General features: G+C 37.2%; 2 protein-coding genes across 2 annotated transcripts; both read left to right on the forward strand.

Moving 5' to 3' along the window:
• Positions 1 to 1665: 1665 nt before the first annotated feature.
• Positions 1666 to 35574, forward strand: LOC140233747 (indoleamine 2,3-dioxygenase 2-like). Its single transcript, XM_072313848.1, has 14 exons — positions 1666 to 1752; positions 9296 to 9391; positions 11036 to 11155; positions 11925 to 12058; positions 12991 to 13111; positions 13398 to 13494; positions 14579 to 14630; positions 15062 to 15137; positions 17733 to 17814; positions 18705 to 18797; positions 19309 to 19405; positions 20008 to 20087; positions 21049 to 21183; positions 35477 to 35574. Exons 1-14 carry the CDS (start codon positions 1666 to 1668, stop codon positions 35572 to 35574), a joined length of 1368 nt encoding a protein of 455 aa, XP_072169949.1.
• A 10097-nt stretch (positions 35575 to 45671) lies between these two features.
• LOC140233749 (uncharacterized) lies at positions 45672 to 46157 on the forward strand. Its single transcript, XM_072313849.1, has one exon. It carries the CDS (start codon positions 45672 to 45674, stop codon positions 46155 to 46157), a length of 486 nt encoding a protein of 161 aa, XP_072169950.1.
• Positions 46158 to 72089: the final 25932 nt, after the last annotated feature.

Raw genomic sequence — 72089 nt, forward strand, 5'->3', positions numbered from 1 at the left:
ATTTAGGGTCACTCTGGGTATCCAGATACGCTCTGTTAAGACTCTGAACGATGGCCTCCCACAGAGTTCCGTGTTTAACTAAGAACTCCACTACTTTTTAGCATAATGTGAGTGGTATCCCTACTACAATGTACCACTTAATCTAGGGAGTTCATCCAGTACATTCAAAAATATGCAGATTACTCGCCATTACGTCTCAGGTATGTTCCTTGGCTGATATCAGCCAAGTCGTGACCAAAAATTTTGCGCCAATGGAGGATTCAAGAGTATTTCACTTTCTGTTGACTGATCAACCCAACCCTTCAAAGACCACTGTTACTGCCTTCCATCTCTGTAACCGTATTGCCAATAATATTAACGCTAAACTAATGACACCCTTCTGCGGCAAGCCTGTCAAACAGGATGAAGTCCCCTTTACGTCGAACCGCATCTGAACATACCGAGAATATCTGAAGACAGTTTTAGACAAACTTAAATCAAGGGTTAACATCATAAGGCAATTCGCAAGTACCAATTGGGGCTCAAAAGCCTGTACTCTCCTAATACTGCTACCCCACCGCCTTCATCTTTATTATGAAGATCGACGATGAAAAGTAGTTAACTGTCAATCAGTGTAGAGCTGGCACGTATTGCACTCCTTTGCGTAGGTTCAATATTCGTTAACGTTTTGCTGTACGTGGCTCGTAAGTGCAGTACGAAGATGTTTGACCAAACCGATCTTATCTATCGTAATCTTACTTAGATCGAGATCTAGTCTTAAAAGAGTTTGGTATGTCATGCAGGAGGAATCAGCTAGAAATAACGTCCACATTGTTTTCATCATATTCTTCACACTCGCTATTCGAATCAGTTTTATTCGGACGTTCAGGACATAGTAGATGCTCAAGCGTGGACCCATCGATCACGTCGATCTTAATCTTATGTAGATCGAGATCTGTCATAGTCTTACAAGAGTCCGGTATGTGGTATAGGAGGAATCAGCCAGAAATAAAGACCAAATCAAGAGAGGAATTAAGATTGACATCGTTTCTACCATTATTCTACATGCTGACCATTCGAATTAGTTTTGTTTGGACGTTGGGGACATGGTAGATGCACAAGCGTGGATCATAGATCACTTCGATCTTGATATTATATAAAATTTAGATCGAGATGTAGATAATAATCCGGTATGTGGTCTAGGAGGAATCAGCTAGAAATAACGGCCAAATCAAGAGCCGAATTGAGATTGACATTGTTTCTGCCATATTCTGCATGCTGAATGAGAGTGGTGGCGAGTAGATGTTCGGTAGCCTTCGTAATTTTAGGGATAAAAAAACAAACACAACGACAAAAATTTCTAACCAACTCAGCAGAAACAGAAGACACCTGCTCTAATTCCACGTCAAACCAAGGCATTTCTTTGCAATGAAGTCGATGCCCCTATCATCTACGCGTTCGAAGTTGTGTGTGTGTGTGCGTGTGTGCGTACGTTCGTACGTTTAAAATGCTTTGTGAGTGTGTGCGGGTGAGTTTGGAAGTGAATGTTTTGCAGCCAGATTATTTAATGTGAGTCCTTTAACACCTGAATGACCGTAACCCCTGTAGAAGCCACGTTGTTGCTCCTCGAACATCTACGATTTACGGCTAAGTTTCTGTCTTTTGATGCAAAGTAAGGAGACAGCAATGGCTCGAGCCAAATATGGCGATGTACCCCGCTTGGAGGACTACGGCGTTTCGCCAACGTTTGGATTCTTGCATGCAAACCCGACGGTAAGTAACCCCTAAGTTCAAACTGTGCCTTCGCAACAGTTCCTTTTTGACAGGCACTTGAAATGAAGAAGTGAAATGTCACTATGTTTTTTTTTATGGCCTTCTGTATATTTATACACTATAAAGTTATAGTATATTATACAACATATATATAACATATAGTATATTATACGACATATATATAACATATAGTTTCTAGTTTACTAGTATTTTAGTAGATTTTTACTTTGGGTTTACCAGGTCACTTGACAGGTTTTTGGTTGGGCTTAAAGTTATTGAGTTTGCTTGAATAACGTCCTGTTTGGATGGCTGTTCCAAGAGAAAGTCTATATTTTTTCCTGCGCGTTCATTGTGTAAAATTAAGAAAGAAGAAATTAGAAATTGTAACACTGAATTAAAGAACATTATTATTTCAAATAAATCTAGATAATCTAGTAACCATGTAAATGATGCTGGCGTGAAATTCAATGCAACAAGTAACTTTATTGATGGACATACATTGCCAACTCTTATCAACTTTGAAAGAGAAAGATTTTAATACGTACAACTGTGATTGCAAGGCGACATCATCTAATATTCAGCTACAGCTTAAATATCTCGAATTAGCAATTTCGTGCATAGGGAAAATGGTGTTAGCACTATGTAGTGTATCATAACCAACCAACCGAGCAACAAACGTAAAGTTTGCCTGGCTCATACAGGAGTAAAGAAGTCTGGTCATAATAGGCCTACTCTAACTTGGCCGCTGAGTCATGGGGAAAAGAGGTCTATCAATACATTGAAGTTATTTGGTTATATACGTATTTCATGTTATTTTATAGGATCTATCAATTGCATGCAATATGCACTATTATCAGAAAGGACGGTTTAGCAATATAATGTGGACCAAGTAAAATGCAATTAATTTTATCCACCTGTACACCTCAAAGGGATGATACAGTTTTGGTTTAGATTAAGGATTCAGATCTGAACTTTGACAATTAGAAACCATTTATGAAAAAATATCAAAAGCATACAATTCTAAGATGAATTCATAGTTAAGTTGATGAAAATCGCTCTTGAAACGGCTAAGATATCCAAAAAAAAAAAAAGTAAAACAAAGTGGTCCTAATAAAATGAGGGTCTGTGGAGCCGGGAAATGTGCAAACGCCGGGAATTGTGCAAAGGTCTCGCCGGGAAATGTGCAAACGCCGGGAAATGTGCAAACGTCTTGCCAGGAAATGTGCAAACGCCGGGAAATGTGCAAACGTCTCGCCGGGAAATGTGCAAACATGACGCCGGGAAATGTGCCAAACGTCGCCGGGAAATGTGCAAATCATTTACTTTAGCGATATTGTGTATAAAGATAGTAGATAAACTCCATATCAAAACTGCCCATGAACTTCCACCATTTAGATTTTCTTAATGAAATCCTTGACAGATTTTCAACAAAGTTGGCAGGTAGCACGATTATGGCAATGGGATCTCAATTTGTTTATATAGCAGCCACCCCCCCCCCCCGAAAAAGGGGAGGGGGGCTCAATTAAGTCCCAGAACTACGGTATTATCGAAATTCTTCTTGTATTTACTATTATGTAACCAAATAAGAATGAGCTAGGATGGTTCTTTAACCCCAAAGGGGCTGGGCTTTTTTGGCTATGCTCAGACCGGGGGGAGGGGGAGGGGGAGGGGATGGATTCCGCCCCCCCCCCCCTATGAGATCTTGGCCATTGGTGGTGCGATAGCGATGAAATTTCGCATGCGTGAGACCCACGTCATAATCTACAAGATTGTGTCATAAGATTTTGTGAAACAATTAATTTCTAATTCTAATTAATTAATTATGCAAATTAAGCTCAAGATGATATTTTAGCCTAATTAAAAGCATTGAGAGTCTTATTTTTGATCTGTAAATCTGTTTTCGCATATTCAACAATTGTACCTCACAAAAACTTCCAAAACTCATTTCAATTCTTATTTATTTCATTGTTTTCAGAATTTCTTATGTATTTCTTGTTTTTAAAATTTTGTTTTTTCTTTGTTTTTTATTGGAAATTGTCACTGACCACTCTTCTACCATAAATAGCACAAAATTAATAAATGAAAGTGATTAATTCTAAAAATAATCAGGTTTTTATGACTTTCATGACAGAACATTGTTTTCCATATAGGAAACGTAGACAAAATCACAAAATTGTGCCCGTTTTGGGGTGACATTCCGTTACAAAAATGGGCGTGGCTTCGCAAAAGTATGCGCAGACGTTGCAAATTTGGTCTCAAAAGTTGCGCGAGACTTGAATAAAGAAAATTAAGAAGCCTCGCGACGAGGTCTTCTCGCGTTACAGATTTATATCGCGAAACGTCGCCCTTTTAGGGTTAAAGATATTGATGACAGGAGTTCACGTTTAATGGCAGATCCAGAGATGCAGGGCACGGGGCCATAAGTGGGGAGGAGTCTTCAAATTGAAGCCTCAGAGTCCCTAAACTAGTGCTATGAAGACATTAATGACTGAAATTGCATGTTTGATTATGACGGATTCAGGGGTGTCCGGATCGCGGGGGAAGGGGTGAGGGGAGGAGAGGGATTTTCTACATTGTCAGTATCTTCTTGAAAAGTCTAGGACAGATTTTCACGAAACTTGTCAGATAGCCTCATTACGGTGATATGATTTTATGAATTGAAATTGGCCCCCAATCCTCCCCCCCCCACCCCCGGCCGAAAAGGGGGGGGGGGGGAGTTGAAGCCTCAGAGTCTAGGTGTGCTCTGATCGGGGGTAGGTGAGGGTGAGGGGGAGGGGGTGCTGTTCGTTATTCCGAAGGTTCGCTGTTCCGAAGGTACGTTATTCCAAAGGGTCGTTAATCCGAAATACGCAAAGTCCCTATACCCAGAGGTTCGTTAATCCGAAAATGAAAAAGGGTTCGTTAATCCGAAAATTTGTGGCGTTATTCCGAAGGTTCGTTATTCCGAAGACTGGTTAATCCGTAAATGAAATTCGGAACAATGAACCTTCGGAATAACGAATCTTAGGAATAAAGAGCCTTCGGAATAACAAACCTTCGGAATAACGAACTGTAACAAGGGGGAGGAGGGGGATTTTCACAATTTTCTCCATCTTCTTGAAAAATCTATGACGAATTTTCACCAAACTTGGCCATAGCATCATTATGGTGATAGTACTGTAAATACAGTTAATGCATGATGTAGGCTCAAGTTTACAATGACAGATGAAGGAATGCCCAAAAAGGTGAGTGGGTAGGAAGGAGGCTTAATTTTCACATTTTTTGTCTTTTTCCTGAAAACTCAAGACGCATCCCTCGGATAATAAAATTATATATCAGCTAAAAAACAAAACAAAAAAAAAAACAAAAAAAAACCTTCTGTACAAAAATAATGGAGCTAATGAAGTGCTGGTGCCTGTTATGCTAAGTTAATTCATGAATATTAATGTTAAGTGCGGCGGAGGCGGATTTGTCACATATTCAGCTTCTTCTTGAAACTTGCCAAGCTTGAAACGTAGCGTAGCGTATTTATCTGGTGATATGACCTCAATTTGTCTAAATGAGCACTGCCCCAACTCTAAACTGGGAGGAGATGGAGCCCCCCCCCCCCCTCATCTTCGCCCCTTGAACTTGAAAGGGACCAACACGAGGGGGGTGGGGTCGTTCGGGTGGAATTCAGAATTTTATTGAAAACCCTATACATATGGAAAAAACGGAATACATACTTTTTAAAGAAATTTTCTATACAAACAAGAGTAATAGAACACAATCTTATCACATTTTTAGAAGGTAGATCTATACTTTGATGAAATTTCACTTCTGCTTACTAAATGACGTGGGGGCTACCCTGGTCTTATCCCTAGCTTTGGGGAAGGGTAACAACTTGGACTTGTTGCGCCTTTGAACAAAGTGGGATTCTATTACCCTAGAGATGCTACCTCTCACGTTCCGTGGAAACCCGTCAAAGATTTCTCAAGAGGATGCAAAATATGTGAAAATCCCCCTCCTCCCCCTCAACCCCCCTCCCCGATAAAGACACCCCTCGATCCGCCACAATCAAACGTGAAATAAAATTTCAATGTCTTCATAGCACTAACTAAGCTCTCTTTTCCGGTTTGACAGAAGAAGATAAAAATTGAGTTTAGGGACGCCGAGGCTTCAACCCCCCCCCCTTAAGCAGTGTGTGTTGTGTGTGTGTGTATGGGAGGGGGCTCATTTTAACATAAGTGCATATCACCGTAAAGAGGCAATCTGCCAATTTTGGTGAAAATCTGTCGTAGATTTTTCAAGAAGATGCTGAAAATGTGGAAAATTCCTCTCTTTGCCCTCACCCCCTCGATCTGGAGACCCCTTGATCCGCGCCATAACCAAACACGAAATTTCATTCATTAACGCTGTGTCTTCATTACACTAACTTAGCTCTATCTTTATCGGTTTGACAGAAGAAGATTAAATTCCAGAGTTTAGGGACGTTGAAGCTTCAACTCCCCCCCCCCCCCCCCCTTCGGCGGTGGGGGAAGGGGGGGGGGGGCTCATTTGAACAAATTATGATCATAATTATTACCATAATCTTGCTATCTGTCAAGTTTGGGGAAAATCCCTCATAGATATTTCGAGAAGATGCTAAAAATGTGGAATATCCCCCGCCACCCATCACTCCCCCCCCCCCCCGATCTGGGCACCCCTTGATCCGCCATAATCAAACATGAAATTTTATTCATTAATCACGTTAATGTCTTCTTAGCACTAACTTAGCTCTATCTTTTTCGGTTTGACAGAAGAAGATTAAAAAAAAAAAATCCAGATTTTTGGGATGTTAAAAGTGAAGCTTTAATTCCCCCTCCCCCCCCCCCCCTTCGGCGATGGGGGGGGGGGGCACATTTTAACAAATCAAGATTATATTACCATAAATATGACTGTATTTCACAAGTTGGGTGAAAATCCGTCCTAGATTTTTCGAGAATGTGCTGAAAGTGTGGAAAATCCTCCTCCTCCCCCTCACCCCCGATCAGGACACCCCTGGGTCCGCCATAATCAAACATGAAATTTTAGTCATTAATGTCTTCATAGCACTAACTTAGCTCTTTCTTTTTCGGTTCGACAGATGAAGAAAAAAAACCCCAAGCGTTTATACATGGTATAGGGACTCTGAGGCTTCAACTCCTCCCCCCCCCCCCTTCTTAGGACTGGTGTGTGTGTGTGTGGGGGGGGGGGGGGGCTCATTTTGACAAATTACGATCATATCACCATTAAGATGTTATCTGCCAAATCTGGTGAAAAATCGTAGGGTTTGCAAGAAAATGCTGAAAATGTAATAAAAAAAATAGAAATGTCGCTATGGCGACTGATGCCTCCGCCATAATGCATGATTCTCCCAATAGGTGTATAGTACAATGTCTTCACAATGTGTGATGATAGTTTCACATAACTGGCAAAATATTGAAATGACAGGTTTGTCAGAAATATCTTGAATGTTCACTTTCCTTGAACTGGGTTTGCTATAATTGTCTAAGAGTGTAGGTACACATATTTAGGGAATTGAGAATTTTTACTTGACTTCTGACGGACCCATTTATAAGTTTATGCATTGAGTAATTTCCAAGGTATGAAAAAAGAATGTAATTACAGTACAAAATAGTTTTTTTTTTTTTTTTTGGGGGGGGGGGTATTGAAACCTGGCCCTTGAACCGTAACCTTTGACCTTTGACCTTCTGGCTGGAAATTTCCCGGAAAATCTCCATTAGGTAATGCACGTATATATTAAGTTTTAAAACTAATAATGCAAGCATTGCATATACTAGTATATGAGGGAAATAGTAAAATTTTGAGGGGTTGACCTTGACCTTTGACCCCATGACTATTGACCCACGACCCCTAAATTCCCTAGATAATCCCTGCCAGTCAGTTCATGCGTATGCACCAAGTTCCATGAAGATACATTGAACCATTCGCGAGAAAAGTGATATTGCAACATTTTCACCTCACCTTTGACCTTTTGACCTTTGACCTTATGACATGAAACTCTCTTTGGAGCATCTTTACGCAGTAGTACATGTCTACACTAAGTTTCAAGAAAATACCTTTGGGAATTGCATAGATATGGGGGAAATAGCAACATGTTTATCATTTGACCTTGAACTTTTGACCTTTGACCTCTTGCCAATGTCACTAAGATCTACTCAACTAATTGTCTCATCATACATCATCCTTGGACCAAGTTTGGTGAAAGCTGCTTCATCCAGTTTTGAGTTATCACGTAAACAGATAAATTTTAGGATTTGACCTTGATCTTCGACCTTTGACCTCTGTCCGATTTCACTAGAATACTTATCAAGTAATTGTCCCATCATACATCATCCTCCGACAAAGTTTGGTGAAATTTGCTCGATCCAGTCTTGAGTTATTGCGTAAACGGATACAATTTCATGATTTGACCTTGACCTTTGACCTCTGACCTTAGGCCGATTTCACCCAAAATCTTATCAAATAATTGCCCTATCATACTTTATACTTGGACCAAGTTTGGTAAAATTCCAGTCAATATTACTCAAGTTACCGCGTAAACGAAAGCGGACGGACGTACGTACGGACGGACGGACAACCCGAAAACATAATGCCTCCGGTACCACTTCGTGGCGGAGGCATAAAAAGACAGATGGTCGCTAAGACAGGTGGTAAAGAAGGTAATGGTTCGTGCGCAGCTTTGATTGAGAGTTTCTCTTCCATCTCTACATAATATAGGTGAAATGAATGGTTTGCACATTTCCCGGCGACGTTTTGCACATTTCCCGGCAAAATAGAACATTTGCACATTTCCCGGCGTCACGTTTGCACATTTCCCGGTAATGAAATTTAGAGATTTGCACATTTCCCGGCAAGACGTTTGCACATTTCCCGGCGTTTGCACATTTCCCGGCGAGACGTTTGCACATTTCCAGGCGTTTGCACATTTCCCGGCGTTTCCACATTTCCCGTCTCCACAGGGTCTCACCTTCTATAAGGACCTCTTTGCTTTTGGATTTCTCAGCCATTCCAAACCAATTTTCATCAAGCGAACTTTGATTTCCTCTTAGAATTGTATGCTCTTCAATATTTCAAAAGAGGTTTTGTAAGAGGTTTCTCAGTATCTCACAAAACAGCGGGAAACCTGAAACCCATCCCAACCAAAACTATACGATCACTTTGAAGGTATGCAGGTAAAAGCATTCAAACGTGCATAGTAGCAAAATGTAACCAGGATAGTTCGTGACCAGTGACTATGCTCCCTATGAAAAACTCCTCATGTAATCTGCCTACATAAGTAAAATTGATCCATCAGCGGCTAATGCAAGGCTACACTTATTTTCAAATGATCTAAAACACATGTCAGCATAGGTCTTTATTAATACTAATAATATTATGCTGGGCTACATGCAAGTGACATGCGTCGGTATTTTCATTGATCCTTTTTATTATACGTCACATTGCTGTGGGTTTAGTTTGCTACTTTGTTTCATTTTGTTGACGATTGCTCATTTTCCATTGTTTCACCGTTCATTGATCTTCGGCCGTATGTCTTTTCCAGATTGATCTGCCGGATTACTTCAAACCATGGACGTCACTTGCTACCAATACTACGGACTTGGTTGATAGTGGCGAAGTCAGGGAGAGAATAGAAAAGGTGACCTGAAAACTCCATAAATTATCAAAGAGCTTAGCCAGGCGAAGCTTGTATCACGTTAGTAAATATAAAATGATCGCCTTCCAGCTAAACTGCCGTTTCCTTTTATTCTTGTTTTTCAAATATTTTCACCGGTATGGAATGAAGAGACATCAACAAGAAAAGAAGAATACAAAATAGACATTCACAATGGACTGTTATTTGATACGAAATGATAAACGGAAGAAATTCGCAGACTGTGTATATTGAAAGCAAATGCCAAAACTGGTTACGGACCGCTGACATACAACAATATTGTAATACATCACTGAAATATAAAACCTGCTTCACTTTTATACCTCGTCCTCTTGTTGTAAATTCAACGACGTTTTTTTCCAAGAAGGTATTATAGAAGGAGAATGAATCTCTTTTGTGTCCATATGCTCCGTGAAAGGGATAATTTATGCCCTCTCAGCTCTGACATCAGAGTGCACTTCTGTTTTCTAAGCTGCTTGCATGCTTCATTCCTAAATCATGACAAACCTATAGCGAGCAGCAGGTCGCTGTCCCTTTCAACATTTTCGGCAGCAATCATTCAATGTGGAAAGAACGGGACTGTAAGGAATTTTGGTCAACCCTCTATACATAACTTGACAACCAGCTTTTTGTGGCAAGATTCAAGATTCGAGATTCAAATTCATTTTCATTTCCATCAAATAAACAGAGAAATTATATACAATGTGTATGCGAAGGATATCAAATTTTTGTAATAACTGCAAAATATGATTTAACAAAGTACATATGAAAATGAATAAAAGATGAAGAAAACACAATTGTATTTTTTTATGCATATGATACAAGTTAACTAAGGATGGGGATAGAAATGGAGGGTCCCACTATCAAAGAAGCAAAGCTTGTACGATATGGGACCCTCAAAGTGTCTGCTATCTATTCTAGGGAGACAGTGTTTCAAAAGCATAACAGTAACTACAATAACCCAGTTTGGAGATAGCTCATTATCACGAATCACGAATTTCTTTTTTTCTCAGTTGATTAGGGCACTTCTCTCGTTTTCAGAGTAACATAATGCATAAGCTTTCCGTAACAATTTATAGGATTCATCAATCTTATTCAAGCGAAGAATGAACTTTTGTAGACCAGATGACGAGAGTGATGTCATGATTTTGTATTGAATTTATTTACAATCTCTTTCTACAGACATTGCCAAAAACCACTTTTGCTGTCAGATGGATATGGTGGCAAGCAGCATTTATAAGAAATACATGAACAATAATTTCATCACAGATGTTTATTACAGTAAATTAAAAACCAACAATGACCTTTTTCTTGCTCATGCGCAAAGTGGAAGTGCGAACTGGCTAGTAAACGGCCCGAATATAAGGCGGTAAGCCCTCCACTGGATTTGCTCAATTTGAGCTTTTGATTTTCCGTCATGCCCGAGTGCCAAACTGGAGCATAGGCAAGGATGATACCTGGTCTAATGACCTCTATACAGGTATACCACTGTGGCCCCTTGAAAATTTGAATAGGGTTGAAATGACCTGTAATCTCAAACTGTTATGACGTCATCATGACTTTATGGTGATGAGGGGTTAATTTAGTATCTTTTTTTTTTAAATAATTCTATTATTTACGTGGTTACAGATGCCTGTGCTGGATCACAATCAACTGGACGGTCCCCGCCAATGGAAGGCTGCGCTGGTGTTGCTCACAGCACTGGCGAATGCTTATGTTTGGTGCAATGGGGAAGATGATATCCCAGAGGTATAGTGACCATAGATTTACTGACCTAGACTCTTCACTGAGTTGCCCACCCGTCTCCATCTTTTAAAAAGTGTAGAGCCCCTTTCAAATCCCGTCATTTTCCGAATCAAAACATTTATGTGCATTTTAATGACGATAAGTTAGTGTTTTGGGGAGATAATCGATTTTCCGAAGAATGAAACAAGGTGCCTTGTTCCGAGGAAAAAAAAAAACCCGGTGTTCCGAAGGTTCATTAAACCGAAATGGAAAAAAAAAAGAGAAAGAAAACGGGAGGTCGGGGGTCCATACATACTGATGAACCTTCGGAATAACGAACAGTAATCGTGTTTTGTCAGTACTACTCTTTGTTATTAGTCTTCAAAAAAACTTTCAAGGCTTTATCAGCAAAACACATAACAGGGGATATTACGTAATTCTGATAATAATAAAAGGTAAAATCATTTTCTCTATTCAAATATTGCTATAAACTTTTGCGCTGCTCGCGCATTTTCAAAATTAAGAGTATGCATAAATTATTGACCCTACAAAATTACATGACTCGTTTATCCAACGACTATAATCTCATCATCATGCTTTGCGAAGAAAAAAATTGCAGCACGAAACTGATATAAGTTGCTTCAAAACAAGCGAATGGTGCATTCATAAACGATATGTATGTGTGTGTGTGTGTGTGTGTGTATGCCTATAAGGGATATGTTGCCCCGCTTGAAATTTCTGGGAACAACTGAATTTGCACTAGATGCATTTTCATGCATACTCTTCAAATCAGGTTTTGCCGCGATGCGTGGCCATACCTTATGCAACCGTTGCGGCGAAGCTGCAGGTGACGCCATCACTGACTGCTTGGGGTTTCTCCATGATTAATTGGAAGCTCAAGGACCCAAACGGACAAGTCGAGCTGGAGTAAGTTAAGAGATACAACATTTTGAATAGAAAATGTACCCTTTGGTGATTGCTTGAACGACTCTCACGTGATTCTAATGTATTTCTGATTATACAAAGTTGGCATGTTTGACACTCCACGGTTACTGTTTGGGAAAATGACGCCAGTTTTACATTTTTCAAAAAAAGAAGAAGAAGCAAAAAACACCCATAATATTGTTGAAATGACGTCACACGACAATCGTGACATCATCTCGCAATGCTTCGTACGGTTACTGTAGGATCCCCTCATGATTTCATAGTCCATGAAGTATTTTCAAATTTGATATAAGCCCGCGTCACCTAGAAACCCGTCAGACGCCTGATAATGTCCCCGTAATTTTCACACCCATGAATTTGGGGTACAGCAGTTTGCCAAGCTAACTTTTATGCAGGCCCTATCAAGATTATTTCTACTGCTTCCTTTAGACACCTGCATACTATAACATGATCATCGAAATTAAATTTATGTTCAGTACATTCTTTATTTTGCAATGTGCAATCCAAAGACACATGGTTGTATAGATTTTGTATTCTTTGTTTTACCAATATCAAAGAATTTGTTGTTCCTTAGTTTGGTAAATACGGAAATATGAAAATAAATTGAACTGGGCTGAATAATAATCTAGCGCCGTGATGACACAAGGTAGTTACAAAGTTACATCCACAGCAGCTATTACGTAAACCACGACCAAATTGAATATTTAGGCCTATAGCCTTCAAAGCTTCGAAATGTCTTTTTTCGATGTTTCCAACAACCGAATGTCGCTCAGAAATTACGCTTTATTCATGCTTTCCAGTTAAAGAGCATGTGAAGATCAACAACATTGGATCCCCTTAATACCTTTTTCGTACCTGATCACCTAGCCACTGATGGGTCGTGTGTTTGTGTTTTTTTTTTCCTTTCCCGCCAGTAACATGGAAACGCTTGTCCAGATACGAGGCGGTGCCGATGAGTCTTGGTTCATGTGCGTGGCCAATCAGGTGGAACTCGACTTTGCTCCAGCGCTCTGCAGTACAGTAGAAGCACAAAAGGTGAATGGTTGTTATGTATTCTGATGAGAAGGCAATCATCCGTTAGTACACTCCTTCTAAAGCTACGAGCATAGACATATATGTTTGATATTATGCGTAATTATGTATATGTATTTTATATATATACATGTATATATATATATATATATATATATATATATGTATATACACATATATGATTGTGTATTTGTTAGATGTACATGTATATTTATATTTGTGTGTATATGTATATAAAGTTTTTATGTTATGTGCGCTATTTATCTTACATAATCATTACCCCTTGAAGGCTGTGATTGACGGTGATGTGGAGAAGTTGAATACAGAGCTCCAAACTATCGAGAGGGCTATACGTACAATGACCCACACACAAAGCAGAATGCCAGGTAAGCATCTTCATAAAACAGTATGTGATCTGTAATGGGATGTTTCTTTGCATGAAATTGACTGGTATAGTGTTCGTTCCTTTCTTTTAGTTAAATTATGTAAAGAGGAAGCTAAGATATATAAACAAATATAGGAAAACTTATGCACCATGCTGTGAGGACGAAGAAAATTTCCATCATGCAATGTAGCTACAGCACCTGCTTGAAATGATGATCTCCTACATTTTAAACTTCGGCAACTCGCAGTTGTTGTTTTCTTTTATCAGAGGTTACCGAAGGGCTTCCCTCGTCCCTGTAATATGTCAACTGATTCTTTAAATTGCAGTCACATGATAGGACTATCTTTAAAAAAATAAAAAAACATTTTGCAAAGCACGCCTATCCCATGCTATTTGAAATTAACATATACGATCGTTTGTCATCTCTTGACAGGTTTTGAGGATAGTATACCGCCGTCTGAAATCCATATCTTACAATCAAAAGTAATGACTCATATCTGTAGATTTCGCTGAAAGAGGAAAGGGCTGTAAATGTGATAACCTTTAGTAAGGCAATACTCGTACAATGCAGACTAGTAAAATGGATGCTTTCCCAAGTGTTAATTGACGGATCATTCTGGTCATCTGGTCGCTACACAAGTTCATTCTTTGTTTGAACAGGATTGATGAATCCCATAAGATGTTATGTAAAGCTTATGCAACATGTCGCTCTGAAAACGAGTGAAGTGCCCTTAACTGACTGAGAAAAAAAAAAGACAGATTATTCGTACCTATGTGCACATTAGCTTACTTTTAACTGGCTTATATGATAAACAAAAGGCACTGAATTGAAAGAAGCATTTTTGTCAGTCATTTTAATATCATGGAGACATGCAAGTTTTAGTAATTTGTAATACGTGTGAGTTTGAAAAAAAGAAGAAGAAATGTCCAATACATCAATTACGTCATTACATGTTCAATACATCAATTACATCAATAGTTGAATATTGACCTGTCACATGAAATTATCGTCAATTCGATTTTTTTTTTTCTGAGCGTTTCCTCTTTATTTTCACTTTTATTTCTGTCTTTCATGTGATGGACAGAAAGATGCAGACCACATGTCTTCTACAATGTCTTCAGACCGTTTCTGGCTGGGTGAGAATAATAGCATAATCATAATATTATATACGAGTACAAATTTAATTACGTAAGTAATCGAAGTTCCTCAAGGGTTATAGTGTGATAATCCTAGGCAACAAGTTGCAAAAAAAGGGATGGTGGCTTTAGTTTATGATCATAGACCGTTTTCCCCTGTGATGCAAGAGTTGCAGTACGCAGCAAACCCAAACAGATGAATGAAATTAGGCGCATTTGGTCAACACCGCTGTGTCTATAACCCCAGACGATAAGGGGTGTAATAAGCCGGTGTATAAAAAAAAACAAAACAACTCTCACACAATTGTCACATTTAGTGGAAGGGTAATGTAAACGATTTCATTAATATACGCTTTAATGTTGTGCTTTTGTGTAAATGGTTGACCTTAAAGCATCTATTTTATCAATTGATGTCTCTTTTTCCCCCACAGATGGGACTCACCGGCATTTAAGAAAAAGAATCTGGACGGACTTATTTATGAAGGAGTTAGTGATCAGCCTTTTTCAGTAAGCACCCTTTTATACTTATACTATGGTAATTAAAATAATGGTGATGGAAATATTTGTACGACGCGAACATCATTAAATCAAAAAGCACAGACAAAACGGTAATATGTCAGGCGAATGAACAACGAATAATGTTCTCTAAATGTCATTAAACCCCATGTGGTCAATGATAAGAAACAAAACTAGAGATTGTAATTTGTCATTACTGACAAATTAAGGTGATCCGATTCTTTTTTTAATCAATGATTCGAGTCCTGATAGTGCAAAGTCTCAGCTACAACATAAATCTGAGAGAAATTCACCAAAGCATAGGTAAGATAGTGCTCGACAAAGAGAGTCATGTCAATTTTGACATCTAAAAAATTCCCTCCCGTAGAGATAACACGTCACAGCGAAGATAGAAAAAGAAGTACATATGACCTTTGACCCCACTTTGCACAGACAAGATGGCATCTGAACAAAAAGTGGTTATTTTATGAAATGATCCCTGTAACATGGTCTTTACGTGTGCAAAATATGGGAAAGATAGGACATATATTCACCAAGATACAGGATGAAACATCTATGACCTTTGACCCTAATTTACATACCCAAGATGGCGTCTGATCAAGTAGTTGTTATTTTGTGAAATAATGTACGTGACATGAACTAAACATGTGCAAAATATGGTGGTGATAGGGTATGTTTTTCCTGAGTTATTGCACATAAAGTTGCAAAAAGAAAGAAATATTTCAATACATCGAAGATAAACTTTAATTTGAAGTAAGTTTTTTGACGTGATCCCGACATTGTATGAAAAAACGAAGGGCACAGTTACGATAGCCCAAAGTCTCAACTACAACATATCAAAATCTTGGAGAAATTCACCGAAGCATAAGTGAGCTAGTGCTCGATAAAGATAAGAATGTCCATTTTCATTTCCATAAAAACTGCACTCCCATAGAGATTACACGTAAACTGGTCAAATTTGACAAGGTTACTTTCAATCCATTTTTACGAGGTGATGCCGTCATCCAATCAAAATTATGTTTTACATTTATGAAAGAACATTTCATAAGCTACAACATATTGAAATTTGGGTGAAAATTGGCAAAGGATAGGTGAGATACGCTCGAGTAAACTTGAAATTTGATGACGTCATTTTGAAAATTTACTTTTTTTACTTTATTAAGAAATTTGATATCTTTTAATCATTTTGTCAGCATAGCCAACCCATGAAATGACATGTACAACTCATCAGCTTTCAGAATGTGTCAAGAAAATGGGGGGTCACCGTCCATCCTGACGAGTAAAATTGGATTAAAAATTGGCGGCTTTTTGGCATAGTTGCACTGTGTATCCCCATTGACGCACGCGCGGAATTTTGAATTTGACGGGCCCGTATGACGTCATATTGAATCGGATCGACTTGAAACTTGGTAGAAATAATCCTTGACATTTTGGACATCCGATCGGTGTGAAAAATGGAAAATTTCTATTTCATATTAGCTGTGCGTGCGAATATGTGCGCGCGCGTACGCGTCCGTCCAATTTTTTCAATTTTTCAAAAAATGCTCCAAATGGTCTGAAACGTGTGCAAAAAAAATTTGAGCTCGATTTGAGCATACAAATATTTCAACGCGCGCGTACGCGCGCGTTTTGAGATAAAAATGAATTTTGAGAATATGAAAAGAATTCACTTGACTTGAAATATATGTGATGTAAATTTCATCGAAATATTCCACTCCATTAATGAGATATGCATGAAAATGTGTTTTCATATAATGACGTCATAGTGACGTCACGGTCCACTGATCACTATGATTTTACAAGATTTGTCGTCTTTGCGACATGATACATATATCGTTTAAGTTTGACATTGAGAGGCAATGCACTTTCTGAGCTAACCTCTGCACAACTTTTGAGGAGAAAGAAATAAAGAAGACTAAAGAAAGAATCCGTACAGAAACAAAAGGTGATCCGAGAGGATACTCGGATCACCTAATTCGTGATGAAGAAGTTTGTTACAACAGACGGAGGTTTGAGTTTGTCTCTAAAAACGGAAAACTTGATGTGCAAATGGGCATTACTTGGTATTGCCATAATGATCTCTTATAGTTGATAAGTGTTCCTGTTTCGTATATATCCCTCCACTGTGTTTATCATATAACTCAACTCAGATTCCTTTATCTCAAATATGAAAAAGATATCATCATTTTGGAACACAAAGCTCTCTTTCGAGAATACTGGAGTTGCACGCTGTGATGTGGTGAGCCCGTGAACTTGGTGCATATCCACCAACAGGGCAAGCATGAAGCTTGACCGAAAGATTGGTCTGTATCTGGTCGTCGGGGAAATGTTCCGCGGAGACTGCGTCTGGCTTCACGGATCTCCTCCTTATTGTCTACGGAGGAGAGCGATAACGTCAAAAAGATAAAAGACTCCTCCGGACAGACGGATCTTTCTGTCTAGCATGAAGCATGACATGACAATTATTGGAAATAAAAAAAAAATAATCTTAGCTATGTTCATTTTGTATTTGTACCTGACTTTGTCAGAACAAACTTCGCTGAATCTGACCCATTCAAATACTTATATTTACATTTTGTTCCCTAGTTCACCGGTGGTAGTACTGCACAGAGTTCTACGCTACCGTGCCTAGATGCTGCATTTGGGGTTGAAAAGACACATTCAAAAGGTAGAAATTACAAATCCTAATATTCATAGGAATCCATTGTGATACAAATGCGACTGTAGCCTCCAATACATTGGCGAAAGTCAATGACAGTGACTTCCTGTTTAGCCCTGTGTGTTTATTCCTTGAGCAGGGCCGAATTTACAGACGTGACTGGAATGGAATTCATCGTTGACATTATTTTAGTCCACGGACATTTAAACAGAACGAAAATTGTCAACCATACGCATGGACGTTTCAGTGTACAATTATAACTGGAAGTCTGTTGATGTGTAACACAACGCGTCATGCTCATTTACGCAGTTGAAATTTATATAATCTATTGACTTTATACTTTTGTATACTTGTATACTTTAGTATACTTTTGTGATTTTCTTACAAGGTAATAAAAATGCGGATGAATGTAAATGAGCAATTTGTAAGATGCATTCAAATCAAACTTTATCCGAAAATAAAATTTGTATGTGAATTAAGTGAAAATAGTGAATTTAACGCATTAGTAAAGTTAAGGGAAATTTGACAACAATCTGCATTGGCACATGTTTCGAGTGAATTTTTTCTTCTACAAATGGCCACGCAGCGCGAGCATGACAGACGGATTGAATTCGAAAACGCTAATTATTGATTCAATTGCCCTTCAATATTGTAATAAAAAACGCAAAGGATTTGTAAAAGTGATCCTATAATTGAAAACTGCGTAAAATCACATAAGAATTAAGAATTTTTTTAGGTTGTACACAATGTTGCGCCCATCTACCCATGCATGTATCATGGTCTTTTCGACTCTTTGTACGTGTCCCGCAGTATGGAAACATTTTCGTCGAAAAGAATGTTTTAGTGAAATGATAAATTCAACTTAATGCAAAATTGATTCTTTGTTTCGAATCCATCAGTAGCCACCCTGAAGTCCTTCGAGCAGTATATGCCTAAACCACACCGAGATTTGATTGCTGCAATCTCAAAAGGCCCGTCTATTAAATCGTTCGGTAAGTGGTGGTAACGACTGGGTGAAACTGAAGAAATGAATCCCTAATTTAGTTTCCTAATTCATTGACCTAAGAAAGACATTAACTGAACTGAGATGTTGGTAATTTATGTTCTGGGTCTGATGATTGATTGCTTCATACGACTCAAACATTTGCACCTTGCAGAAGAGGGGTCGTAAGGAGTCAGAAATTTGGACTGCTTAGCATCTCCTTAATCGCTGTTGATATATTAGGGAAAAGGGATTAGAAAGATTTACACGGGAAAACATTCATCGTATGTATAAGTTATCAGTTAGGGTAATTCTCTGCTTAGACACAACAACCTGCTGGCAGTGCGTTGATTGGATGTAGGGTGTGTTGGAGACAGGGAGGGGATAGGCCGGGGGAGTGATGAGATACAGGAGACTTTTTTCTCGAAATGTTTTTGAAATCAAACTTCGAGCTTTTTGTTATCATCATCAGATTGTAAGAGTGCATTCACTCTGACGCCCTCTTTTTTCCTACCACGCAGTTCACTCCTGTGGGTCACCAGAAGCCGTTCGGTGCTTCAACGCCTGTCTCAGTGGCATGAGGGACTTCAGGAACGGGCACTTAAAGTTAGTTGGAAGGTATCTGCTCTCTTATTATTTCACATCATCTTCAATGGGGGAACTTACTGTAGAACTTCTGAACAGTCTTTAAAGTACAGGACCACTGCTCTCTAAAGTACCAAACCACAGCTATTCCTCGCCATTGAAACTAGTTCTGAACAATCTCACCTGCCGCGAATGTGTGTGAACATTATTGTTGTGAACAATGCTAGCGCCTGGTTTCAACCGAAGCTTTTAACTGTGACATCATCACTTTAATCATGGACCCTATGGGCCATGCTATGATGCTTTATATATACATGAAAAGTTGGAAAATTGCAATGATCATCATAAATTCGTGAGTTCGTCTCCTAACAGATGACACGTCCTTGTTTACGAAAGACACAAGAACATTTTTGGCAAAATGGACCTTTTAGAGCTTGCCTCAAGCGTCGAGTTTTAATGTGCTATCTCTCAGAGTATGCACCTCCCAGCAGAGTTGATATTTGCTCATCTGGGTTACATAAAGAATAGATAAACGTTGTTCATACTTTCTACATTTCCCTGTTTCCGATATGCATTTGCAGACACCAGTGCGTTTACATGACAGCATAATATTATTCACCTTCTTTGGGTTTCAGATATGTACTAGCGATGTCACGAAGAGACGATACGAACAATCAATTTTCCCAGCAGGCTGAGACGGGAACTGGTGGAACAGGTGAGAGAAAGACTAAAAAAAAAGAAGAAGAAGTAAAACATGACAATAAAACAAACACTCTAAAAAGACCCGAGTCAGAACTGACCCGGAACTGGGTCCGTTGGGGTCATACACCGTTCCGGGTCAGAAATGACTTGGAATTTGGTCATGAAGGCCCCGAATGGGGTCATCCTTACCCGATTCATGACTCTGAATGGGTAATATTTGACCACATTCCTTGTCATTTCTGACCCGGAACAGTGTATGACCCCAACGGACCCAGTTCCGGGTCAGTTCTGACTCGGATGTTTTAAGAGTGAACAATGAAAAAAAGCAGACAAACAAATTGCTTCAAGCTATAATCTACGTTGAAAACGTGATGATTCAGTATCTTATTTTGACTTAACTCTACTTGGTATTCTGGGTGCTGTCAAAAAATCAAGGAGAGGAATCTAACATACAGTCTAACTATAGGCAATACATGCACTATGATCCTTTGGTGGATCACTTTCATGTCAAGTCTTGTGTATCCAGTTACTTGATTCTCCTATGTGTTTGTGCACTGTAGTTAAAGGGATGGTAAAGTATTGGTGGAGATGAGAATTGGGCTTTCAACTTTTTGCGAGATAGCAAGAAAACACTTATGATCTTGCACAGAACATACCATTTTAAGAGGAATTCAAAGTTTATTTGATGAAAATCGGGTTTGGAATGACTGAAACATCCAAGAACAAAGTAAAACAAAGCGATTCTAATAAAGTATGGGTCCCACACTTTATCAGAATCGCTTTTTTTTTTTATATATCTTAGCCATTTCAAAACCAATTTTCATCAAATAAACGTTGAATTCCTCATAGAATTACATGCTCTTTCATATTTCATAAGAGGTTTCTCATTATCTCACCAAAAATGTTAGAAACCTTAAATTAGGTCTCAACCAAAACTGTACGATCCCTTTAAGATGTTTATGCAATTCTCGCAGGATTCCTCGATTTCCTGACTAGCCTACGAAATGCTACGATCCAGACTATGCTAGTAGGTGACCATGGGCTAATGGAAAAGGATGCGGTCTCCATGGAAACCATAGTGAAAGATAAACTGAACAAGCAGCTATGCAGTTGGTCTACATGGGTCATGAGACTCTCAATCTCCCTCTTGGTAGTCACGTTGGCTCTACTTGTAATTTAGTGGCAGTTTCAGCTGAAACAAACTTTAAATATATATAATTACAGTAATTACACAGTTAAAGGTCCAGTTAACCTTTGGGAGCAGTGATTTCAAAAATGTTCAAGATATCACATTAAGATGCATATGTGTAGGTCTGTTGTATCACAAAACATTCTACCATATAAAATGTTTGCAATAAAGCCTAAAATATAAAGAGATATTAGTACTTTTCTCAATAAACCATAACTGTACACTGTCTGGAAATATTTTTTATTATAACTATTGTTCAAGTTTTTTGTATTTAACAATACTTAACATCGATTATACGGATTCACATTTTTTACAGTGGTTGTTTCTATACCTAACTCACATTTTAGAACTATTTTAAAGCATTAATGCTGGGATTTTGTTTAATCTGCAAATGGTAAATTAAACCTTTGAATAATACGCCTTTTTTTTTTATTGAATATTTCACTTCGTATGTGCCGATTTTAGTAATGTCAGCGTCCTATCTTTGTGAGAGTGTAGTGTTGTATGTGTACTATTAATATGTGTAAGCGATTTTTATGAAGTCCATTGTACTCCAGTGTAGTGTTTTATCGTGTATTTGTACACAGGGCTCCCCAGTAAAGCAGTTGAGAAACCGAGGGGACAACCCTGTTTAAATATGACCGAATATATAGATAGATTGATAGATAAATAAATAAACAATGAAAAATCGTCCGACTTCCTAACATAGAAGCCTTTGTTACGTCATAAACCCTCTACTGCGTGGCGCGCCTATAGTCCTATAGCAGAAACTGAGTCACGCACTTTAGTGCGTGTATGAAAACCTAAACAACGCGCAGCTTGAACTCCCAAGTTCATTGACATAACCTGCCAAAATATCGAAAATCCTTCATAGAATCCATAAAATTTTCTGGATCACTACCAAAATTGAATCATCTGTTCCTTGTGTCATTCTCAATCTTTCCTGCAAGTTTCATCTAATCCGTTCCCATCTTCTTGAGTTATTTTGCACACGGACAAACAAACGGTAACGAAAAAATGACATAACCTCATTCCTTGGCGGAGATAATAAATGGACAAATAAATAAACAAATGAATGAATAAATAAATAAATAAATTAATTAATTAATCAATGAATTAATATATTGTCACAAATGTACACACAAGTAGTTATGTACATGTATCAAGGCTGTATGCATGGTTGTTTTAATGTGTATGTACACAGGGTGACCAGATTAATGGAGAACATTCTATATGATATAGATATAGTACATACAGGCTGACCAGAGCAGTGGAGAATTTTCCACGTGGTATACAATGTAGCTACAGTACATGTATGCACGTGACAGGAAATACATTATAGCTCACTCAATCTAGAATAATTTAACCCATTCCAGAATATTCTAGGAAGTGCTTACATATTTGGCTGAGTGAGGCACTGTCCCTGTGTAGCCCAATGTGATTTTGATTTGAATTTGATTTGAATTTGATTTGAATTTATTTCTGCTTAATTCCGTTACATCAGATATGATTATGTACATGTCATTTATGACAAACAGTATATCGACACATAGTTTTTAGTACAATTATACAAGACAAAAATACAAACAGCTTATGGAACTTAAACAGAACGGTCTCCAAAATAAGCCGAGGCTTGACGGTATGGAGACTATATATGCTTACCTACTCTGGATAGAATAGGGAATAGAGAAAGAGAGAAATAGGGAAGGGTAGGGGGAAGAGGGAAAGTTTCAGAGTGTATGTGTACCACTCCAACTACTTTACAATAATAGTAATGATGATAAATACAATATGTTAATGATATTAAAGTTTACACGTTCAGTTGCCTTTGCCGGAGTAATGACATAATATGCACTATGAAAATAATAATGTGTGAATACAAAGTATCCTATACATATTGTTATCTGATATGGAATGAAATATATCGTGCTTATTTTATGTACGCAGTAATGGTAAGGCACATCGTACACATACATATACATGCTCATATAATATACATGATGTACCTATACTATACATACATATGAAGAGTTTGTTTGCAAAAACCGATAAGTCCACATTTGTCAAATGGAGATATTTGAGATTAAAGGTCAAGAAAAATAAAGAGAATAATAAGAAAATGTTTGCTTCTTTTGACCATAACTTCAAAAATATACCTTTATATGTAGTGACCAATATATCATTTTAAAGGTATTATTTTATACTTTATGACAGAGACCGTACTTCCAAATCTTCAAAAATGGACTTATCGGTTTTTGCAAACAAACTCTTCATATATATTCATATTCATAATATGGACAGATAAATGAATCGATATATGTATGCACACATACATGCATCATGTACCACGTACATTTTCATATACATTTTGATTATAATACAGTAAAGGAATCAGAATGTTATCCTGGGGAATACTGCTTAAGGAGGTGAAGTTTTACAGCCACCTTAAAGGAATACATAGTGGTCATGTTTTTAATTTCGATGGGAAGGGAATTCCAAGTGTCAGGGCCGGAGTGTCTGATAGAATGATGCGCGAGTGCAGTTTTGGGGTTAAATAAATGTAAATTTGTGGATTGTCTAGTTGGATAAGAGTGAATCTCTGAATTTGACCGAAATATTCTGTTGAATATTGGAGGCAAGAGGTTTGACTTGAGACAAAACATAAATACAGCTTTTTGGAGAAAATTTATGTCATTTATCTTAAGGGATTTCAGCTGGAAAAACAATGGGTCGGTGTGATCTCGAGAGCGTGCTCGACTGCAATTGCTCGACTGCAACTCGAATTGCTTTTTTCTGTAGAAGAAGTATACGGTCTGTGTTACATTTGTGGGTTGCCCAGATAATGTTGCAATACGATATACGTATATCGTAAGATTAAGGCATTATACAGGGTAAACAATACACGAGTTGATAAAAAATACTGAAGCTTAGTTAACAGGCCAACGTTTCGGGATATAGGCAAAATGATGTGTTTTACATGATCATCCCATTTTAGGTTTTCATTTATATACACACCGAGAAATTTATTAGATATTTTCCTTTCAAGAGATATACCATTAATACTGTCACAAAATGTACACACAAGTAGTTATGTACATGTTTAATGTATCAAGGCTGTATGCATGGTTGTTTAATGTGTATGTACACGGGGTGACCAGATTAATGGAGAACATTCTATATGATATAGATATAGTACATACAGGCTGACCAGATCAGTGGAGAATTTTCTACATGGTATAAAATGTAGCTACAGTACATGTATGCATGTGACAGGAAATACATTATAGCTCACTCAATCTAGAATGATTTAACCCATTCCAGAAAATTCTAGGAAGTGCTGGCTGAGTGAGGCACTGCCCTTGTAACCCAATGTGATTGGTAGTTAATTTTGGCAATGATGTTATGCACATATTAGGCAGTGAGTCATCCAGGATTCCTGGAATTTGGACTTGCTAGTATGTTCAGGTATGTGGCCCCAGGTTGGAGAAAATTACATAATGTACTAGAAAGGGGTGAATGGATAGTATATAAGCAGGAGAAATTCTGAGGTAGGCAGAGTACCCAACACCTCTGCTCTGAGAGTTACGTCACTTCTGGCTCTGAAGCGACTTGTTATAGTCAGTCCTGTGTTACCTGCTGACCTGCTATACAAACTGTGTTTGTGGAGATAAGGCCTGGGAGACATTTTGCCTGCAGAGAATTAATTTGCCTACATTGGAGATAGACTCCATATTTTAGTGTCAACGGACATTGTTACGGCAAAGCTGTGACAGGCTGGATTCCTTGCTGGACATTATAAAGTGAATCATCATTCAACGCATCAACTGGACGTGGTCGTCATAACATTTGGATTCTGCCCGTTTCCTGTGGATTCTGCACGTTTCGCTGTGGACGTATATCCTGGATTTTTACCCCGGATTAATAACGTGGATTAACGCAACCTGTGCCTCTGGAGTTACGTCGGAGGAATCATTCATCGGCACGTCAAGGATTATTCATTTGTGCACCGAACATCGCATTTGGACCTTTTCAATTAAAGGATTACTTGATTTCAGATACGTGTAAGTGAATCCACTACTGATTTATGATTGTTTTATTGATCATTATTGTACTGATGTGAAAACCGATTACGAGTCTGTACTCACAATATCACTGTTAATAAACCGCCTGAACATTAGTTGATTGTTTCTTTTGTGCGATCATTCTCAGAGTGATTTTGGTCGTAACAATACACAATTCATATTCTGGGAGATCAGCTTTATTACATTTAAAATGAATGAAATTAGTTTTGCTTAAATTAAGTGCCAGTATATTACTTTTAAACCATGTAGATAATTTCGGTAATTCATTGTTCAAAGTAGCAACTACCTGGTTTAGGTCAGTATGTGAGTAAAACACATTTGTATCATCAGCAAATAATATATACTGCAATACAGATGATGCGTTTGAAATATCATTAATGTAGATTAAAAACAATAACGGCCCTAAGATTGAACCCTGGGGAACTCCACATGTTACAGGTAATGTATTGGAGGATACTGAATCAAAGGAAACAAATTGTTTTCTACATGACAAATAGTTTTCAAACCAGCGAAAGTGCAATACCCCGAACCCCATAATGTCGTAGCTTATATAATAATATTTTGTGGTCAAGAGTATCGAATGCCTTGCTCAGATCCATAAATATACCAATTACATGTTTGCTATCTGCCAAGGCACTCGATACTCTATCAAATAACTGCATTAGCGCGTGATCAGTAGAATGATTGGTTCGGAAACCGAATTGATCAGGATTGAAGAAATCATTCTGACACAAAAATCCACACAACTTATTATATACAATTCTCTCGAGTATTTTGGAGAAACTAGAGAGAATGGAAATGGGACGGTAATTAGTTACACACGTGGGATCATCTTTTTTATAAATCGGTATTACTTTAGCAATTTTGAAGGAACTTGGAAAAATACCAGAAGAAAGAGATAGATTAAAAATATGGACTAAGGGAGACAAAATACTACCTATTATCTGCTTAAGTAAATTAGTGCTGATTTCATCATGACTGACAGAATAACTATTTTTAAAAGCACGAACGATTCTTAATATTTCAATAAAATCAGTTGGGTTTAGGAATAAGGATGAATCTATTGGTTGTGGCAGAAAATCTGCGAAATCACAATTACTCTTATCGATTTTAGAGCCCTGTTGTGGACCAATATGCACAAAATATTCATTAAAGGGGCATTCCGGACGATTTTTCATAATTTCACATCGTGCAGTACATAAATCGACAGCTCCGTGTATAGATTCGTGGCATTTATTGTGGTCCTTGAGCAGAGAAACCAATGAATTCAAAATCTTAAACAAATTACACTGAACAGTGTTGATGACATCGGAGCCTCATATATTTCAGAAATGTAGCAGTGTAATTCCATTACAATACCACATGCTCAACAAGTTCACCTGTGAAAAATCTATGCATGGTTTCTTCTTTTGTTCTGCTTCCTTGAGCCCCAACTCCTATATTCTTATGGTGAGGCTGCCATGTCATCATCCTTGTTCATTGCAATTTGTTATGAATTTTGAAAACATTCTCATTCCTCATCCCAATCACTATGAATTCTGAAACTCTGTACTCAGTTTAACTAATTTATAGTTGTTCAAATGTAAAAGTCTGAAAATCATCCGGAGGTCCCCTTTAAACATATTACTCATATCTACCGGATTACTTAAGGTATTACCATCTTTATAAAATACTTGAGAATCAGATGATGATTTACTCCTATTAAGAATTTCATTGATTATTTTCCATATAGTTGAACTTTTACCTTGAGCATTATCTATCTTTTTAGAAAAATACATTTGTTTGGACTGTTTAATAATGCTCGTTAATCTATTTCGATATGTCTTATAATTGGAAACATTTTCAGGGCTAGCTTGATGAAGACTTATTTTGTACAAAATATTTCTTTTATTTATAGAATTCAAAATTCCTCTTGTTATCCAAGGTTTTATAGGTTTATTACGTTTTCTCCCTGCCTTGGTCTTAGGTATACTAATGTTGAAATACATCTCAAATTTAGCCCAGAATAACTGATATGCTCTTTCGGTATCGTCACAGGTTAAAACATCTTCCCAATCTTCATTCTGCAAATTTTCATTTAACCTAGCTACATTTTCAGTGGTTAATTTACGAACAGAAAATGTTTGTCCATTTCTACGAGGAGGAGGGGAATCAATCATTACAAAGACAGGGATATGATCTGAGATTTCAGAATATACAAGACCTGAATGAATATGACAATTGTGTACATTGATAAATATATTGTCTATAAGGGTAGACGAATTACCTACAATTCTTGTAGGTTTGTCCATAACGGGAAAACAGGCGTTTGAGTATACTACACTTTTGAATTGATTGACATTGTTGTTATCCTGTTGCAGCTCTACATTAAAATCTCCCATTAAACATATAATTTTACTTTCTCTATTCAGATTATGTAATATATCATCAAAATCTTCTAAAAAAACTGTCAATACAATTATTAGGGGGGCGATATATATTACATTCAATTAAGTTTTTACTGTTGACCATGTCTATTTCTATACATAATAATTCTGCGGAATTATGAACAAATGAAAGGTCATTTCTGACCTTATAGGACAGAGACTTACATATATAAAAAGCAATACCACCACCACGACCGTCCTGTCTGTCACTGCGAACAAAATGATAATTAGGAATATTATATGTCTGGAGATCTGGTGTTTAACCAAGTTTCAGTGATTCCAACTACTGAGAAAGAAAAGGACATATTTGTCAACAGATGAGTGACATTATCAAAGTTCTTACTTAAACTCCGGGCATTACAATGCAATAAACCAAATTTGTCAGGAACATTTACAAAAGTACGATTGAATGCATCCGGCAAATAATACTTACAATTTATGAGTGGTTGCACATTATTATCTAAGTCAGGTATCATTGTAAAGATAGGTTCTGAAGTGTTAATGGCAAAGATATAAAAAGCAGTTTTAGTACATGAGGCAAATCATCAGTATACTGATGTAGTAGTACATGTATATAATTATTATGGGGAGTTTTGACAATGTTAGGCAAAGAATTATAGTTATGATTGGTAGTCAATTTTGGCAATGATGTTATGCACATAGTTAGGCAGTGAGTCATCCAGGATTCCTGGAATTTGGACTTGCTAGTATGTTCAGGTATGTGGCCCCAGGTTGGAGAAAATTACAGAATGTACTAGAAAGGGGTGAATGGATAGTATATAAGCTGGAGAAATTCTGCAGTAGGCAGAGTACCTAACACCACTGCTCTGAGAGTTACGTCACTTCTGGCTCTGAAGCGACTTGTTATAGTCAGTCCTGTGTTACCTGCTGACCTGCTATACAAACTGTGTTTGTGGAGATAAGGCCTGGGAGACATTTTGCCTGCAGAGAATTAATTTGCCTACATTGGAGATAGACTCCATATTTTAGTGTCAACGGACATTATTACGGCAAAGCTGTGACGGGCTGGATTCTTTGCTGGACATTATAAAGTGAATCATCATTCAACGTATCAACTGGACGTGGTCGTCATAAACATTTGGATTCTGCACGTTTCGCCGTAGACATATTTCGTGGACTTTACCCCGAATTTATGCCGTGGATTAATGCAACCTGTGCCTTTGGATTAACGTCGGAGGAATCAGTCGTCGGTGCATCAAGGATCATTCATCTGTGCATCGAATATCGTATCTGGTCACTTCAAGGACTATGTGACTGAATTGGCTGTAATGCATGTAAGTGATTCCATTACCGACTTATAATTGTGGTATAGATCATTATTGTACTGATGTGAAAACCGATTACGAGTCTGTACCCAAAATATCACTGTTAATAAACCGCCTGAACATTAGTTGATTGTTTCTTTTGTGCGTTCATTCTCAGAGTGATTTTGGTCGTAACAATTTGTACTACCATTGTTGCAAGTTCAGAGTTACATCTCGATTACTATGCATATTCAATTATTACCATGAATCAAATATTAAAGCAAAGAACATGGGACTCCTCTGGGATTCAAACACATGGGTTCACTCCCTTTAGAATTCCATCTTCCTTGTTCATTTATTTTCATTTATGCTATTTTATAGTTTTTTTCTGTACCCGTACATATCAGAAGCAATTATCATAATGTTTGAAATACCAGAATATTAAACGCTTGCTAGTATATTTTGTTTGATACACAATACAAACTGTTACATTAATTATTACCGTTTTTAAAACGGTGTGTTTGTTTCTGGATGTATGTTAGTCAATTTTGATTTTTTTTTGTTAGCTTGCTTTTGTTTTTTGCCATCACGTTGATATTAAATGTCAGTGTCTCCGATCTATCGCTACAGTATAATAATTCTTACGTTATTCAACTTCTTTTTTTTTCATAGCATTTCTTCTGCCTGTACAGAACAGATTTGACTATAATATGCATATACTTGTATTTATTTTTGACATGGAGGAGAACATATACTAACTACGGTTTTGTTGTTGTTGCTTTGTTTTGTTTGTTTGTTTTTCTTTTCCATTATGTTCAATGGTATTCTTTAGTTAAGATATAATACAGAGTTACATAATTATTTCTTACACTATGTTTGAATTAGGTAGTGTATGAACAGTTGCAGGTACAGTGTAGTCTTGTTGTTTTTGGATGTGCCGGGTGTGGGTGATTTCAGGAAATCTTGAAGTTGACTTTGGTTCAGCTATTGTTTGTGGTGTATTATTCCATTAACCACATCAACTGCTGGAAGATGTTAAAGGTAGGGGAGACCTTTTACAGACCTCTCAAAATGCAGCAAAACATTAGATATGAACCTCAGGGGACTTGTTTAGGCCACTGCTGAGAAATTTGGAAGTCAACAGTTATCTACAATTTGAATAATGCACAAAACTCAACTACTCAGTAGTTCTGTGTGTCAGCCACACTTAAGCCTTTTTGTTGCAGTCTTCTGTATTTTTTTTTATCTATGAACACAAATCTAAAAGTATAAGAGCTGATGTAATAGCATAATAGAGTGTGTGGCAAGAATGTACATAGAAATGTTTGTAAGTTTTGATGAACTTTCTTCACAAAATATACATGATGGACACACATGCAGTGCATGGGTCTGCAAAGGTAGCCTAGCAATGTACTGGAATTTACGGTGAGCCCCGAAAAATATTCAATTCAAAATCTAACGGTCAATAAAAATGTACTAAATGTTACCTTCCACTTTCAATACTTTATGGGAGTTTCTAAAATGATACTCTCTTCAACATGCCACTGTATTTATACAACTCTTCATTTAAGGCATGCAAATGGGATTCCCTACCTTTAAGATCAACCGTGTTAATTGTAAAAATGATGAAAAAACAACAAAGTGCATAGATGTATTAACCTTTAAAAGATCTTGCAAAAGAATCTCTTTGAAACTTTTCTTGCAAGAGTACCTTAATCCTAAAAAATAATTCATATAATAGTCAACCATCTGCAGATCTGCAAAATGTTTATTTGCTACCTGCGGTGTTGATTCTTAAACATACGAAGAATTCCTTTGGAAATACAGAATTGTGAGAAATTAAAACGAAACGAGACCGACACCCACGAGTCATACAGCCCACTAGTCATAGAGCTCACGAGTCATACAGCCCATGAGTTATACAGCTCACGAGTTATACAGCCCACGAGTTCGACACTAAGCTAACAAGGCCCACGAGACCGACGCATTAAGCACCGTGTTGTATCTGTCGAACTCGGGGGCTGTTTTTACCTATAGTGTCGAACTCATGGGCTGTATGACTCGTGTAATACCATTCCAGCTTGGTCATTCCCATTTTGCCCCGGACGGGTGAAATGGCATGGTGTTTATATATATATATATATATATATATATATATATATATATATATATATACATATGAAGAGTTTGTTTGCAAAAACCGATAAGTCCATATTTGTCAAATGGAGATATTTGCGATTAAAGGTCAAGAAAAATAAAGAGAATAATAAGAAAATTTTTGCTTCTTTTGACCATAACTTCAAAAATATACCTTTATATGTAGTGACCAATATATCATTCAAAAGGTATTATTTTGTACTTTATGACAGAAACCGTACTTCAAAATCTTCAAAAATGGACTTATCGGATTTTGCAAACAAACTCTTCATATATATTATGTTTTCTCGAATTTCAGGCACCTTTTTTTCCTTTAGTTATGCTCTAAAACGATGAAAGAAAAAAAACAATTAAAAGTGGTAATTAAGCTTGTTTTATGATGAATCCCAAATATCTGGACCGCAATATCTGATAAATGTTTAAAGCGCAGATTGTTTTCTTTTCTTTCCTGTTATTGTTATTGTTACTGTTGTTGTTGTTGTTGTTTTTGCTGTTTTCATTATTGTGTGGTATGTGTGTGTGTGTGTTTGTGTGTGTTTAAATGACAGGCGATTGTGTGGCTGGTTTCATAACAGTATATATTTGTCACGTACTTGAATTATGATGAAATATATTGCAAAGAACAAGTTGATCGTGGGTATAAGGTCGAATATAATGCGCCAGTCTGGCGGGCGTCAATATATCGTGAACTTTGTCATGTTTGGTGATCTGTCAGTATGACCCAGATGTCAAACCATTATTCCTCAGAGTGCGTAGTATAGGGCCCCTTTTTGAAGGAGGAACAAATGATATATATGTGACCGTGCATCACAAAACAAACAAAAAATCGCACCCCTTGGTTTTACGTAAGGACTCCAAAAAAAAGGTAAAATGGTTCAGTTTAGTCAATCTCGAGTTGTTCATATTTTCTGAAAGAGCTGTCTTCTACATTATTCTTCAGTTTGGGATCTTAACATGAATGGGAAAGTGTGATTTTAGCAGTTTTTCTACAACCCCTTTTTTTCGGGGAAGAGTAGAATGATCAGGTATGTCTAAGAGGCCACTTTTCGTGTCTTGAAATCCTTTGCACACTCTTCACTTTCAAGTCTAATAACTTTTGAAAGGATGACGCTACTGCTTTGAAAGATAGCATATCATGGGCAGAGTGTATTAATAGAACATGCTCCTTCATTGTTGTTGCTCTGGTGGTTTACATCCTGTGTGTTGTCCCCTTCATGGCACAGATAGCAAGGTTGGTAAAGATTAAGCGCTTGGATAGATAGTGTACTTCAGAGCCTCTTTTCTCATTTCACACTTTTCCAGAGTGTGTGCATTCTTTCCAGTATTTAAGTAGGTTAGGGGAGGCCATTTGAATTGAGTTATACATCATTTTAAAGCTTAGAGTCTGCTCTTTCAGAATCTGCACTTAACTAAAAATCCATGCATCTGGCGACTTTTTGTTTGTTTTGTGGTGCAGGGTCACAAATATAACCTTGGCAGGATTGTGTTTGTGTGTGTGTGTGTGTGTGTGTGTGTGTGTGTGTTTAAATGACAACACACAAGTAGTGACTGCGTGACTGGTTTAATAACAGTATATAGTTGGATTATGGTAAAAAAAAAAGAAGATATTGCAAAGAACAAGTTGACCGCGGGTGAGGTCAACATAATGCCCCAGTCTGGAGGGCGTGAATATATTTTGAACTTTGTCATGGTTTGATGATCTGACTGTACGGCCTAGACGTCAAACCATTATTCCTCAGAGTGCGTCAGCATGGTCAGGGCCCCTTTTTGAAGGAAGAACAAACAATATACCTTGATATGAATTATGCGAAACTGTGACGCTTGTTCCTTGCACTTTTCATCTTGTTTTGGTTCGTAAATATTCACTTGCCAATACCAACCGCTGACAACGGCTGAGTTATTCATTTATGACATTCAATACGCATTTTCATCATTTCGTTTGACTCCTGTGAAAATTCCGAGAGGGATTTATTCAAGAATAGGAAGGTTATCTCTTTCACCTCCCTTGCAAGAGTAAACAATGCAGTGAAATCTTTAGAAACCTGTTGAAAGAATTTGCACTATGCAAATATCATTTCAGGGTATTGCCACTGAACTCTGAGAAAGCGTAACCCACTACACACACAAAAAAAAAAATATTGTGTCAGAATGTACTCGACACTGACTGGCAAGAGACATATTTTCTGGTATCTCGTGAAGAGCTTTTAATCTATTTTTCCGAAGGCATCGACTCTCCGAGAGACTGATCCTAAAATGCAGAAACTTGTGGTCCTGTGTTTGGTTCTCCTGGTCGTTGGTTCTCTGTTCGTTGAGGACACCGGTAAGGAATTTCCCCTCTCAAAACATGCTTGGCATTCATTCAGCATCTCTCGATAAAATTATTTCACCAGTCATAATAAAGTTCCATCGGGTAATGGTAACCTCTTTAGCACAAACCACCAGGAACTGGAAAACGTTGTGGATAATTATTCCAAAAAATTTCACACCTTGCAGGATTCGATCATACGTGTTTAAAAAGTCCAGAGGCTTAATCACATTATTGTATCGTGTTCTCTCTCGCCAGTTCAAATGCAAATCAAATCAATATACCGAACCGCGAACGCATTTATCAAACGAAGAAGCGCTTTCGCGTCTTCCTCATTGTTGCATGTGTTATCTTATACACGTATGTCCCTTATATATGTCTTTTTTTAATTGGCCACATATGCTCTTTTCGCCATTCATACTGCATAATGCAATCACGTGACAGTTACCTGTTAGATAAAAAAAAGACAAATCTAATATCAGACTCATATTTACCTGGTATTATATAACCTTCATCTGCCTAAGATTAAGTGTCAGTACTTCCAGTATATAGGAACACAGCTCTGTCCCACGAATCTAATGAGTTTTCCTGTTCAAATGACTTCAAGGTGAAATTGAAGTTACATGTAAAGTCTTCCTACTTGAGTAAGAAAAGTGATACGTTTGGAAAAAATTACTATGAAGAAACGCGGACAAGAGTTCTGTGGATTCCACCATTTGAATATGATTGATTTTAGCGAGACGATTTGAAAATTATTCAAAGCGACTATTACGGTTGGTTATTTAGGTGGCGAATATTGTAGTTCATGTTTGTATAATCACGGAGATGTAGAAAATCCTGCGAGCCCTAATCGTCGTGCGCATGGCAGATTGTCGTTAGCGCGCTTCCGTGCGCATGGCAGATTGTTGTTAGAGCACTTCCGTGCGCATGGCAGAATGTTGTTCACCCTACGCGCACTCCCATACCCTAACGACAATCTGCCATGCGCACTCCCACGCTGTAACGACAATCTGCCAGGCGCAGGGGAGTGCGCTAACGACAATCTGCCATGCGCACGACGTAATATCCTTAATTCGTAAAGTTTTCGATCTACTTTGCGGTTTGAATAAACAAGATCATCATATTTATTTCTCTTTTGAAACTTTTTTTTTCCCGTTTTGTCTCTTGCGATTCATCCGATTTCTTTTATCTCTGAATTTGAAAATTGATATTAAGAACCTTGATCTAATTTTGCAACCAAGACGACATAATGGTATTACTGTAATATCCATAAGCATAAATGATAGCCCACATAGGAATCGCTATATAGCTTTATTAGTCTTTATTCAAAGTTAGTCACATTATGTATAGAAATGATAAACTTTCCTTTTCACTCGTCTCAACAGATGCCATGCACAGTCGTCGCCGTCACTTTGTACCAGCTGACTCAAAAGGTCCGTCTCCATTTCGTCCTTTTATATTTTTCGAGTAGATTAATCTTTGATATTTCACTATCACAATCCTGTGATTCTGACCAGAGGATGATGTAGAAAAGCATAGAGAAGAATAATGTTGTCGGGTGAGTCGAGAGTGACTCCAGTGCACGTAGATGTAATGTGCTGGACAATTTTAGCAATGAAATGGTATTGTCGAGTATCCGCAGGTTCTGCAGAATCCTGAATACAAATTAAAAGGATCAGACCGTAAATTGTTTGTCTTTACACTTTCCGACGATTGAGAACTAAAGAACACATTACTGATTTGTAAATGTAATGGTAAAATGCGGTGAATGCAATTCAAAATGATTTCGATTAAACTTCAACTATGTGCCGTCGAACATCGCGAAAAATTGTGAATATATGTATATAACATCTCCTACACTATAGTATGGCGTCGCGACGCTACACTTCTCTCCCTTACTTACCTTTCATCTTCCGAAAGTTATGACTGTGCTACTTCCTAACGAGAGGAATGTTTCGGCTTTAAATTGACTATACAGGTGACTTTCAGAGAGCTGAGGCGAAAGTTGCCGATGTCGAAGCGGTGCCACATGGCGCAAATCTCAACCAGAAGTTGAACGGTGACTGGTTGGACTGACGAAAACGTATTCTATGCTGCAGATGTGGAGAAGTAAATATCTTCGTGTCTGCCACCGGATGGATGGAAGTGGAAGTCACATGTTACACCATTATTCTTCTTAGGTGGTCAAGTTTAGTTGGTTATCAACTTTGCCTGTAAATATGCCAGTTACAGCAACAACAACAACAAATAAAAAAGGGTCATCACATAGAAGTATCTATTCCTTATACCTGTTTTTTTTTTTTTTCATCACATAGTAGTGAAATGGTTTGTTCGGAATAATAAAACAATAAACAAAATTGTAAGATTTTGACCATCAATATAAACAAAGATATCATGAAGTGTTTATTATTCAGCAACCATAAATAAAGAACATAGCATTGCTTGATGCAAAGAATCCCTAAAAATAATGTTTGAACGAAGGACAGTATGTTATCAGTGCTCCGACAGGGTTTATTGCCACTTTTGGTCTAATATCAGATGGTCTAGTTCCCAGTTTGTCTAACACCACTACGGCTAAACTCATTTGGTCTACTATCAATTTCGTCTAATGCCCATTTGATGGAATCCTCGTTTGGTCTAATGTCCAGTTTGGCAAATTATCATTTCGTCTCATGACCAGATGGTCTAGTTGCAATTCTGACTCCCTGGATTTCTTTCCATTTTGTCTAATAAACTGCAAGTATTAGACGAAATGGGCACATCCAATCTGGAAGTAGAGCAACTTGTAATGAGGCTAAGTGACAATTGGACTAAATGGTAATGAGACGAACTGGTTGTAGACAATTCGGGATTAGACCATGTGCGTTGAGACTAAATGGCTATTAGACGAACAGGGAGTAGACCAAGTGATAGATCACCCTCCAACAGTGCAACAAAACTGCGAAATCTTGAGTTTCATTCGGTTGTACGATCCCGTACGTATACTCTTTTCTTTTTGACCTGCTATAGGATGTTAGTATGTCACCATTATGTCTTGACACCACAAGTACAGCAACTCTTGATAGTCTTACAAAGTTTATTCGTATTGGTTTTTTCTCCTCTGTATGAACAGTTCAGGAGCCAATAGAGCTTTATACCTGATCATGCAACTGTAAATTCACCGAATAACGGACTTTCAGAACATGGGTTCTATTTTTCATGTAACACACTGACGAAAGAGAAAGTGACAATGAGGAACCGAAAGGATTAGGATGGCTTCTTTTAATCAAAGTGTTTTGTTTTAATCAGTGTTTGTTGTGCTCCACACATGTTCAAAAACCGGCGGTGTTTACGTACTACATGCTCTGTTACGAATAATAATTATTGTTCACCCTGTTAATGGTTGTTATTCAGTAATATTCGCTTCTTATCAAAACCATTGATAAAAGATTTTCACGTGGAAAAGTTCCCATAGGGCTTCATGTTTATAAGTCATTTATCCAGTTTATACTTATTGCTTATGCTAAATTCTTAGAATGATTGAATTCTTTAGAAAGTTTTTCACTTTTTTCTTTGTTAATATTCTCTTAAGTATATACCTGATGAACATAATTGCATCTGGAACTAAATTTTTGTCTTACGTATACACGCTAACCAATGTCACTATACATCGTCTCAAATAAAACGAAACATGATTTTCCCATGATCCTGCCTTAGCTGTCTATGCAGCAAATTATCTTCATTTTTTTTTTCGATTCGTACTACATCTTATTATCTTGTATGCCTGTGCTACAGATAAAAGAAATTGCATTAAGAGAGCAAAGGGCAACTCTTTTTTTGTGATTTGTTCTATTTTGTACTGATAAACTTTAAGAAAATGTGGTTATCGATGTCCTATTAAAGTTGGAACAAAAATATCTCTGAACATATATATCATATAAAAAGTTATTACATGGAGAATTTAGCATCATGTGAGTGTGTGTGTGCGTGTGTGCGTGTGTGTATGTATGTATATATTCATTAATCTATGTAAACCATTTCGTTTCATCCCCTTTGCTCTGTAATGAAAATTGTAAACGAATGATATCGACAGTCTTCGACTTTGATAGAAAGGCAGAACCAAACCGTTTAAAAGCTGCATGTAAAATAGGTGATGACCATAAAATCCAAGGAAACAACAAAAACAAACCAATCGTAATGATTACATGTAAGGGAATTGACATTCAAATAATTTTTCTCATTACTTGCCTGAATCATTTCTTTTTGAACTACAATATATAGAAACAAATAGACAAACACCCTACACACAAAAAACATACACATGACTGAAACAACCATGTTTACTATATGTCATTGTGTTTGAGTTTGTGTGTGTGTGTGTGTGTGTGTGTGTGTGTGTGTAGAGGTGAGGGGGGGGGGGGCTTGTTGCCTTTAGTTTACTAACTTGCTAACAATAGTGCTTTTGTAATATAATGCAAATGACACGTTTATAACAAGAATCTACGACTAGAGAACAGCTGCAGTAGTGGAAAAAAAAATGAGCAATTGGACGAATATATTTCACAAGAACTGTGCTAAGTATAAAAGATATACACAGACATGAGCAAAAGAAGATATAGCATTTAGACGTCATGTAGTACTTGAAATCATGAAATCACCATGCGTTGGAATAACGGAAGATTGCATAGGCTTTGCCATGCTTAATAGGATGATTCAAATGTTCTCAATCTTTTGATTAAACAAAAAAAAAAGAAACATAATTGTTGTAAATGACTGTATAATAGAAGTTGTCGTACTCAGATTTGAATCACCTTTTCGACAACGGCAATTCATGGGCAGAGTGGTGACGGGTCGTGTATACATACATATATATATATATATATATACTAGCAGCACCCGTGGAAATCCACGGGTCTGAGGGGTTTTATTTTTTTTTTTTCTTCTCATAGATACGATTTTGCACATTTTTATTGATGAAATAAAAATAATTTTTTTTCTCATTCTTTCGTTACTTGTGCTCGATCTCTTCTATACCCATGACCACCACCCCCCACCACACACACACACACACACACACACATTTCCACACCCGCAGAACAAAAAAAAAAACCAACAACAAAACAAACAAAAAACAGAACCAAACCAAAAAACAAACATTCAGGGAAAAATTACCAAAAAACGCTTTTGAGATTCTCCGGAAGTTCTGCCCACAGATTCTTCCGTCGGAATGGGGAGATACTATTGACACTATGACTTTGATATTAATTATACCCCTTGCTCTTGCATCCATGCAGGCACCCGAGGGAATCCACGGCTGGTCTTAAGGCCTAGCATTTTTTTTTTTCAGTCCTATTTCTTTTCCCACGTTATGAGAGAAAAATAAAATATTTTTGATCGTCTTGAATTGCTCCTTCCTTGTTGTTTTTAATCACCAAAACTTGGTTTGATAGAGTATAGAACCATCCGTTTATCTGCTTCAGACTATACATCATCATTATTATTATCATTTTATTATTCTCAATAAGCCCCTATTGTTATATTGCTATTATAATTATCATTGTTATTTGGGGAGGGGGATCATAGTCATTAGGTTTTATAAGTATTAGGCACCTGTGGGAATCCCCGGGTCTCAGGGCTTCGTATTTTTCCTTTAATATTTCTTCAACCACGTTATGAGAGAAGAAATACACATAGAATATTTTCGTCTTCATTTGCTCCCTCATTTCTGTTTCCATAATCAAAACTTGGTTTGATGGATCTAGAACCACCCGTTTATCTCATTGATACTTTTCATTGTTTTTATTATCGTAATAAATAGCATTATGAATATTATTATTATCATTATTATTATTGCTATTGTTATTGTTATTTTGTGGGAGGGGAGATCATAGTCATTCGGTTTTATTATTTTATATTATTCATTGACATGGGGATGAATCAAGGGAATTAAGGAAAAAAGTTAATCGGTCAAGGATAGTGAATATCTTTTTTTCCGTCATGTCAAGGTTTCTCTACGACTGATAGACGTTTCAAATAGTTTCATTATCATTGCTATTTCATTTTAAACATCAAAACAATCCAGTACTTGTTTGTGTCTCTTCCGCCCACTCTTAAGTTATGGATCATAGCACCCCCTCCCCATTCATTTGCATTGGCCTATTGTATTATTATCATTATTTCAGTGTATTATTGTTATTGTTATTATCATTATTATTACTAACATTATTATTATTTAGGGGAGAGGAGAGAGTAGAGTCATAATATAGGGATGATCAACCAAGGGAGGCGGAAATGTTAATTTGTTAAGAATTGTAAAAATCTGTTTCCCCCATTTTCCTGCTCTTGACAAAAAGCATTTCTGAAGACAGTCGTGCGCAAACTGTCCAAAACTGCTTCCCCGCACTAACATAGGTAATCTTGTGCTGAGTAGGACTACTTCATATATAGACCCCTAGTGTTTTTGTTACAATTGTGCTGAGAGAAATAAAATATTTTTGTCTTCGTTTGCTCTCTTCTTTTTGTTTTTATCACCAAACCTTGGTTTGATGGATCATAGAACCACCCGTTTATCTGCTTCAGACTGTACATTTTCAGCATTATTGTTATTATTAGTATTATAACTATCACTATTATTATTATTATTATTATATTATCATTATAATCATCATTGTTAGATTTGGGGAGGGGGAGATCATAGTCATTAGGATTAATAAGCAGGCACCCGTGGGAATCCATGGGTCTCAGGGCCTCGTATTTTTTCTTTAATATTTCTTTTCCCACGTTATGGGAGAAAGAAGAATATTTTTGTCGTCACTTGCTCCCTCTTTTTTTATTTTTATCACCAAAACTTGGCTTGAGGCACCATAGAACCACCCATTTGATGTCCACTTGTAACTTCAAAAATTGGCGGTCAGCAAAGCGAGGGTTTCCCCCGCGTCCGCTCGTCTCATGAATATTCATGTTTACCAACAGCCATGCAGTAAACGAATGAACAGCGGCGCGTGTACTCTGATATGGAAGGGTACGATCGGCAAGGACAAAATTTAAGTGGATATTTAGCCGTCCTGAACAGTCTGAGTACAATGATATCCGACTTGAGAGTAAAATAAATGACGTACCTGAGCTGCATAGTATCCTGCAATTGTGCAAAATACAATAGAATAACAGCATTCATTGTTTTCATTTGGGCACGCCAATTGCGAACGTCGCTGTACGTAAATGCCCTTGTACTTGTATTATGACCGCGCCGTGTATACAGTATACCATAATGAGTGTCCATATCACGCGCACGCAAATAGTGTTTCGTGTAACCATCGTCAATACATACACAGGCGCAGGCCACACACTGGCATACCGTACCCGAGAGTACATTGTGTGCGTGCGTGCGTGTCCGCAGGAATATGACAGAGATTTCGCTGCACGCCATCATCTTTTTGACTTTAGTATCCCCACTGTCTCTGCAAGCTAAAAGATGGACGATCGAGAAAGGCAGGAGTCCAGCGCAGGATCGGTGAATATTAAAACGCTCGGCTCTGACGTCACGCACAAAAATGCATTATGCATCTATCTAATTAATTTTTCTTTTTCGTCCTCGACGTCGACACGAAGGCGGAGGGCGGACGAAACCCGGTCCAAGGCACGTAGGAGACCCTCCCGCTGCCGACGGCACCGGTCTCGGGGGCCCGGAGCCGACGGCTCGGGAGGAGATAGACAAACCAGCAACGCCGGAATAAAACAGGAAATACATAAGGCCGCGACAACAACAACAACTTCGCCTTTTACTGTTATAGATATATATATATATATATATATATATATATATATATATATATATATATATAAAGATAAATAATTATATATATATATATATATATATATTTATATATATATATAAGATATGCATATATATAATAATATATATACACATATGTGTGTGTGTGTGTGTGTGTGTGTGTGTGTGTGTGTGTGTGAATGTGTTTACACTGTTGTTCATTTGGGGTTTTTTCAGGGAGGGTAATGCATAATCAGTGAAAGTCAATTTGTAGAAAAAAAAGACAGTCTATAAAGATTACCAGAAAACCTGGATGTAAGCATTGTCGGCTTGAAGAGTAAATAGGGATTACGACCGCAGTAAAAGGATGAGGCCCCTCATTCTTGATTATCCAACCGGTGACCCGGACCAGCAAATCTCAAGTTAAGGCCCCAGTCACATAATCCTCTGCGTCCGGCGTTACGTCAAAAAAAAAAAAAATCTTTTTTACTGCAGACTCCCGCGGATCCCTCGCCGTCCCTAGAAAATTTTACAAAACATACGGGACAAAATACGACCAAATGCGAAAACTTGCATCCACTTGCGGATAATCTCACGAATTGACACGTAATTTGTTTCTTCGACTTGCGTTAACTTCCGAATACTTCCGAACACTTGCGGAGAGTTGCGAATATTTACGGAAAGTTGAGTATATTTTTGGATAGTTATGGATAGTTACAGATTGTTATTAACATTGATTATGGACAATGAGGATTTCTCTGAAGATCCCTGCTCACTCAGTGCATTTATGCCAACAAGGTTATCACATTTCGGACTGTCTTATATTGCACAAATTGGGAAAACTGAAATTATGTCACGTTCAAGTAGTGATGAATTTTCGTATTCCTTTTAATTTGTTTTATAGCAATAAATGAAAAATCCTATCCTATCTCTATGCAAGTCATCCCTCCCCCTATTTTCCTACATGTTATGTATTATGTACGAGGGCTGCATGCAAATCAAGCAATGCTTAAGCTGTAGCCCTTCTGCGTTATTCATTGCATCACTGTTCTGTTGGACATTTATGTACAGGCAATGAAGAAATGTATTGCTGTATATTCTAAAGTTAATGAAAAAACTCATTTTATTAGCAACTAATGTTCAGGTATATCCATTTATATGTATATGGTACCATTAATGTATATGATATATGTTTATGTATCTGCATGAGCAATGATATAATGCAGGAACCAATAAAATCAAATCAAATCAAAATCAAAGTGTTTATGTATGCATATATGTGCGGATACGAGTCATGTAATGTAACAAGGCGGTGAAAAGAATAAAGTGTATCTTGGCAAATAAGAACTGTGTCCGCACTCTGTGTTTTATCAGACATGGGACCCTTCAGAAAGTTTAAGATTTCAGTTCAAACTAATTTATGAATAAATTTCAAATAAAAAAGATGTAACACATAAGAAAACAAATAGAAATCCAATAGGACCCCCAGAAAAATGTATGACTACATGCATAGAATACATAACATAATTATACCACAAATAAAATACTATATGGATCAATCAGTTAAACAATAGAGTAAGAAAATATGATTTAGAGTCCTGGAATAGACAAACTTTGGTTACGCTGTAATTGTGCATGGATATTCAAGACTTACTGGATTATGTTAAGGAGACTGTTATAATAAAGTGATAATTAATAAATTTCCAGACGAAAATGGACTTAAGATCACCCCCTCCCCCACCCAGATGCAATATAAAATATGTATACGCATTCCGTGGAGTGTAGAGTGGCTAAGACTATAGAGAAATACTAAATTCGTTCTCATTTTCTTATAGTTTATCGCTGTCCCACACCCTCCCCCAACCAGAAAAGTAAATAAAATGCTGTCACTCTATCCCCTACTAAAAAATATTGACCTTTTCGAATTATATACATTCAAGGTTGCAAGAAAAACAAGTTCAGCGCCAGGGGTGAGCCGATGTCATCTGTAAATGGGTGCCATCTTAAATTGACCATTTGCGAGGAGAAATTTCATAACTCGATCATGCGGTTGTACCACTCCACTGTTCCGACTGTGTTATAGTATTCCTGAGAGTACATCCGCGAGTCTCTGCTCCCATGGGAGTGGAAAACGAAAAACGTCAAAGGACGCAGTTGTCCGCAGCTTTCGTAACTGTCCGTAGATGTCCGTAAGCAGACGTAAGTGTTGTGATACGTTAACTTGCGGTTAATTTCGGATATTTACGGTGGACGCAAATGAACACAAATGGACGGGAGGTAAAACGTTTTGCGGATAGTCTGCGTCCAAGCTACGGATAGTTACGTTCAGTTACGGATAGTTACGTTTAGTTATGGTTACTTCCGTAAGTCTGCATCCGTGGAGTCCCTCCACGAAATTTCAAAATTTCGCAGGCTTGGCGCCGTCATTTTGCGTTTCTTTACGGATTAGTTACGGACAGTTACGTCTACATACGACCCTGCGGATGCCTGCGTCCACGCTGCGTCCCCTGCGTCCAATCATCTGTATCTATCCGCGGCGGACGTTACCCATCGTAAGGCACTTTGTGACTGGAGCATAAAACTTTTTGCGGATGGTCTGCGTCCAAGCTACGGATAGTTACGTTCAGTTACGGATAGTTACGGTTACTTGCGTAAGTCTGCATCCGTGGAGTCCCTCCGCGAAATTTTGAACATTTCAAAATGTCGCAGGCTTGGCGCCGTCATTTTACGTTTCTTTACCAATGAGTTACGGACAGTTACGTCTACGTACGACCCTGCGGATGCCTGCGTCCACGCTGCGTCCCCCTACGTCCACTCTACCGTATATATCCGCGGCGGACGTAACCCATCGTAAGGCACTGTGTGACTGGGGCATAAGGGATTGGAACAGGACAATTACCTCAAATATCCTCGCAATTGTAATTGAATTTACACACTGGCAATACTGCATGTAAAGCAGGTTGATCAAACTCAAAATACATTTTTACCGCACGTCTGCATTTAAACTATAGGAGTTTAATAAAATCATGACCGGTGCAATTATAAGTTCTTCACTGAAAATGAATCTATCATACCATTGTGTAGACAAACGTAGATCAGCAGGAGTGTAGTCACCTGGTAATTTCATACACAAACGCACACACACACACACACACACACACACGCAATACGCACGCAGACCATCTACGCCATTTGTTGCCGAATGGGATCTGTATAATAATTGGAATCTGAGACTTAAATACATGTCACATATCACCATGTTAACGTTGACATCGTTGCGTTGCCAGTACCAGCCTCACAGTCATTCATTTATGGCAGTCAAAACGCATTTTCCGCATGACTTTCGACTTTTGTTAAATTTGACCCTGCACCACAAAACCGACAAAAAGTCGCCAGACATGCATTTTTAGTTAAAGGCAGATTCTGATAGAACAGACTCTAAGCTTTAAAATGATGTGTATAACTCAATTAAAATGGACTCTCCTAACTTATTTAAATATTGAAAAGAAAGCACACACTCAGGAAAAGTGCGAACTGAGAAAAGAGGCTCTGAAGCACAGGGTCTATTCAAGCCCTTAATCGTTATCAGGCCGTGGCAGGTGTCAAAATTGGGTGCGTTGGCCCATATCACCCTTTTTTCAGTCATCACAAAAAATCAGTGCGTGCGACTTTTTGTTCGTTTTGTGATGCACGGTCACAAATAGCTTCGAGGGATATGAAGGAGTGAACAATGGAGTGCACGGTAAAAAAACAGAAAAAGAAAAGAAAAGCCTGCAGGCAATATTTGCGTTATGACGATATCATTTTAGGGTAGTGCGTTTGGGCTCTGTAAAAGCATATAACCAAAACGACCGCGCCCCAGAAACAACTGGCACTGACAAGGGACAGAACATATTTTTTCGGTCGCTGGACAAGCGCTCTGCCTAGATATATATTTTAGCCGAATCATCGACGCTCCAACCAACTGATACTAGAATGCAGAAACTTGTGGTCCTGTGTTTGGTTCTCCTTCTGGTTGGTTCTCTGTTCATTGAGGACACCGGTAAGTCATTTTGCCTTTCAAAACAAGCTGGGTATATACCTTCGATGGGCTCTTTATATTATTAAAAAGACATCTTCTCTGTGTTCACCTGTCGTACAATAGATTCTTGTTGTAGTTCAGTTTCAGTACGTTTTATTTCTTCACTTGTATACCGGAAATCGATATCATAAAACAGAAAATGTTTACATGAAAATATGCACAAGAGTGCTTATTGTCTTCAAATATGAAATCATAAGAATATGTTCATATTATGTTCCATGGTATAATTATGTCAGCGACCTACCTTTAACAACATCACGGAAGTATGGTTACGCTGATGACCTTGCTCTTCTTTACTCTGACAAATGTTGGTCCAGAGTAGAAGATGTACTAACGAAGGATATGGCAGACCTCGCAACTTACCTGGAGACATGGAGACTCAAGCTGAGCATGGCAAAAACCACTACCACAGCCTTCCATCTAAACACCAAGGAAGCTCGACGTCAGCATACAGTGCCACTCAATGGATCACCTCTGCCATACAACCCCACCCCAACATACCTCGGGGTAAAGCTAGACCGGCAGCTGACATTCAAACATCACCTTGAGTCACTGAGAGCCAAAGTGTCATCCAGAAACAACCTCCTTCGTCGCCTAGCAGGGTCATCTTGGGGAGCCAACACATCCACCCTTCGTACAAGAGCCCTTGCCCTGGTATATAGCGCTGCAGAGTATGCAGCATCAGCATGGTGCAGGAGCGTGCATACACACAAGCTTGACACCACGCTCAATGAGACACTGAGGATCATCACTGGCTGTCTGAGGCCCACTCCATCTGAGCTCCTCCCTGTGCTAGCTGGCATAGCACCCGCAGCCCTGCGCAGATAGCACTTAATCCACAGCCTGGTGGAAAAAGCCTCACTGGACCAGGACACCCCCTTCACAACCTTGCCCAGATTCCCAACCATGATCGCCAACGACTACCTTCCCGCCGCCCTTTTTCTCGCCACGCCACAACCCTTTTGCCATTCCAACTTCAACATGCTCGAAGCATGGAGAGCACGCTGGCAGGAAATCCAACATCCCACCCAATTTTCAGTCCACCCAAATACACTATTGCCAACCGGAGCAGAACTATCCCGCAGACAATGGGTTACCCTGAACCGCTTACGAACTGGTGCTGGGGGCTTCAATCAGAACATGAAACGCTGGGGACTGCGCCCATCGGCAGCTTGTATCTGTGGAAACCCCGACCAGACTGCACACCATGTAATCCACAACTGCTCTACCCTCAGCCCACCAGAAAGCACCACCATCAACCTGACTAACCCCGACTCGGATACAGTGAGCTGGCTGCAACGCCTGATCCAAATTGCGTAGCTGACTCATACGCAAGAAGAAGAAGATTATGTCAAAGTCTATACAGATGAAGGAGACCGTATCAATAAACAAATAGCTAAACATGGATAACGGCCTCTGGACATCGCTTTAATTACAGTTCTCTCCAAACACATAACACTAAAAATGAATAACGTAAACAGGAATAGTATTTCCTATAAGTTAATTGACTGAGGACAACAAACTGCTAGCCTCTGAAACTCACAGAACGCTGTGAATCAAAACTGGTCATCCCACGAGACAAAGAATCACGAGACCAACACTCACTAGTCATACAGCCCACGAGTTCGACATTGAAAAAAAAAAGGTCCATGAATTATACAGCCCGTGAGTCATGAAGCCCATGACTTCGACAAAAGCCAAAGAAGGCCCATGCGTCCGACACAAGGTATGAAAACATCCCACGACATTACGTCATTGGGGCTTTAATGTGTCGATCTCATGCGCTGTACGACGCGCAGGCTGAACTCGTGGGCTGTACATGACTAATGGGTTGTATGACTCGTGAGATGTATGATTGGTTGGTGTCGAACTTGTGACGTGCACTCATCAAGACGGCCTGTTGTTATTTTCAATCCATTCTGTGTCAGCTGTATAGGTACCCTTTTACACCCACGAGCACAAGGGGAACTTTGTGAATGAAAAAATTAGTCCAAGAACGCCATAGAATTCACAAATACAAAAAAAAAACTATTCAAATTGGTTATAGTTAATCATATTCCGTTTGCAATTGTCTTCCGTGTTTAACAGATGCACAACGTGGACCGTCGAGAAGACGTCGCGGAATACCCTTTTTGCGTGGAGATTCGACATTGACAGGTGGGTCCACATATTTAATTTGTTATCTCCACTTGTATCTGGTATTTCCATATCACAATCCAGTTCTGATTGCAGCTGATTGACAAATTGCCTTATACATACATCGATGTAAGTAAGTACCGAATTGCATGTAATCTGTATTTTAGTTGCAGCTATGATAAAAAAAAAAATGGGCGTACATACTAGGGCAGAATTCGAAGCTCCTGATCACCTGACAGGCTTCTAACCACTAGACCACGTAGCAAGCAGGAACACTGTATTTCCAATAGATGTTTAAATAATTGTTCCTTCATAGGCAACATACACCAAGACGGAACATAATGGCTTTAACGATAACAATCGCTAAACTCCATCTCACTAGTCATAATGTAACATTGCCGTAATGTCAGGCAATCCTCCAACCATAACTTTATAAGTAATATTTTCTGCAGTAATGAGAGTAATGTTTCCTATCTTTTACAATGCAGAAGACAATGGTGAGAGACTCGCGGTGAGAGTTGTATATGACGCGGAGATGGAACATGATGCAAATCTCAACAAGAAGGAGATCGATGACGTCTAGGACTGACGAAACCGTGGACGAGTACAGAGAGGAGGAATGAATATCTTTGTGTGTCCTGTCTGGACTAATGGAAGCTGAAGTCAATTGTTACATGATTTCTCTTTTTTTTTGGGGGGGGGGGGGAGAGGAGAAGAGTTATTATCTTATAAGCCAAACAACGAAACAAAAACTGAAGAAAAGGTAGGGTCATTACAATCGTAGCTATAAATATATATATATATATATATATATATATATATATATATATATATATATATATCGTGTGTTTTTGACTTCCTGATGGCTGTTTGCTTAGAAATAATCAAGCAAAATATAAGATAGCAAGAATGCAGGTAGTAATAGAAAGCGATAGATAAGAAAGACAGACATTACCTTCATATGCGGCAACCGTAATTGAAGAACACAGTTAAATCGAATCGCGTCTGGCACCGTTAGTTCTCGGTATTCACTTTTTGTACACTTTATTGATACTCTTCATCCGGAAAATTAACAATCAAACAGAACAATTTTAGAAAACAACGATCACTTTACTTGTTTCTGGACTATTATGGTCACTTTGGTAACATCGCTCCATCGATGAAGAAACAATGAATTTATCAATACAAAAATATACAGACGAAATACAGCACATTGTCGACAACTTTAGATTCTGTAACAGCATTATAGATTAAAGGGTGTCGATGATATTCTTTGGACAAACCTTCATTTTCACAAATTCAATATTTTCTTCATGTACATCTTATTTCTTGTTGACTTGTTATGTTGTTGAGGATCCTCCTGAAATAAATGTAGAGCTTACTTTTTCATCAATAATAGTTTTCCTTCTTGTCTTTAACACTACTTGCAGTCGAAATGTCTTTGGAACGACACCAGTGAACTCCGAATTCATGAGTATTTCTCGCAAATGCATTGAATATTGAGGGAGCCTTTTCCCGCGATTTTTTTCTAATGTGGATGATGATTATTATGTATGGATATTCATGTTGCTTATTCATTTCATAATGAATAACATCAACACATCCACCGAAAATGCACATTGCGTACATTTATAGTCACACCCTCACTGCATATTAGATTCTCTTGTACATTTTCATTATCAAGGCAATGACTTCGATCATATGACAATTTATTATACAAACACATAAACACACACAAATATATATATATATATATATATATATATATATATATATATATATATATATAAAGAAATGAAGAAATAAACTGGTAATGCATTTTTGGCCAACAAAAAATGAGTTTATTCGACTCGAATTTTCATTCGCCTCCGCCTTCTTCAGGAGTCTTGTCAAGACTCATGAAGAAGGCGGAGGCGAATGAAAATTCGAGTCGAATAAACTCATTCTTAATTTGCCAAAAATGCATTACTAGTTCATTTCTTCCTTTCTTCGTGGAGCCAATATGTGAATTCTCAACATGTTATATATATATATATATATATATATATATATATTATATATATCTTGGAATTTTCCACGTGTTGGACTTCGAATGTTATAATTATAAGCAGAATGAGTCTCAAATACGCCATCTGTAGATCCAACAAGAAGTTTTTTACTCACAAAATTTTCAACCCGCCTCGGGCCTTCGTCAGTGTAGTGTACACATATATGTATATATTCATTCATTCATTCATGTTTTTATTTTCATTTCCAATCCATATACATAGGTAATACAAACGTCAAATGATAACATATCTTGTAACATATAATACATCTTGTTTCATGAAGGACTTGGTGGAAATGAAAATTGAGGGACTGCTAAAAAGCTTGTATAGTGCAGTACCCTCACTATATATATATATATATATATATATATATATATATATATATACATATGTATATATATATATACATATATATATGTATATATATACATATATATATACATATATGTATATATATACATATTTATATATACATATAAATAGATAAATGTATATATATATATATATATATATATATATATATACATTTACATATATATGCATATAAATATATATATATACATATAAATATATTTATATATATATATATATATTTATATATATATATATATATATATATATATATATATATATATATATATATATATATATTTAACTTGCATACCTGAAAAGATAAGGGTATTGTCCAAGACTACAGTTCAACTGATATTTTGATATCAGGAGTGATTGATATCCTCTGAACAAAGAGGTGCATGTACCTGGGAAATATGAAATTATCATGTAACGCTGGAAATTGCTTGGTGTCGAAAATTGATAATCTCTAGCTTTTTTAAATCAACTTGATGTTGGGCAACGACAGCTTGCTATCACAATGCGGGGGAAGGCGTTGGAGTGGTTCAGGAGTTACGTGCAAAACAGAAAACTATATGTATCTCTGAACGAGAATAACTGAAGTTTTAGATTTATTAAATGTGGCGTCCCTCAGGGTAGTATATTAGGTCCTTTATACTTTTTATTGTTTATATCAATGACTTCTCCAAATCATCTGACATACTCTCATTTGGTCTTTTTGCTGATGATTCAAATGTGTGGTTTTTTTTTTTTCTCATCAAAACCCAGTTACTCTCGTATTTTCAGAGAAGTGTTGACAGCTAAATCACGGAATCTCAGCTTTCATCATCACTGTGTAATAGGTCTAGTATTAAGGCATAGGAAAGGGTGTGGGAGGGGGAAAGCCCCTCCCGCTCGACGAAGGTTTTGCATTTCAAGAATTGAAATAAACCTATCTAATGCACACATTTTGTGGAAAATTTTAACAATTGTCAATCTTCAAAGTGCACTAAGTCTATAGTGGGGACCGAACAGTGGGAGGGTGGGAAGATACCCCTCATATGTTCGAGGGAGCTTTTTAATTTTTAGAGATGAAATTCACCAATATGGTGCATATTTTTGTTTGAATAACTGGAAATTTATCATCCAGACAAGTGTAGCAAGTCTGCGGAACGAGACCAAGCAGAAGGTGTGGGAGGGGGTAAGCCGTATTCACTTTCTACTTGTAGGAGATTTTTTTTTTTTTTTTAATGGTTGTGTTTAAACAATCTGGTGCACACAGTTTGTCTATACAGTATGTCCAAAAAAATACAGCCGGATTCTCGCATTGAAAACTTCCAATATGATTTATAAATAAATAAACTGTCTGAATTCTATACTTCAAGGTCTTCAAATATGACATCTTAGCTATATTTTACAGGAAACCCCATTCAATTTGGTCAAGTGGTAACAGAGAAATGTGGATCTTTGTAAAGCATGTCATGGGTCTGATCCTTCCAAAATTAGTACATGGATTCTCTTGTAATTGCATAAGGTGTGAACACAAGAAACATAACTTGAAGGAAAGGGATTCCTGACACGCTCTACAAAACTCCTCATTTTTTGTTTGACCACTGAAGTGAATCGGATGGGGTTTTCTATAAGATGTGGGTAATAAGTTATAGTTTCATACCCTCAAATTGTATTTGGATTGATTCACCATTTTTCAGTTACAATAGTGTGGGTCCCGTTGTATTTATTATTTTTTTTGGTTAATTTTTTTATTTTCTTTTTTAATTTATCTATTTATTTTGTATATATATATATATATATATATATATATTTTTTTTTTTTTGTTTTTTTTTGTTTTTTTTTTGGGGGGGGGGATATACGGTAATTATGTGCACATATTCCGAAAATTGTCAATCTTCAAAGTGTAGCCACAGCCTATGCATGGGGGGGGGGGGGGGGTGCGAGCACTTGAAGGCGTGGGAGAGGGCTATCCCCACCTATCCCCATACGAGGGAGCTTTTACAATTTTTAAATGTAAAATGAAATATCTTGTACATGCGCTTATTAGATGGGATATTTGGGCAATTTTCATAAAAAGAATTGTACTAAATCTGATATGGTGGGGAACTGAGCGAGGAAAGGCTTAATATATATCCCCTTGTACATGAGGGAATTTATGACTTTTTGGAATTTAAATGACACGTCTTGCGCACTCAGAATATTATCAGTCAGAGTCAGATATCAGAGTTATTTGTCAATCTGGAAAGAAAACCAAAGGTAGTATAAAGGGGCACAGAGGGGGAGGGCGTGGGAGTGGGTATTCCCATCCCAGTGCCGTATCACTGCCCCCTCCCAACATCCCAAGCAAGAGAGATTTTGCATTTTTAGATTTATAATTCAGAGATCCAATGCACATTTCGGTGAAACACCTGGACAATTTAATCTTGCGTGAAAAAGGTTGAGAAGAAAGGGTTCGCATGCATGTACACGCATCTTTATTTTCCTCTTTTTTTTTATTCGCCTTCCAAATCCTTGGGGATGGGGTCGGTTTTTTGGTTTTTAGTTTGTAAATAGAAGAGTTACCATGGACCACAAGCCGTTCATCTATTCAGTCAGGCCATTGAAAACGGCTAAACGCATTCTCTTTTCAGGAAGCCTTTGACTTCTATACATGCAGAAGTAAACAAAGCAGTGGTAAGCTATATAAACCTGTCAGCAGTATTTGTACTGTGTCGGTATCATTTCAGGACAGTGTGTTTGAACTCTGAGAAAGAGTAACCCACATAAACAATATCTCAAAACAACTTCAGATTTACTGGTGAGAGACGTATTTTCGACTATCTGGTCAAGTGCTTGTATCTATTTTGCCGAAACTCAACTCTCCGAGAGACTGATCCCAAAATGCAGAAACTTGTGGTCCTGTGTTTGGTTCTCCTGGTCGTTGGTTCTCTTTTCGTTGAGGACACCGGTAAGACATTTTGCGTTTCAAAACAAGCTTTTTAGGCCTGTCTTGCAACCGTGCGATATTAGTCTTCGTTGAAACACATGAGTAAATTCACGTGATGCATTAGTTCATAATACATTATCAAAAATGCAAGCTAAGATATGTTCAAATGGCACCAACAAGGCCTCCATCTTAACTTCTTTGCTCCAAAATCTGAAATGTTTGAATAGCAGTTTTTCTTCCAATTTTCTTCCAAATTAAAAGATGATGCATACACACGTACCTATGCCTAAACGGAAATTCAGCCTTTGTATCTTATTGGTTAGAGTAGTGTTTTTTCACCTTGAGGCGAGATTACAATCTGTCATAGAATCTACAAATGTGTAAATACAACAACATAAAGTATCAGATGCTAGGGTTAATCACATCACTCGTCTCGAAATGTCTTCTTCTCAACAGACGCACAGAACAGAGGAAATTCCAGACGACGCGTCTTTATTTCCGGCTCGCAAGCTGACTCGAAAGGTGGTTTTACATTATTCTCACTTTCTATCTCTCGAATATACTCATATCTCGCAATTTTTTATCGAAATCCTACAATTGTGACACGGGAATGATTAGCAGCAATGTACTAAGAGTCGACTCAGTGAAAACATTTCTATGCTCAGATCTAGGCCCACAAAATGCGTTGTTAACATTGAAATTATGTGATACCTAATTGAGTATTGTTGATCCAACAAACTTCACGATCAGTAAATGAAAATATGTTAGCAAACTGCTGAATGTGTTTGTGTGGGTTGTATTTCGAGATTCAGCGTTATCATGATTATTTTGACATGATAATGCATGGACAAAATACTAGGATACAAATGAGGCGCAGGGAACATAAATTCATTTGAAATAAAAAGGACAAAGGGTAACATGGTAGATCCATTTTCAAAGCTCGATTCAGATTACACATATAAGAATGAATTCATGACGAGAATCACTCCTGCCTGAAAAATGTAAGCTAAAGTACTAACATGCCAAAGACGGTGACAAGACAGCCCCGTCATCAGCTGGTAGAAAAAGAATAGAACTATATATTTAAATAAAGGTTACATGTCTTGCATGGTAACGGAAGAGGGTTAATGAGTAAAGTCAAACATCAGTCCCAGTACAGCAGTAGGAAGCATATGATTTTATAGACAGTGTGACATGACCAATACCTATAGTAGCTTTCCCAGTACAAGAAGAAGACTATCCTGACTATAGCATCTCAACCGTGAGGTCCGTCGATCGTAGGATCACTGTGGCATTTTATACGTAGGCCTGACCTCAACAAATATGAACACAAATGCATAACTTTAAAACAATGCAATTTCATACAAAATTGGTAACAAATAATCCAGAAATTCCAGAAAATGTAAAGGTTCCAACCAGCAAAAAAAAAAAAAAAAAATAAATAAATAAATAAATAAATGTGCATGCATGTGATGGTCTTTGTATAGGAATGCGTGTTGTTTTGTGTGAGTGCATACGTGTGTGTTTGTGTGTGTGTGTGTGTGGGGGGGGGGTGCACGTTTGCTTTCTTGTATAGCTGTAATTTGGAACAAAAAAAATCAGTTCTAATCGCCTAATTTCTAAACATTTTCCGCAAGAATTTCAATATTTTGACACTTTTTGAAGAGTTTACTGAATGAGACTACTGAAAATGAATTCATAACATTATGTAAAAAAAAAAAAAAGACACGGAATTTCATGATCAATTGATTGAATACATTAGCACGGTCCCCCCAAAAGAGAGAAATCCTCAAATCTTTACTCTACTTGTAATGTTCCTATCATAGAACGAGTTTTGTTTCTCATGTTTTACTATATGCAGCTAACATTGAGAGACGTGAAGCAAAAGTTGTAGATGCCGCGGAGATGCAACATGGGGCCCACCTCAACGAGAAGGTGATCGATGACTGGTAGGACTGGCGAAAACGTGGACGACTACAGAGTGGAGGAACGAATATCTTCGTGTCTGATACCCGGACTGATGGAAGTTAAAGTCAATTCCTGCAATTTTTTTTTTCTTTTGGGTTAGGGGTATGGGGGATGTCTTATGTGTCATAAACTTGTCCTGATAGCAATGATATTTTTAATTGATTGGAGGGTCGGCATAAAAAAAACTGAATATTTTTGAATTTGTGGTAATGTTTTGCTGACAAATGGTAAAATAACATACATGGTTTGATAGCATGGTTTTAGCTAGAAGCCAGGATATGAGGGAATAATCGATATGTGACAACCAGAATGAGCTGTGTGTTTACAATGTTTGTAGACTGTATTGATCATTAGGAAATTATGAAAATGCATAGGAAGTATTGCATACCTCGTCTGGAAAATTTAAAACCAAGAGGAATACGCCTCGATAACAGTGATCACTTGTGAACATGTTACTACCACTGGGATATTATCGTCACTTTGGGAACGTATATGCATCACGTATGATAGTAAATAATTGTTGCATAAATCGAGAAATATAGAGATAAATTCTGAAAACACACTATTGTCGACAGCCGTTCTATTTCATCCTGTACCAACAGTAAGAAGATTAAAGGGAGTCAGTGATATTAATGGAACAAAACTTTTATTTTTTTCCGTTAGGATGCAATGTTTTTTTATGTTATTAATTTCCTGTAGACTTGTTGTGTTATTGAAAATACTGATAAAATAAAAGTACATTTGCATCGGAAAAAGTCCCCTTCTTGTATTTTACTTCAGTGGCACTCGAAATGTAAATAAAATGTCATCACTGAAGAGAGTATTGCTTGTAAATGGAATTGAGTAATCAAGGAGCCTACTATTCTTCTTTTGCAGACAGTAATTAAAATACAAAGTAGGGAAATGTATGTACTTTACTCATTCACCGGTAAAACAACACCAATACATTGAAAACCAAAGCAAATACAGGGGGAATCGACTTTAAATCAGACTTTCACTTCCCATTAAGCTTTCTCGTAGATTTTAATTATTAATGCGATGACTTTCATCATTTATGGCATGGCAGGCATGGTCATTGTAATATATAGGCCCGATATATAAAGAGTTTGTTTGCAAAAACCGATAAGTCCATATTTTTGCCAAACGGAGATATTTGCGATTAAAGGTCAAGAAAAAATAAAGAGAATAATAAGAAAATCTTTGCTTCTTTTGACCATAACTTTAGAAATGTACCTTTATATGTAGTAACCAATATATCATTTAAAAGGTATTATTTTGCACTTTATGACAGAGACCGTACTTCAAAATCTTCAAAAATGGACTTATCGGCTTTTGCAAACAAAGTCTTCATATGTGTCAGGCTATATTATCTATTTAATCAAAATATTAATTTGTTTATTTATCTGTTTATCGCTGCCTGGCCGAAAGAAAGGCTCTAAGGCTTGCGTATGATGTACATGTTAAATTTGACATATTCCTTGTCACATTCTCTATATGGAAAATGCACTGGATGTGTGTGCGTGTGTGTGTGTGTGTGTGTGTGTGTTTACAAGCACATTAAAAGATTAGCAGAAAGTACGACGCTTTCTTGAAAATGAAAGTGAAATGAATTATGAAAGTGAAAGGTGAAAACAAAAATGGGTTTTGTGGGGTTTTTTTGTGTGTGTTGTTGTTGTTGTTGTTTTTTAGAAATAGCAGCCATGGAGGGAAAACGCACCACTTTATACCTCTATTGCTGATGTAGATCCAATTATTCTTAGTAGATGCAGGGCGGATCCCTTTAACTTTTAACTTTTATAATTGGTTAGTTTATGCTATTCATATATATTTACTTACATTCTTTGGTCCCTTTTTGAAGGTGGAACAGTTTATATTACCTTGGCATAAATTATGGGAACCTGTAGCCTTTATTCCTATATACAGAGACCGTCTTCTGTTAGCTATTTTAGCTTTTTTTCCAGATCGAACCGCTCATTTTTTTTTTTTTTTGGGGGGGGGGTTGTAAGCAGCGGTGTTGTCGTGGAGTACCATCTGCAGCTGACTAATTTCATTTGTCATCTTGATTTCTTTCATCTATTTTATTTTCAATAAAATCAAATTGTAAATAAGTATTTGAATACACATGATTACAGAAAATCAATGCGAATAATCATGGAGAATACTGTGAACTGAAATTAATACAGTTGATGTTCTGACTTTTACGACAAGTAATGAATAAAAATCTATTGGACATGGAGTGGACTGCTAAAAAGCAGAGCTCGTACTCTGTAGACTCATCTTATAAAGTACTGATGTAATATTTTGCTGAACTAACAAGACTACTTGGCAAATTATTGCCCCCCCCCCACAACAACAACAACAAAACAGGAAAGAAAGACAAGAAGAGAAAAAATCCCCGCACAAGCAAATAATCGCATTCATTCATATCATTGAAAATGTAAAACCATGTGGTCTTCGGTGCAATAATAGTGCAAGGAGTTTATAGCAATATAGTGCAAGCAATATAATGCTATTTACAGTATTTGCACTATATACGACAATATCCTTGTAAAGGTGCTTGTAGAGTAATGAGGTCGAACCTTATGAAAGCATATAGGCCACATAAACAGCATGCACCCACAAACAATTTGTCACTGCCTGAGAAGAGACGTATTTTGTGTTACCTGGCGAGCCACTCTTTATCTATTTTGCCGAAGCATCGACTGATATCAGAATGCAGAAACTTGTGATCCTGTGTTTGGTTCTCCTGGTCGTTGGTTCTCTGTTCGTTGAGGACACCTGCAAGTCATCTTGCCTTTCAAAAGAATCTGCATAATGTTAAAAAAAATGAATAAATTACACAATCATCAACTAAAAAAAAGAAAGGATATTTTCTGAAATGAAAAAGTAAAGAACGTCTTGTACATGTGCTCTGTAAAGTCAGTTAGGGTGTAAACCCTTGAAATAACAGAAAACAAAAATTAGGTGTTTATTTTTATAAATATGGTATTTCAAATCTGTTTTCTTTTCTTTCTTTTTTTCCAATCTTCCTAGCCATATTGTTAAAGTCAAGGAGTTTTCGTTACATTTTGCACCTATACTGTTTGACAAGAGTTTTAAATAAATGAGAAAGCCTCAATTCTTTCTGTCCTCAGAGATATTCTTCCCAAATTATTCATTGCATTATGTTACATTTCTATAATCTACCTGATTTATCTAATTTCTAAACTTAACAGCTGATTTTAACAGAAGAAGAATGAACTGAAGTTTATCTTTTTATTATTGTATGAGAACAAAGATTTTAGACTAGAAAAAATACATCTTATATACTTATCACAAGTGGGTAGAAGTCAATCTTTATTAATCTTTGATCATAGCAAGTCACATCATGTTTTAAGATAATAAACGTTCTTTTCAACAGATGCATTTACTGCTTGTCGCCATCACAGCCGGAATGCTTACACAAAAGGTCGGTCTCCGTTTCGTTCCACTTTTATTTTTCAAATTGATTAATCGTTGATTTTTCCTATCATGATCTGGTAACCATGACACAAATAAGATATCGAGGAGTATTGTTCAGGTATTTGAGACTGATCATAATTACCGCAGAGGTAATATATGTTTGGAAATATTTGTTATGAAATTATATCATAATACCTAACAGAGTATTAAAGAGCTCTATCCACGATACGTAAAGGTAACGACCGAAATTGGTAATTCTATTGCAGTCTATGCACGTTCTGAAAACTAGGAAGATTAAGGACAGTTAACTGTTTAAAAAAAAAATGAGCATAAAATAAGAATTCTACATGTTTTTGCTCTGCTCTGTTGTAATTTAATCATGTGCAGTCAAACATTGCTTTCTAAAAAAATGCTTACAAAATTACTTACTTGGCGAGAGGAATCAACTTTACACCACACTGTAATTGATATTAATTTAGCCCTCGAATAAAGCTCACTGCTAAACTTAACGACACGGTGAAACAAGAAGAGGACATATTTGACTGTTTGTTCTACTTTGAATATTAGTGATCGCATGAATGTATGAGTTTATGACATATGCTTCTTAGACCCGCTTTATGTTTCTTAGCCTGATAAAAGTCCATAATAGAGATATCAAATTTATCAACCTGTAGGCCTATTAGTAATCCCTTCGATAAAATTGAGCAATGCATATTAATATTTTGTTGTGTGTGGACGAGGATCCATGACGTCACCTTCATTAGCAATCGTCCGCGCAAATTAAAAAAAAAAAAAAGATCACACGACGATTCACACGATATTATGTAAGCCTATTCACTGTAACGTTTACAAATTACCGGCATGCTATACACTCCCAGTTGTGGTTATACCCGTTGCGATCGCCTGCACGATAATCTCGACATTCTGTAACGTACTTTCGTATCCATGTTAATGATCTGATACTTTATCAAACCAAATAACATCATTGTTACAGGAAAGGCGTATTTGACTTATTTCCAATCACCCATGTTAGTTTGAACATGTTTCGGTATGGATGTCGTCAACGGCTTTCATACTAGCGAGTTTTCGCAAGCACGACGCGGCCAGTAGTTGAGCGTACCAAAATTTGCTTACCACTGCGCATGATCAAATTCGAGAAACGTCCCGTCCTGGGGAAAATGAGTACCAGCACCAGTTCTCAGCAAAAATAGTGTTCGGTTCCTATGCTGGGAAGGAGTGAGCCAGCCAGCCAATCAGGCAATCAGCGATCTTGTCCCCACGCCTCCGTCCTAACAAGAAAGCGAAACTGTTTAAATATGGGGACGGGAGTCCGCGTGCGGGGACTGTCACAGCTGAATGTCTTTGAAATAAAAGGCTAAAAATCAGTGTTCATGGTAAATGATTATGGCAAGTAAAAAAAAAGAAAAGAAAAAGAAATCCGTTGAGAATACATAAATGTTATAATTATGTGTGTTTCTATGTATGTCGCATAATAACAGCCAACTTCAGTCTCAGATTGTGTTTTGCTTTCCACTTTAAATTGACTATATGCAGCTGAAGTTCCGAGAGGTGAGGTGAAAGTTGCAGATATCGTGGAGATCAACAAGGAGTTCAGCGATGACTGGATAAACCAAGGAGGTAGATACCTCTTTCAGTTGGTCCTTGGTTAAACTGTTGAAAACGTCGGCTTCTGCAGATGCGGAGAAATGAATACCTTCTTGTCTGCCATGGGAATGTTGGATGTTAATATCGCATGATGTTCCACGCTTATTCTTCATATTGGGCGCACCTAATATCCTGGGTTATCAACCTTGGCCTATGAATACTAAGAATAAAAATTCAAGTCTTTGTAAAGAAATAATCAAATAATACACAAATTTTCAAGATTTCGAGCAGCAGTAGAACTCGGGATATGAGAAAGACCTTGATGTCCAGTAACCTTAAGCATGCTAAACGAGAAAGAATAACTATGCTGAATGCAAAGAATCACCCAAATAATGTTTGAATCAAACGAAATGATATTTTCAAAAGTGCTACGGCTTTTGAGAAACAAAGTAACCTCGTAAGGTTATACCAGGGACCCGGTACTCTTTACTCTTCTTGACTTTTCGTAGTATGACACTGCCAATTACACTGAATCTTTGCAGTTTCTCAAGTTTTGTTTGCAGTCTTAATTGTCTGTGCCAATATTTCAGGAGCCAAGAGAGCTAGTTCCTGAATTGTGCAACTAATTACTGAGCGAGTAACCGAGTTCCGGAATATGGGCTCTACTTTTCATGTGTAACACACTAAAAAACAAAGTAACACACTACAAACAAAGGGAAGCTTTATTTAGGGACAAAATGGAGTGGATTTACTATTTCATAGTTAAATGCGTTTGTTAATCTTCACACTATTGTGTACTAGGTAAGGCATATTACAGGCCGTGTTGTTTTCGGTCATAGTAATTAGCGTCTTTTCAACCTAATTGATAAAGATTTGAACCCGTAATTTGCAGATTAAACTACTCAGAGCTTCATGTTTATAAATCATTAATCTATATCTCATACCTTATTCTCCAAATGCTCAGAGTTCTTTCGAAATAATCTACATGCTCATGCTGAATCAGCATTCTTCAGAGTTACCATAACTGTATTGAACCCACCGAAGTTTTGATTACATGTTACACACGAAGCGATGTTAACCTTAATCGTCTAGGATTATTAAAATGAACATTCCTCTGTCTATCAAACTGACTATTCCTGATGACTTCTTGACATTAAATACCAATTGTGTGTGTGTGTGTGTGTGTGTGTGTGTGTACATAAATGGAATAGCAATAATAATGTCACAATGTATAAAGGAATGCATGAAATGCCAATTGCCTTGAAATTTTAATTCAAAATCCGAATTTTTGTGGGCCTCCCCCTTCGTCAGGGATGAAAGTGCTCATGAATTTAAGAGCTGATATCTCTGTAAAAATTCATGAGCACTTTCATCCCTGACAACGGGGGGAGGGGGGCGAAAATTCTGATTTCGAATTTAAATCGAGGCAATTAGCATTTAATGCATTCCTCTATTGTGACATTATTATTACTATTTCTAGTACTGCCAATACGCGGAGCAAATACAATGTTCTGTACATATATGTATAAATATACACATTATACATGTGTGTGTATGCGTGCGCGCGCGGGCGCGTGTGTGTGTGTGTGTGTGTGTGTGTGTGTGTGTGTGTGAATCTTTTCTTTTCATGCCCTATAGTGGTACCTGGAAACTTGTACACTAGTGACTTCGACTAGAAAATACTTTGATTTCCTTTGGAACACAAAGTTCAACCAAAACACAGGAAACTCTTCCAGGGTTTAAAACAGTTGATAACCCCAAATAAAAGTAGAAGCAAAAGACATAAGACTAGATAAGCAAGCAAATAAGCAGATACCTTACGCACAAGGATATAGACAATCAAATATTTTTCCTCATAACTTGTGAAAATCACTTTATTTTACTATATAATACAAAAAAAAATCTAGGCTACATACACATACACGAACACACGCACGCACACACACACACACATACACTTCACTGAAATGTGTAACCATGCATGTTTACCATGTTTTACATGTATGCATGTGGAATAACGACTTCTGGAAAATGAAAGGCCCTCACCTTTGAATATCGGTCCCGTGATCAGGACCATTGTACAGGCTACGGGCTGAGGTCAGGACAAATACTGCCAAAGTAAAGGTTTCACAATAGTCATTGAATAGACACACTGAACCATATAACATTCAAGGCATGTTGATTACACTAGGATACTATACTATAGAGAACTGTGTAGGGATAAGAATGGACAGGGGTACCAGACTTGTGTTCAACAGTTTTGGCGAGATGTTTACTTAGAATAGTTTTGATTTTCCTTACGTATTTAAGAACAAAGTGAAATGCAATCGGTGAAGAGTTCCAAATTTCTGGATAAAGACTGTTGAAAGATGTCTAATTGACTTTTTGCTGAGATTATATCGTTTTATTCTTTCAAATGACAGTCGTTTCCATATCGTGCCGAAAAGGTTATACAATCTGAACTGAGGTTACAATGTTTATACAGTAACAAGGTAGGAATGCAAGTTAATCAGTGCCTGTCTGAATTTTATCATTTTATTAAACTTTGCAATATTTAGTAATACTATGGTTACTATACCGTAATTTCTCAAACTGATTAGGGCCTTTTTTTTTTGTAGGACAAATATATCTTATTCACTCCAGCATGAATTAAAGGAACCTGTGACCCATCAGATAAATGCCACAGATATTTTTTCTCTTGCAAACACCAACCATCAGGACATTTATTTAAAAAAAAGGCAATGTCATTCATCTGGTTTTTTTTTCTGTTTCTTTTATACTTTTTTGACTTCTGTGAAAATACGTCAACGGATACGCTAGAATTAACCATGACACCATGCAAGGCGTTGAAACCTGGTGGTAGTAATCGCACTATTTACACACTATATTCTACAGTAGTGCGCTTGACCTATTCCAAAGCATAACAAGCAGAAACAGTTCATACCAGAATTAACTTGGCACTGACTGGGAAGAGACCGTTTTCTGGTATCTTGTGAAGAAAGCGCGCTCCTGATCTATTTTACCGAAACATCGACTCTCCAAACGACTGATCCCAAAATGCAGAAACTTGTGATCCTGAGTTTGGTTCTTCTGGTCGTTGGTTCTCTGTTCGTTGAGGACACCGGTAAGTCATCCTGTCATTCAAAACAAATCGGGTATATTATGTTCGGTATCTCTCTTTAAAGGATATCCTGACTGCCTTTCGCGTGTTGTGCAATGCAGCCCTCTAGGTAGATCGGTTTGAGTGAACGCAGCAATTTTAAGTAGATCACTTCAGTGAAAAATTGCGGAAAATTGAGGACAATTGAAGAGTTATGACTTTCTAAAGATTCTGCGGAATCACTGCTGGATAAGACGACTACTGCATTTTATGATGTCAAAATGCGTAGAACGATATAAGGAAAATATAAAGAGAATAAAAAAATAAGAAAAAAACTTCATTTTCTAGGAAAAGAAACACATATTCCCTGCCTTCTGAAAGAGGCAAGTTGGTTTCTTCTGGTTTGGTTTATTTCTGCACTTTCTTTCTCCAAATACAATAACAATTGGAATCAAAGTGATACAGAGTATGCAAAAAAAAAAGGAGAGTTGAACATACAAATCAATGTAAGAAATGTCATTTTCATAACAACATCAGTCTGTATAATGACATATGAATCAAAACGACATATTAAGGCATACTTTATATTTTGAACAAAGTAGAAATCAATACAGGGGACCGTCATCATAAGTAGAGCCTGACATGGATGAGGCCCTAATTAACCCAATCATAAAACTCTTAATCTTTAAAGGGATCGTCTAGTTTTGGTTGAGACCTATAATTTCAGGTTTCTAACATTTTTTGATGAGATAATGAGAAACCTCCTATGAAATATGAAAGAGCATGCAATTTCATGAGGAATTCAACGTTTATTTGATGAAAATTGGTTTTGAAATGGCTGAGATATCCAAAAAAGAGCGATTCTAATGAAGTGTGGGACCCATACTGTATTACGATTGCTTTGATTTACTTTGTTTTTGGATGTTTTGTCATTCCGAATGCGATTTTCATCAAATAAACTTTGAATTCCTCTTAAAATGGTATGCTCTGTACTATATCATAAGTGTTTTCTTGGTATCTCGCAAAAAAGTTAAAAAGCCCAATCCTCATCTCCACCAATACTGTACCATCCCTTTAATATACGAGTGAAGTGCTCTTTTATTATTTTATTAAAAAGTAAAAATATGTTGATTTTTCTTTATATTTTCTTTATATCGTTCTAAACATGTGACATCACAAGCTGTAATTAGTCTTCTCATGCAGTGCTGGTGGCATTAAATCTTCAAAATTCAAAACTTTTGAACAGATTGTCTGATATTCCTTTCACTGATGTGTTCTATAGATATTGCTGCATTCTTACAATTCACATGTATATGAAGGTTAACTTGTCATTTAAGGATAGTCTATTGGAATAAAAAAAGAATTGGGGATCAGGCTAAATTGTAAACATCATACAGTGTTTGCTATCGTATCCTCTTTCTTAACCCATGCATGTACATTTTACCCTGATACATTTTGTTTCTTATTCGAAATAATACAATCATTCAATATATGTGGGATTTGAAGGTTTGCAATTCCCAATTGTTCCTTACCTTTTGTCCAATTTCAAAAAATTATCTCATTTCAAACTTGAAAGCTCATTAAAAAAAAAGGGGGGGGGGGGGAATTGATGTTCACATCGTGGAATATGACTTTACTGTGTAACTGACATTTAGTGTTGTTGTTGTTGTTGTTTGTTTGTTTGTTTTTTTGTTTTTTTGCCGTGTTCGAAGACAAGTAGGATTTGGCAACAATTTGATTTTGTCGGTATTTCCTTAGCACATCTCTTCTAATTAAAAAAAAAAAAAACCTTCCCTCCCAACAGATGCAGTTCAAAGAAAAACTCGCTTCACACCCGGCCTGTATGCTGACTCAAAAGGTAGGTCTACATTTTCATCAGATTGTATTTGTCGAATCGATTTATATTTGGTATTTCCATATCACAGTCAGGTAATTGTGACACAAGAATGATGAGGAGCAAAGCATCAAGATTCAACTCAGTGATAGCATTTTATTCCGCAGAAAATGAAGGCGCAGATGTAGGTTCCTATATGACATAGGCCTACATTGATAAAATAATTTGAATGATAGTATAATGCAGGGCTTGACAATAGCGGTAGCCCGGCGGTCCGGGACTACGACAAGCTAAAATCCACCAAGATTTTCTACGGATTCCCGACGGAGTCGGATAGTTGAAATTGAAAATGTATAATCATATTTCCATTTATTTCGGGGGACCAAAATTTCAAATTCATGGATTTTAGTGACCCGGCAACTTCAAGGAGAAATTCGGATATGAGCCTACAGCCTCAATGATACCTAAAAGGAGGACCGAAAGTGATAGAATCGATAAAAAGCTGTCTATCTGTAAACTTCCAAAGTGCTTGTGGACTGACTATGCATAATGCTGATTTCGATTCAATTCAACTCAAATATGTACTTCATTTCCACTAAGCAAAAAAGGCAAAACACAAGGAAAAACTTGTATTTTTTCTGGTTATATGATTCCTACATTGTACGAATTACTTTTAATATAAGAGGAATCACAAAGTATATAAAAAACGTACGAAATGAATAAAACGCTTTGAACATTACTAAAAAACATACGAATTTAATAAAACGCTTTGAACGAGAGTCTTACATGAAATAGAAATGCTTTGACTTTGCTCTCTTCTATGTGATGTCGTTAGTTTGATTACGTAGGAATCTGCTTCTCTTGGATGGAAATAACTTTAAAGGGAGAAAACTTGGATTTGGATTTTCATTTTTTTTTTCATATTTCATGCAATGATCGACAAAAAATGTGACGTTTAGCATCTTATTCGTCAGAGTATCGGTGCGAGATGATCCTCCAGCCATTACTGTAATTATACTATAATGTCTCTACGGTAACGATGGTTTTATTCCCCATGTTTTACCATGCAGCTAGCATTGAGAAACGTGAGGCGAAAGTTGTAGATGCGGCGAAGATTCCCCATGGTGCAAATCTCAACGAGAAGGGGATCAATGACTGGTAGGACTAACGAAACCGTGGACGACTACGAAGTAGAGGAATGAATATCTTCGTGTCTGCAATCCGGACAAATGGAAGTTGAGGACTGACGCTGCGAGATAATCTTTAATCTTTTTTATTTTATTTTCTGGAGGGTTTTTGGGGTAGAGTTATTGTGTACTTAACGTTGCCCTGCATATAAGCATATTACTACAACAACAACAAATAAAACTTTTGATAAAAGAAAGGTCCATCACAAAAGTGATTTTATCTTTGAGTTATGCTAATCGTTTGTTAAAAAAAAAACCCAATAACAACAACCAAATGATAAAAGATATAGCAATTAGCCAGAAAGAGAGATTAGGAAACTAGGAAAGAAGTTGATATGCGGCAGTCCTAAAAGAAGAACACACTTAAATCGAATCCTATCTGGCATTATGTGCTCTGCGTTTACATTGCTTGTATACGCTTTGTGGGCAATGGGAGGGGGATATGGAAATGCACCATAAAAAGTACTGTTTCCCATGTCTGAAAAACTGAGAACCAAAACAGACAACTCCTTTCATGCCAATGTTCACTAAACATACTACTACCACTGGAATTTTATGGTCATTACAACCCATTTATCAAGAGAAAAAAAAATGTTTCCTCAAATCTAGACAAATACAGAGAAAAGTGAAGATACACCATATTCAGAACAACTTTTACATCGGTACCATAAAAACATTTGCAAGATAAAAGGGTGTAGATAGTGTTGTTGAATCAAAATCTTATCTTTTACGTTAATATTCAATCTGCAGTTCATAACGCAATTTATCTCTTGGCTTGTTCTTGTGTTGCTGTAGATTGTTGTTGATCCTAGGGAAATAAAATATACTTGCATCAATCAGAGTTTCTTGCTTTCCATTTCATAGTGGCATTAGAAATGGCCTTGGAAATTACGTCACGGTAACTTCAATTTCACTTATACTCCTTACAATTGCAATAGAATATTTAGGGAAGTTTGGTTTTTTTTCAGCCGTAGTATATCTCTTTTGTAGATATTTGTGAATATTTAGTATGAGTGCACTTACTCCACTATGTATAGATAATATTATACAACACCTATTTTGAAAGTAGCTATCCGATTGGTCCATTGCCCATCACATGACATTTGGTGAAAAGTTCCATTGCACGCTCTGGCTGTCAGCCGTGCAATTTTGTTTCAGCAAAAAGTTCCATTGCACGGCTCTGATGTCATAATAAACAAACATGTGCCGCGCGCACTCAACAATTACAAGCGCGCTTACTAGCGCGTACTTTCGTCACTCATTTTTGTAAACAACTTCGTTTCGCATACGTACGTACACGGTGACTGCGACTGTGAGGCTACTCATTCGTCTTTAACGGAAAATGGTTGCCATTTCTGTGCTAAATTCAAGAATCCGTGAGTAGGGCCTAACTACATCTGTTGACGTTCGAGGTGTTGTATAAAACAAATAGCGTATGGTCTTTACTCGTGTAATGGAACAAGATTTCGAACTCGGTGAAAGATGAGTCGGAATAGAGCGCCTCTATCTTTCACCTCGTGCGAAATCTTGTACCATCGCACTCGTAACCATTCACTATAATTTACATGGTAAGCCACAGTGAAGCTGAACGTACACGTCGCATCAGTTATTACAGCCTCACTCTTACAATCTCATTATTAAGGCAGTGACTTCGGTCAATGATGATACAGCAAACCAACATGCATGAATGAATGGATGCATGGATGAATGAATGAATGAATGAATGAATAAATAAATAAATAAATGAACAAATATATATATATATATATATATATATATATATATATATATATCTATACAACACCTCAGAATGATGTCGAATTGTGATTGGCCAAGAACATGTCACATGCCATTCAATAGAAAATACCTAACGAATAATTTATGATTTTGTTCGTGCATTGGGGCACGTAATACCGCACTCGGAGCGAGATTCGCCACTGGTCTATTCAACGCGGCGCTACGCGCCTTGTTGAATAGACCAGTGGCTTATCTCGCGCCTCGTGCGATATTCGTGCCCTATGCACTCACAACTCATAAATTATTCGTATAATATACATATAAGGGTCAGAATTTGAACGATGTACAATTGAGCCAAAACAAAGCAAATTTTTAAAAGTAGGAAATTCTCCAAATCATTTACCTTACCTGAAAGAGTAAAACTCAAGCTTTAATATGAACCCAATTATACTGGGATTTTCCCAGAGGAACAAGTTTTTATTCACCGAGGAAGTTAACCATGTCCAGAGCAGCAAACGTCCGTGGGGAATAGTACTGCACTTACATTTGAATACCATTTAACATAGTTTGCAACGATCTGATTCATTTCAAAATCGTAACGAAATATCTTAAGAGACAGGTGAACGTTTTGGGAGAATATCAAGCTTGTACTCTTAACCAATACGTAATGGTAGACAACTGATGATTTAACCAAATTCGTCATTTCTGTTGAAAAATTGCTCTTCCGCTAAACACTTTCTTCACTTCACGCGCATTTTACAGAATCTCAATATTTCGACCTCATATTTCACTATCCCATACTTAAATCCTCACCCCCAAATAATAACATACCTTTTTAAGATGTATCTGATCTAGGCAGTCTCTATAAACCAACAAACATATCATAGTTTTCATCACGGAGGTTCGCATATAGCTCACGGACGTTCGGAACAAACAAGATATTGCAGCTCTCTTGAGTTGGAAACGCTTTCTACTCACAACCAACCGCAATTTCATGTCAAGAACAAACTCCTCCGCAAAAATCGTGAATTGATATTACCAATTCTCAATTATAAAAGCTTGTTTATCTTCTCACACTGAGGAATCAAAGAACGTAGTCCATCCTTGAGAACGAATATATTTATCAAAATTTCGTTATCACGAAGTAAAGATTCGGGTCCTAAATTTGTTATCTTAAGTCTACAATGCAAAATTTGCTTTTAACAAACATGGTCACAGCTAATTATGACATAGAATTAACGTAGAAAAACAAAATAAATGTGCTCCGTTATAGAAATACAAAGTTTAGCTGGAGAGGGCAAGCGAATACGTTAGGAAGAAATCCCTCTGCGTTTGCTCCTTGTGTTACACACTGTTACCGAGGAGAATTTGTGTTATTATATTAGTCAGCAATCATATTAGGTTCGACACTGCGAAGTTTCGTCATACCAAGACACAGTAAGCCCATATAACTTGGATGGATGTTTGTGATTTCGATATTATACAATATGGTTTGTTATAACAAACATTTTGTAGCGCGTCATTTCGGAGGCTCGTTATTCATGCAGTTTGTCAATCCGAAAATTGATAGAGTTCGTATAATCATGAAGCTTTTTTATTCGGTAAATGATAGGAATCTCGGAAGATTAATCGAAAGGTTTATTAATTGGAACATGAACGATCAGGTTCGCTTATCCCAATGTGGAGAAACAAGTTAACAACCAAATCCTCCAAATTTCAAAACCTCATGATAACCGTTTTCACCTAAATGAATGTCAGGCCAATTCCACTTTTAGAAGAACGGACCTAAAAGTAATGAACCTTAATTTTTAATTTTCGGACTAACAAACTTTCGGAATAAGAACATTTTTAATAAGAAACCTTCTGAATTAACTACGATTTTTTTTAATTTTCGGAATAACAAACCTTTGGACATTCGGATTAACGAATCTTTGGAAGAGCGAACGTATCAAAGTGCAAACTGTAACCTATATTTAATCACTGTTTTTTTAGCATGTGTTTTCAAAGTAAGCACAAAAGCACAAACAAATTTACGACCTCTCTGTCTCATAAATGTAAAATGAAAAAAAAAACTCTTAGAAGAATTAAAAATGAATATTGCTTTTCATTGATGAGTATAAAATAACACTATGTCATGATAAGCAGAGGATTTGCGTGTTTTCATCAGACAATAATTGTATACTGCATTATTTTTGTTCGCCTGTGACGGCATTTCGATGAATTAAGAAAAAACAAACAAACAAACAAACAAAAATTCTTCAGAGGAATTTGGTAAAACGGGAGTGCACTGGCAATTCTTTTCTCTGTTTGTTGGAGCTCGATCCCTTCTCTGGTTCTTCTCATTAATTTTTCATTCAACTACTTCCACGTCCTTTTGAAACTTTTCCGTTTCTTCTTCAACACATGCCCATTAGAGACTTCATCCGTCATTATCCTGAGCGTGAATGCGTAGCACTTTTCGAATTTGTTTTTGGTTTGGTTTGTTTAGTTTTTTGTTTTCTGCTTGGTCGCAGCATGTTCAGGCTACTTAAAGGATGAGAGAAAAATCGTCGTGAACGGAAACATAAGAATGAATTAACGCATTTAATATCATGACAATTAAAGCGAACGTCCGTTATGGAGACCAAAACTGGATGTGTTCTGTTTGAGACGGCAGCTACCATACTCAAAAGATAAACACTTGAGGAATCTGTCACTAAAAAGTGGCAATGTTCTTCTATCTCCTGCTATGTAATCCATAGATTTACTCTACAAACGAACATCCGTGACCAAAATGTTTTCCGTTTGTTATTACAGGTAAATTGAGAGCTGAACTTTATTCACTTTTGGGTATGAGAGACTCGGTGATTTGGTGATATTTTCAAGTAACATTAACTTAATGAGCAGTGATATATTTGCAATTATCAGAAATTTCCTTTCTCGGACAGAACGTCCGTGAAAGAAACTTTCAGAACTTGTAACAGTACAAATTTTCCCCAGAACCTCATGATTAGAAAGAAATTTAAATGCACCGAAATTACAGATTACACAAACTTCCATTTTCCTATAACTTTGTTTTCAGCGTTAAGCTGTTTTTTTTTTTGTTGTTGTATAAATAGAGGGACAATAATCGTAAAACTGTAGATAAATTTTCAACTGTTTGTTCATCATGATCACATAACGCCTTAAAAATTCTGAGACTACTGCTCTAAACTCATTGTTTATTTTGTAAAACTTTCCGTGTCGCTATTGGAGCCAAAAGTTTTATAGAATACAGGACATTTTCGGGACAAATTATACCTATCGGTGGGGTTGCATACGTCACGGACTTTCGCTGGAATTGCCACGGACGTTCGTTCTACAACTAGGGTCATGTTCCAGGATGGCTAACTAATCGGCAAAGAATACCTAGCATTCCTAACTTTTTCAAAATTTGGAAAAGGTATTGTCAATCCAAATTATAAGAATTTTGACAGCCTTACAACATATGTATTGCTCAGAGGGGGAACAGGAGGTGAATTTTTAGAGAAAAAATTAATTATTTGCTTGGTTCTCGGTGAATTGCATGGTCCAAAAACTGCGGACAAACCTCAGTCCGCTCCAAAAATGACATGCAGCTCCTCTGCTAGAAAGCCAAAGGCAAAATGTACCTCCGCCATCAAAGCAAGATGGTGTCCCACTCGAAAACGTTTTAATCATCACGGACGTTCTTTTTTTCTCGGAGGTTCGTCTAAAAATATAATTTCGGTTCCTATCCGACAAAGGATGGACAGAAACTCAAAACAAACATATTATATTTTGGCTAGATCTTAGTTCATTACGACTCAGAACAATATCGCCAATAACTTTTAATGGGCTGCGATCTTTACTAGAAAAGAGCGGAAGCACGTCCGTGACGAAAACTGAGTATAATTTTGTATAAAATAATGTAACGCCCTATGTACAGCCAGCAGACGTACAATTTTTGCAGGATATTATGTTCTTTAGGTGGAACACCAAGTTTTTGTATACATTACAATTGGGACAACAAAGTAGAATTTGTAGCAGCGATAGAAATAAAAGCATCACGGACGTTCGTCTGTTTAGTGCTTTGATATTTCAATTGTTCTCTGTAATTTTATACGTGCTCATAAAGTTCTTATAATTTTGTGATACATACCCATGATATGTCAGATCCAGAACATGGTCAGATATTAGATGCCACGTACCATAAAAAAGGCAAATCATTAGTTTGAAAAACAAAAATTATTGTGAAAATAGCGTTTTTACCGTATTTTTACGCTTTAAGTCCTTGTCAAATGAAAAATATCAGGTAAAAGTCAATCAAACCATACATTTCCAGAAAGGAAATTTACCAATCTTTGAGATGACATGAAAAAATCTGGTTTCTTAGATCATCCTGGCGTGTTCTAAGGGAAAGAATGTCATAAGGTGCGAAAATTGGCAATTGTACATCG

This window comes from Diadema setosum, chromosome 10 (genome assembly GCF_964275005.1).
Source record: "Diadema setosum chromosome 10, eeDiaSeto1, whole genome shotgun sequence".
Taxonomy (NCBI): Eukaryota; Metazoa; Echinodermata; class Echinoidea; order Diadematoida; family Diadematidae; genus Diadema; species Diadema setosum.

What these genes read in the sequence shown, in the direction of transcription:
- LOC140233747 (XM_072313848.1), top strand. Translation starts at nt 1,666, where the DNA reads ATGGCTCGAGCCAAATATGGCGATGTACCCCGCTTGGAGGACTACGGC. An exon ending in TCAGGGAGAGAATAGAAAAG is followed by an intron (nt 9,392 to 11,035) that starts GTGACCTGAAAA and finishes ACGTGGTTACAG; the next exon opens with ATGCCTGTGCTGGATCACAA. An exon ending in TGAAAAGACACATTCAAAAG is followed by an intron (nt 17,815 to 18,704) that starts GTAGAAATTACA and finishes CGAATCCATCAG; the next exon opens with TAGCCACCCTGAAGTCCTTC.
- LOC140233749 (XM_072313849.1), top strand. Translation starts at nt 45,672, where the DNA reads ATGGCAGACCTCGCAACTTACCTGGAGACATGGAGACTCAAGCTGAGC.